General features: G+C 41.1%; 1 protein-coding gene and 2 long non-coding RNA genes across 4 annotated transcripts; 1 reads left to right on the top strand and 2 right to left on the bottom strand.

The window, feature by feature from the left end:
• Positions 1-13,952: 13,952 nt before the first annotated feature.
• On the bottom strand, positions 13,953-17,499 carry FOS (Fos proto-oncogene, AP-1 transcription factor subunit). Its single transcript, XM_020793922.3, has 4 exons — positions 17,039-17,499; positions 15,992-16,237; positions 15,587-15,694; positions 13,953-15,459 (listed from the first exon to the last, which is right to left on the bottom strand). The coding sequence occupies exons 1-4, from the start codon at positions 17,177-17,179 to the stop codon at positions 14,839-14,841; spliced, it is 1,116 nt and encodes a 371-aa protein (XP_020649581.1). The 5' UTR covers positions 17,180-17,499; the 3' UTR covers positions 13,953-14,838.
• Positions 17,296-36,870, top strand: LOC144589041 (uncharacterized). The gene is made up of 2 exons (XR_013544898.1): positions 17,296-17,410; positions 18,997-36,870. It is a non-coding gene; the product is annotated as an uncharacterized LOC144589041 (long non-coding RNA).
• Positions 36,871-40,614: 3,744 nt separating this feature from the next.
• Positions 40,615-51,680, bottom strand: LOC144589043 (uncharacterized). 2 transcript variants are annotated; one of them, XR_013544903.1, is made up of 2 exons: positions 46,096-51,680; positions 40,615-44,997 (listed from the first exon to the last, which is right to left on the bottom strand). It is a non-coding gene; the product is annotated as an uncharacterized LOC144589043 (long non-coding RNA). The 2 variants fall into 2 exon arrangements; XR_013544904.1 differs by having other exon boundaries at positions 46,791-47,037.
• Positions 51,681-72,089: the final 20,409 nt, after the last annotated feature.

Genomic DNA, 72,089 nt, shown 5'->3' with positions numbered 1-72,089 from the left:
TCTGAGAGGGCAAGTATGTCTAAGGTGAGTCTCCATTAGGTCACTGTATGTCAGATGTAGCATTATTGTATTTAAAATATATCTTAAAAGAGTGGGAAACAATAAAAATCTGAAGTGGAAGATCTCACCTATCAGAGTTTCAGATACTTTGGTATCTGAGTTTAGCATCATGGATAATGCAAGCCATTCTAGGAAAAATACCACATTAGTCTTCTGCTTCAAAAATATGAATCAACCAATCACTTTATTTGAAGGCACTGGCCCGCTGATTTTAAAACAATGAAAGGATTATGTTCTGTTTCAGAACACATGAGTATAGCTTACTTTCACGGTGGGATGAAATAGAGATTCTCAGGCTAAAAAATGAAGAGCTATCCTCCACACCAAACTCTCCATTCTCAAAAGAACACCTGGGTTATACAAGGTTGGGAACCACTGATTTAGAAACATCCTAGAAGAGTTTGATGTTCTTGTAGGGAATTTGTTACTTTACTAAAATCTCCTATTCTTTGGCGTAATTCTTTGATGGTCCAGAATACTCAGACAGAAAGAGGCAATCAAGGGCAAAATACAGATTCATATTTATAATGATACATCATTTAATTTTTAAACGGTAAAACAAGGCATAGGGTTGGTCCTCCTAACTAGTCATTATCACGTTTCTCAGGATGTGTAAGACTATCTTAAGGGCATAACAGATATCAAAGCAACTAGTAATTAACAAGACTTACAGCAAGACTAAGGATGCATGGAGTTACATTAATATTAAACAGTAAGATCACATGACGTAAGCATTCCAGGAATGTTGAATTAGGAGGCAAACATAGCATAAGCACCTTTGTTTATCGTCAGGTAGTATGGGGAAAGCAGTGTGGAAGAGGGACATTCAGTGACTCTGACTCAGCTGGCTATAAGAAACTACATGGCACCTTTAAGTTCGGATCTATGTCTCACCCAGAATACATCTACTGAATGAACTGGACTTGTTATGATAACATGTATTTAAATACCATAGTGTTTTTAGATATCTGGCTGCAGTGAGTAGAGTCAGCTTGTGTGGCCTTGGGAAAGCTGCACACCGCTAGGGCACTGCCCAGAAGAAGGGAACCACCACCACCACCTTTGAACTGCAGAGCTAGAAGGGATTCTATGGATCATCGAGTCCAGCCCCTGTCAAAGAGGCATGGTAAACCACTTCTGAGTATTTTCTACTTGGAAAACCCTGGAAAGGGGTGCCATAAGTCAGAATTAGCTTGAAAGCACATTATTATTAATATTATAGATTCAATGCACCTTTCCTATAAGAACTGGATGTACTCCTCTCATCACAAGAATTTTTTTCTGCCATCTTCAGTAATTTCTCCCCCAAATCTGTGGATAACGGTTCTGTACAACAACAGTGAGGAACCTACAAATATTATGCTTCTCTAGATATTGTTGGGCTACTAGTGTGTTACTCCATCCCTCCCTAACCAGTTTAGCCAATGAGAAGGAATGATGCTAGTTAAAGTCCAATATCTGACAGATTACACATTTCCTACCCTGTCATGCTACCATACTGCTGTATAGTAGCATGACAGCAACTTTTATTTATCACTTTTTCTTTTTTTTAAATTTATCACACTGCATCAACCCCTATTTCTGTAAGACTCAATACACCAAGGAAATTACAGTTAACTCTAACTGAACAATCACAATAGCCACACTGCTTATCATGTGATAGGGATCTGTTTCAAACCCAAGGCACTCTCCATCTTATTTTGTACCTATAATCACCACCACCTTCACTTCTAAAAACAGAGTGTGAACTGTTTGGCACACAAGATTTTTTAGGTGTGTGAACACCATGATCTGTAGGGAGAAAGTTCACTACCTGCTATCTAAAAAGAGCTCACTATGGGACATTGACAAACATGCTTAACGGATTACTGGTTTTCAGACTTTCTCTTGAAAATAAATTCTGCAAGACTTGACATGATTGTATGCTGTGTGAAGAACGATGAAAGCAAATTTTAACTTTTAACCATATTACATTTCCATTTGAAGTTAATAGGACTGAGAGTTTTTTTCCCCACCAGGGTCAAGGGTGCAATAAGACAGTGCTTTGTCCCATGATTTGGTGCAGTCCACTCTGGAAACAGGCTGGTTTCTCTCTCTCTCTCAACAAAACAGTTGCAGTTGCTAATAAATACAGCATGGCCAGACAATGGAGGAGTAAATATTGAGAACTGAATTTTAATAACTTATTTCTCAGAACTTTTCTTCAAGGGCTCTTAATACTGAAGGTCTTATGATCAGACACATTTAAGCACCAGAGAGGCACTGACTTATATAATGTAAGTAATAATTACTTGTGACTCCAGGAAATACATATGTCTTTTGCCTCACACCCACATGTATAAGAAGGAATTATGTATTATTAAGTTACGTAACATATGCTGCCAGTGGTAGAAATCACTGACACCTGAGCTTCAAAAAAGGATATTGTCAACAAAGTTCACAGGGGTGATCATCTTTATGTAAGAATTACATACAGTACTGTATATAACTGGACTAGGAGTATTTGTGGGTCTTTGTAGGTGTAGGAAAAGATAATTTATGTTTAAGTACATGATCACTGCCCCTTCACAGATTGCTGCCTTGTTGTGGTGATGGGGCTTGAGCAATTCATAGAAGCTATGGGCTATGCCGTGCAGGGACATCCAAGACGGACAGGTCATAGTGGAGAGTTCTGACTAAACACGATCCACCTGGAGAAGGAACTGGCAGGCCACTCCAGTATCCCTGCCAAGAAAACTCCATGGACAGAAACAAAAGGATAAAAGATATGACACTGGAAGATGAGCCCCCCAGGTTGGAAGGCGTCCAACATGCTACTGAGGAAGAGCGGAGGACAAGTACTGTACAAGTAGCTCCAGAGCTAATGAAGTGGTTGGGCTAAAGCCGAAAGGACACTCAGCTGCGGACGCACCTGGAGGTGAAGGGAAAGTCCAATCCTGCAAAGAAAAATACTGCATAGGAATCTGGAATGTAAGATCTATGAACCTTGGCAAGCTGGATGTGGTCAAACAGGAGATGACAAGAATAAACATTGACATCCTGGGCTTCAGTGAACTAAAATGGATGGGAATGGATGAATTCAATTCAGAACATTATCATGGTTACTACTGTGGGAAAAAATCCCATAGAAGAAATGGAGTAGCCCTCATAGTCAACAAAAGAGCTGGAAAAGCTGTACTGGGATTCATTCATTCATTAGGCATCCTTCAGTCTCGAAAGACTATGGTGTCGTGCTCTGTATGGAGGACTTGGAACAGCATCTAGTGCGGCTGAAAAGGCCAATTCGAGAGTGGCAATCTCTTCCACACTGAAGACAAATCCAATCTGTCCCCTGTCCAGCTCCCTGGTTTTGCTGCTTTTGTGACTTCCTCTTTGCCTCGGCCTGCTGGACAAGGGTCTCTTCAAATTGGGAGAGGCCGTGAAGCACTGCCTGCCTCCAGGCTGAACGGTCAGATGTCAGGGTTTCCCATCTGTTGAGGTCTATTCTTAAGGCCTTCAGATCCCGCTTGCAGATATCCTTGTATCGCAGCTGTGGTCTCCCTCTGGGGCGATTTCCCTGCACTAATTCTCCATACAGGAGATCCTGGGATACAATCTCAAAAAAGACAGAATGATTTCAATACGAATCCAAGGCAGATCTTTCAACATCACAGTACTGTATCCAAGTTTATGCAACAAGCACTAACGCTGAAGAGGCTGAATTGACCAAATCTATGAAGATTTACAACACCTTCTAGAACTGATTCCAAAGAAAGATGTTCTTGTAATTATCGGGGACTGGAATGCTAATGTAGGAAGTTAAGAGATAAAAGGAACAACCAGCAAGTTTGGCCTTGGAGTTCAAAACAAAGCAGGGCAAAGGCTAATAGAGTTTTGTCAAGAGGACAAAGGTAGTAATCACAAATACTCTTCCAACAACACAAGAGGCAACTCTACAAATGAACATCACCAGATGAGCAATACCAAAATCAGATTGATGATGTGCTCTGCAGCGAAAGATGGAGAAGCTCTATACAGTCAGCAAAAATAAAAAGCTTACCAGTGACGGCGAACCTTTTTGAACCTGAGTGCCCAAACTGGGGGGAAAAAAACCACCAACCCATTGGGCAGCATGTGGCAGCAGTAGCGGCAGTGGTGGCAGAAGCGGGAATCCCAGGCACAGAGGTGCCTCCAGACCCCACTCCAGATCTGCCTCCAGTCATGCCCAACCACGCCACTACCTATAGCTTGCCCAGCCCACCGACGCCAGTGCCAGCTACTCCAGATCCTGGCCCGCCACCTGTCGGGGCACTAGCACTGCAGCTTCAGCCACCTCCTCAGGTTTGGCTGCCAGGGGTAGCAATCCACCGACTTATGGCTCACGGGCCTACAGAGAGAGCATAGGTTCGCCATCACTGCTCTATACAGTTAGCAAAAATAAGACCTGAAGCTGATTGTGGCTCTGACCATCAACTTCTTGTAGCAATATTCAAGCTTGAACTGAAGAAAGAAGAAAAAACCAATGGGCCAGTCAGGTACAATCTAAAGAAATCCCTTATGAATACACGGTGGATGTCAAGAACAGATTTAAGGAGCTAGATCTGGTGGACAGAGTGCCTGAAGAACTATGGTTGGAGGCTCGTAACATTGTACAAAAGGCAGCAACAAAAACCATCCCAAAGAAAAGGAAATGCAAGAAAGCAATGTGGCTGTCCAATGAGGCCTTACAAATAGCAGAGAAGGGAAAGAAAATGCAAGGGGGATAGAGAAAGTTACAGAAAACTGAATGCTGATTTCCAAAGAATATCAAGAAGAGACAAGAGAGCCTTCTTAAATGTACAGTTCAAAGAGAGGAAAATAACAGAAAGGGAAAAACCAGAGATCTGTTGAAGAAAATTGGAGATATTAAAGGAACATTTTGCACAAAGATGGACATGATAAAGGACAAAAATAGTACGGATCTAACAGAAGCAGAAGATATCAAGAAGAGGCGGAAAGAATACGTATATCAGCAATGTATTCTCAAAGGCTTTCACGGCTGGGATCCGATGTTTGTTGTGGGTTTACTGGGCTGTATGGCTGTGTTCTTAAGGTTTTTCTTCCTAACGTTTTGCCAGTCTCTGTGGCTGGCATCTTCAGAGGACAGGAGCCAGAACTCTTTCAGTGCTCTGTTGCAATTTGTTGGATAATTGAATATTTATTCCTCTGGGATCAGTTTTTGTCCTTTTCAGGAGATCGGGTGATTATAGTGAAGCCACTGAAATCCACAAACAGCAGCAGAGTTTCAACAAAAAAGAAGAAAGTCTAAAACTCAACCAACCCTGGCTCCCAGCACTGAAAAATACAGCCTGCAAAAGGTCTACGAACTCTACCCAGCCACAAGGACCAGTGATCACTACACACAAAAGACCAGCTAATGACACCCATCAATCACAGTGACATATCATCTCTCCCCGTTATCACAAAAATACACCCATAACAAAAAACACGCTGATCACCATAATCAAAATTGGCCTCCATAATCACTGCAGATTGCACATACCTTAGTTACAGTCTGGCTGGATTACTGTAAGGTGCTCTACATAGGGCTGCCTGTAGAAAGTGTCAAGAAACTTCAGTGAGTCCAAAGCACACAGTCAGATTGCTAACTGAGGCTGTTAGAGCAACTCCACTGGCTGCAGATCAGTTTCTGGACAGACTTAGAGTGCTGGTTCTTACCTATAAAGCCCTAAACAGTTTAGGCCCGGGCCATCCCAAGGATTGCATCTCCCTTTATGTGCCTACTCAAATGTTAAGATCATCAGGAGAGGCCTTTCTCTTGTCCTGCCACCTTCACAGTTGTGCTTGTGGGGGTGGTACATGAGAGGGCATTCTCTGTTGCTGCTCCCATGCTTTGCAACTCACTTCTAAAAGCAGTAGGCTGGCCCCATCTCTACTGTCCTTCTGCAAGCAGATGAAGACCGTACTCATTCAGGCAAGCTTCCCTTGAATGACCAGCTGCCTAAATGGAGTTTTAAGTGGATTGTTGTCAGTGGTGGGATTCAACAGGTTCTCACCAGTTCTACAGAACCGGTAGCTAATGTATTATTGGTTCTGCAGAACCGTTTGTTGGCCTGCTGAATCCCACCACTGATCCTGGCCAGTGGTGGGATTCAGCAGGTTCGCATCAGTTCTACAGAACCGGTAGCTAATGTATTATTGGTTCTGCAGAACCGTTTGTTGGCCTGCTGAATCCCACCACTGATTGTTGTGCCTTACTGTTCTGAATGTGTTTTGGTGTTGCTTATGTTTTTTAGTATTTATTTGATCTTTTTTGTTGTTAGCTTTAAATGCTGTCTTTTAATCATGTAAGCTGCCTTGGATACCTTTCAAGGAGAAAGGCAGGGTAGACATATTTTGAATAAAGAAATAAACGTCTCCAAACCCCATATCTCTTTCTGTTCTTTTCCGGTTACCAATTTAGTTTGTAAATCCTCTAAGCACAGAGTAGACTTGGTATCCTTGCCCTTAATGCTATTTATCTTAATAATGCTATGCAAATAAATAAAAGCCATCCAGTGACAAAATAATATTACTAGTTCTTTACTGCCACTGGATATGCAATATATGCAGCTCTATAAAAGAGAAACAATACAACTATACATGCATTTCACCAAACACTAAATTCATAACTGATTTTCACTATAGTCATTTAGTAAAGTGCTAGTTTCAACCAAACTATTAATTGTCCTTAATTTTTTTGGCAAAAAATAGCCTGGCCCCACTTGAGTAGCAATGGTAATACAACTGCAAACTTCATCAAATGCTTAATTACGTTTCATTGCTTCAGTGGGACACTCTAGTTGGGACTATCAATTGGATTTAGATCTACGGATTTAATCACACTATTTTGTGTATATATTTTGTGTATATACAGTATATCAGATGGGGAAGGGCAAGTAATCACAGGATTATAAAATATAGCAGTGTGGCTTTTCAATTTTCCATGCGAAAAGATATCCATACACTCTTTTTTGATCAAACCATTCTCAAAGTTCTTGAGATTTCCCAAATTTAATGGCACTGGTTTACATAAATAAACGTGAAAAGAAAAATGCATGTTTCAGTTGATTTAACATTAGTTCCCCAAAATGGATGAGGAAGTGAGAGCATCAGGAAAGCAATGCTGCAATCCTTTTCTATCAACACATGCAGAAAGCAAGCAGCACTGCAAGGCAGCTCACCACAGCAGCTAAACAGAACATTCCTTGTTTTGTCATCATCTTCATAAGCTGCATTCAACAGAAGCAGGGAGTGAACCACATAGGAGGATTGAAGATGAATGGCCTATGCAAAGGGGAAAATGTTCCTACTTGAGATAAAGTGCCTGGCTGCAACTCGGTATTGCTAGCTATACACACTTAACATCAAATGGGACAGATCTGCTTGGCAGCTATTAGAGGGGACTTGGTAACAATTCCCACATATATGCTTGTTTTGTTAGAATAGAATGCCCTATTGAGAGATCCTCAGGGCCTGGCAAGGTTGTTAAACCTAAAATGGAAATGTAACTAATTAGAATTCATGATTTGGTTCTGTCCTGTTGGGATTTAAATTACAGTAGGATTTCCTCCACACTTGATAGACAGAGTAAAGTTAAGGGCATTGTGTTTATTGTCAGTTATGATGTGCTGCAAGGTCACTGACCTGCTCTTACACATATTCTGTTATATACACAAAACAGCAGCAGGTCATTCCTATTCTGTGTGTATTTACCTACACTATTTACCATACACCTTTTCAGATGCATGCATCTACCAGCTGAAGACACACAATGTATCCGATACAGACAGGTCTAAGAAAGAAAGAAAAAGGACTGAGACAATGCACCTTTCATATTAACGGTACCACAAGCTCTTTCTGCGTTTGCTAATACGGAAGTGCAAACTATGCGTGTCTGTCCTCTCAAAAAGAAGTGCCAGTGAGTCCAACGCACCGTAACCACAAATATGTGCTTTAATAAAACTGCCCCTCAGAATCCTAAGAATTTATATGATTGCATGAAGGAAGTACAGATGACGGACCCAGAATTGCGAATTATACAGAAGGAAAGAATAAATAAAGTGACATCACATTTAGTATTTTCCTGAGAGATGAAACATTCCGATTTTTCGGTCTTTTTTCTTTCAAAAATATATATTTGGATACCGGCCCTAGAAATTAGCTGCAATCAGTGCAAGTTATTATTATAATAAATGGACGAGGTGTCACGGGAGTCTGCTTCTGGGCCTCCACAGGATGTCAAGAGGACAGACTTGTCGCTCCAGCAGATCTATTTTTCCCCGAGCCTGCCATTTGCTTTACCAGTCCCTGGTCTTTGTGTCGGGGAAGCAGCCCTTCCCCTCCCTTTCGTGTTAAAAAAAAAAAAGCAGTTGTGCAGCTGCCAGTCTACCTCTTGTTATGCTAAGCCACTGCCTGGAAATGACGAGCGGGATTCTCGCGCATATCGGTCAAAAGGAAGACTGGAAAAGCTCCGCCTATCCAGCAATTGCGCGCCGCCGCCGCCGCTCTCAGCGGCGTTCTGTTCCAGAATCTTCCCCAAGCCGGCGCGAGCGCTCGGTGCCCGCATAGCAACGAAGGGGGGGGTAAGGTGGGAGGGAAAAGCAAGGGAGAAATCTAGGCAAAAGAGCGTACGTATCCCTCCACTTCCATATATGGCCACCACCGGAAGAGTGTCCGTCACGCCGTCGGCTTGCGGCGTCTCTGCGGGCTGTTGCAACGTCACGGCGTGGTGACGTACTTTGCGAAGCGCCCTAGAAACCAAACAGTAAACAAGAGCCGCCGCACTGAAAATGGGGCAGGAGTTCTAGAACGACAGGAGTTCAATGCGGCTGGGGAGGGGGGCGGGGCTCTGCGTGTGGAGCGAGGTCAAGCGAAGTAGCTGTCATTGTTCTTTTTAAAGCAAGGCTTGGAATTCCTCGGCCGTGCCTCTGTTTTGTTATGGTTTTCTGGGAACATGAGGGGTTTTCTGATACTTTATTGGCTTCCTGGGATCCCTTCTCCTTCCGAAACAAAGAAGCCAGAGAATTCCCGTCTGTGTTCTTGTTACAGTTTCACACATCGATTTTTACAGCAGTCCCCTCAGAGCTTGAGACCTGAAAAGGCAGAGCGTGTTGGGGGGAAAAATCAACGGGGGGGGGGGGAAGAGAGAAAAATAGCCTTTCACTGAAAGAAATCTTTGAAGTGCTATGATAGTTTGGAACTGCCTCCAGTGACTCATCCCCGGAGACTATAATTTTTTTTCTTATGCTTTTAAAAATTTAGATATAACGATTGTTGAACTGCCATATTGATGTAGCACTACTGTGGGGTTCTGGTTTTTTATTTGTAAACTGCCCAGAGTAGTGTGTCCATTAGAGAGGCAGTATATGAATCAAATACAGCAAATAACTAAATTTTGCCTTTTCTCTTTCCTTTTTCTCCCCTTCCCTTTTAATATTACCAACATGCTAAGAACAAAGAAAGAACCAGGATTTGTCTCATAATTCCATTCTGTATGTAGGGCTGGCACACTGCAGTGCAAGGAGTGTTGGTCTAGGTTGGGAGTCTCCACTATGCCTCCTTGACAGAGGATAGGCTTGATCCACAAGGGTCCCTTCTAGTTCTGCAGTTCTATTATTATTGTTGTTGTTATTGTTATTATTTAACTTATGTCCAAATCTCTGCATGGCCATGGAAACTCTAGGGCATGGCTTTGGTTTAATAATTCCTTAATTATTTCACATGCCTTGGAAACCCGGCTACAGTTGTCTTAAATCTAAACTGACTTGACAGCTCAACACAGGTACAGGCTGACTTTCAGTACCAGGAAATAACATGAGAAATTGGAACCCTCCAAGTCAAATGTACTCCACCCTACTCCCAGTACTGATAAGCAGGATGATTTTCCATTGCTAAGGATAAAAATTTAAATTGTTGCTGAATGCAAAATCAGTTAGAAATAGACTTTTGTCAGAAATTAATGTACATCATCTTACCTTTTCTCTGTCAAGGAAACTCTAGCTAAATATACACACACAAAAAAGGTTTTGCATATATATATAATTAGGATGTAACAAGTGAATAGGAAAGGAAAAGCATACCTAAAATATTTTAGTCTCACAGTACAGGTCCTGCTTCTGCTAAGACCTATAATATCCACTTTGTGATAGATTAACTATAATAACTAGAGCAGCATCCATTGTTTTGTGAGAGAACTTATGCCCAAGCAACAGAATTTTGCCTTCCTCTCATCCCTCTCCTATCTGCCAATTTGGTCTGAAGAGCTGGATATCCAATTCTTCAGATCAAATTTGGAGGAAGGACACATTAAGAATTGTCTGGGAAATCCATTATTCATTGCTATTATCTTTATAAATTAGTATTAGAGATATTGATTATATACATTTGTTATAGTTCTGATATCTTTTAATTAGCAATATTTCAGTAGAGATATTGGCCTGTGTGGGAAATAGTCAGAAATACAGGTTTCTAAATACACCAGCAACTGATTAACAGTAGGCTTCTGTGATAGAATATGCAATGTCATCTCATACAGATTTCTTAATTTAATAATTTTAAGGTTTTTTATGGCAGACACCTCACAAATTTCATGGGATGCCTTTTACTTGTGGTCCTGTGCACATTTTCTTAGAAGTAAATGTCACTGATTTCAATATACCTAAATTCTGAGTGAATACATACTGGACAAGGCTGTACATTACTTACCGAGAACTGTAGGATTTCCACTCAGCAGTTATGGCTTTGCTCTGAATAGATTTACCAAGCCATTGCAAGTAGTAGTAGCTAACTATTTAAGATGGTGATAACTGTCTAACTAGTGCAGAAATATGGGTGCTTTCATATTTTTCCTCAGACGTATATGTAATGTTATCCATGAAAATGATCAGGGGAGATATAACTAACTTTTGGATATAATTCAGACTGCATCAGAGATTCTGGAAGAAGCTATATTTGCCTCTGCAGTATAACTTTTACTTCAAAAACGTAGATTGCAAATCCAGACAAAATTTATTTTCTAGCAGGTGACAGCTCTTCTTATAGTTGCTTTTTAAAGCTTTTTTTGGCTTTGGAATTTGATGCTGCTGCAAACCTTTTTAATGACTAGATGCCTGGTTATCACCTGCATGGATCAACAGCCTATTCTGAGTACCAGTAATATGTTTTTTAAAAAGTAGGTTTTAAAGTCTGTTAGCTTCATTGAAATAATGGGATAATACTAAGATTTGTAGCATTAACAAATAAAGTGTCCATAACATACATGGCTATGGAATGGAGGTTTAGGATTTTCCTGGCCTGGGCAATCAATAGGAAAAGTTCCTTCAGCTATTGATTGCAGGAGAAGCATCTAACATTTGTCTGGCCAGCCCAGTGTTTTCTATCCTGATAAGCATTAGGTTTCTAGGATTTTAGGAACAGCCACTTCAACATCACTTAGTATCTGATCCTTGAAACTAGAGATGCCAAGGAATTAAATACATAGCTCAGTGGCAAAGCATATGCTTATCACGGGCCCTCTGCATGTAAATTGTGTGGTCTGCCACTGAGCTATCGTCCTTCTCCATGAATGATCACATCAGAATGATAATTTTCAGTTGAACATCACTGTCCATTGATATTTTTATGGTTAGGTTAACAAACTTTGTTTTGCATTTTACTTTAATTGTCAACTTGGTAAAAGTTGGATCTGTATCTATATATATTGTAATACTCTCAACCTGTGTATTAGAGTGTCTTTGCTAGAAGGTGTGCCCTATATCACATACACAAAAACACCTGTATAGGGCTTAAATGTTTCATATGAGCTGTAAACTTGGAGTTGTGGTATAAACATTAAGGCTTGCTTATTTGTTTATTCAACCCTGCCATTCTCAAGAGGATCCAAGGGAGATTGCAATGTGAAAAACAAAAATCTCAGAACTGGAAAGGGAAAGGGGGGGAGTTTAGCTCTTTTGCACCCTGTCATTGAGAAAAAGCTTCCCTGAAGAGATAGCTTGGACCCAAGTCATTTTTGGCTTTAAGTAAGAACTAGCACTTTGAATTATGCCTGGAAACAAAGTGGCAGCCAGTGGAGCTGTTCCAATCCTGTAACCAGCTCTAGTTAACAATATAGCTGGTGGATTTTGGATCCACTATCCTTGACTGTTGTATAATGTGGTACAATAATGTTCCCAGATCTTAAAGCAGTTTGCATCAAACAGATGATCAGTTATTTCCTATAGGAGAATAACTTATTTACAGTTCATCATGGAAGCTGGACACTGACAAATTCCCTGAAAAATTTCCAGTTTAATTAAACTGAGAACCATGGCAGTAATTTTACTGTATCTAGAAAGCAGCTTCTTTTGCAGCTGCAGCACTCAACTAAGAGAGGTGCTAGGGGATGCATATAAATATTGGCTAGCGCAGATACTTTGCATTATAGCTGCATATTTGAACTTGGCCACCTGTACTGATTTTGCTGGCCTTTTTAAATGAAAAGCTATGAACACAGGAATCAGCTCAAGCCTTGTTGCATTTTAGATTAATTGATTCAGTGTGTCCCACTTTTATGATAGACATGAGTGTGAATTAAAAACACATTTGTCCTATGTTTCAGAATTTCTGTTAAAATCTCCAGATCAGGCAGACCAGTATCAAAATAGATCCTTTCGAGATGTGTTCCTGTTGCTGTTCTAGTCAGTTTTGCTGTCCTTCTAAATGCTTCATTTCCTCCAGCTTCCATCTGCTTTTCTTTCCTAGCTGACAACACTCCAACAACTACTTTTTGAAGGATGGTTATCAATTCAGAGGATATTTATGAAAATGGTTATTCTGGAAAGATCATGATCTCACCTGAGCTTGGTGAGATATCAATCCTGTTTCACCGAGGCCTCATTTTATACCTTTTATTTTGCATTTATTGCTTGCAGTTGCTATCAGAGGGAGTGTTTTGGTACATACAGCTGAGATATTTTAATTGTGAGATTGCTGGTGTAACAGTGAGTTTTGGATGGTATTTAGGTGCTAAATTAGCTTTATCTAAATTAATATTTGTTGGGTGTTGTAACCTTTGTATCCAAGAAAGGATACAAAGCTATCAGCTATCCAGCCTACAGAATACCTGAGCAAAACCCAGTAATAGATTCCTTTCAACCTCCCCAATTAATAAGCTTTTTTGGTCCCTTTCTATGTGGAGGATTAAAGATTATGAGACACAGGAAAATAAAAGATTGTAAATGTAGGAAACAATGAAGATAAAACAATTAAGTCAGATCTACTCAGAGAGAAGGAAACAAACAGGAAGTATGATGTGACGAAGGAGCAATTATCTGAACAGAAATAATCACAAGACTAGAGGAAGTTAATTTCTCCATTGTATCACGGAGTTCTTTAGCTGCCTCTCTGTGTGTTGATAACTGGGCAAATGTTCCCTACCAAAGTACAGCTGAAATTTACAGGAACTGAAATAAGATAGTACCTGGAAGTAAGACCTATTGAATAAGGTAGGATTTCTTCCTACATACTAATGTATAGTACTAAGATTTCAAAATGTTGTGAAACTTTAAATCAGTGTGTTGGGCAGTAAATGGTCCCAGAAACCTTCAGCACCACCTCTGCTAGCCAGGATTTCTGGGAGTTGAAGTCCAAGAACATATGGAGGCCCAAGGTTGGGGACCACTAATTTAGAACATAAAATAAGCCTTTAAAAGGTGCAACATAGTTTTAAGAAGAAAGTTAGTAGCTGGTACCGTAGGACCACCACTTAACAGTATATCCAACCCTTCTGACAAAACCTGAGAACATTTGGACCTCAATTGTGTTAAATTATTTTTCATACAATAATCATAAGTCTACTACTTGGACCACTTTTTCAGTAAAGAGACTGCAGAGCCTTTATAGCATTCAACTTAAATGCTTTTATTGACAGTGTCTCGAACAATAAGCGAACAATGCTTAAATTTCATCCAGATTCACTTTCCACATGTCAATACCTTCAGGTAGAAAAAATAAAAATATAAATATCCATAAATAAATTAAAAACACAATAAAAACGTTTTCATGGAAAACTTATGTCAAACCATTCAGACCACTTCAACAATGTATGATCAGTTAAAGTTACGATGAACATTGATGTACAAGGAGAACTATAGTACATGAACAACATAGCTATTTATTTATCTACCAGAAAATAAAATAGTCTCTTTTCTGCAGTTAAGTTGGATCATTGCTAAGTCATCAAAACACGATATTGCCAGGAACACAGTAGTTATTGTTAAATCAGCTGCACTAGATACGAGTTGAAGGATACCCAGCACCATATTAAAATTCCAATCATTAAACCAACAGCTTAACTAGTTAATGCTAGTGATAGTAAGGAGGGAAGGAAGGGAATCACCAACCCAGCCATGTTGAACATGCTACAAAACTACTAGTTCTCATAGATGGGGACAAGACGTATTCCATGCGGTTTGCTACATCTCTGGAAGAGGTATCAGGCCCTGTGGCAGGTCTGTGGAGTAGTCCCTCCGGCAAAGTCCTTTTCACTCCAGCCGGGTTGGCCCTCCCAAACGCCGGGATGGCGGCGCTTCTGTCTACCCCAGGCCTTGTGGAGGGGGTGGAATTTGGGGAGCTCCACGGGAAGGTGAGGGAGGCTCCTCTGCAGCCTACGGCCCCATGCAGTAGTAGTAGCAGCAGCAGCAAGAAAGAGGTTGGTGGGCCCGGTCTCCACCGGGCTGATGCCTCTAACCCCGTAGTTATTGCTCCGGGATCCCAGGCCCTTCACAAGGCCAGCAGAGTGGGCGAGCTGAGCGAATCGGAGGAAGGCTCGTTGCTGCTGCTGCCCTTCCGGTGCGCGGCGGCACAGCTCGGGAAAGCCTCGGTCTCCGGGTAAGTGAAGACGAAGGAGGAGGTGTAGGTGCTGGGGCAGGGCGTGCAGGTCACCACCGGGGTGCAGAGGGGCTCCAGCTCCGTGCTGCCCACGGGGCCCCCCAGAGCCTCCCAGTCCGCGGTATAGAAGGAGGAGGAGGAGCCGGAGAGGTCCATGTCGGGCACGGAGCGCGGCGTCTCGCGAGCCGAGCGGGCGAAGAAGTCGTCGAAAGGCTCGGCCTTCAGCTCCAGGCCGCTGCTTTCCTTGGCCGCCTCGACCCGGGCGGGCTCCTGCAGGAGAGGCAAGGCGAAGGCCGCCTCGTCGGACTCGGGGGAGTGGGCCCCGGCAGGGGCCTCTGCTAAGAGATCCAGCGAGGAGGACACGGCGAGGTCCTCGGAAAACTGGAGCTCCTCCGGGATCTTACAAGCGGGCCGGTGGGCGGCCAGGATGAACTCCAGCTTCTCCTTCTCTTTCAGCAGGTTCGCGATTTCGGTCTGCAGCACCGATTTCTCCTCTTCTAACTGGTCGGTCTCCTGGGGACACAGAGAAAGAGGGGAGGGGCGAGTCAGTCAAGGCCTCCTGGAGGCGAGAGAAGCCCGGCAGGGAGGGGCAGAGAGCGGAGGGAGGCCCAGCTGGCGAGCCCCGGCAGGGAATACTCACCGCTTGCAAAGTATCCGTGAGTTCTCTCCTCCGGTTGCGGCATTTGGCAGCTGCCATCTTGTTCCTCTCCCTTCGGATCCTCCGTTTTTCCTCCTCTTCTGGCGTCAGCTATAGAGAGAAAAAGGGCATCCGTCAGTATCCCGTGCATTAGCTCAGAGAGGGCTTACGTTTTCCCTCCAGCCCACTTCGGGCGCGTTGAAAAGCGTGCACTTGCCAACCTCTGCTTTGGATCACTCTCGCCGAGAGCTCCATTGGCGTTCTTTCCCGTTAAAGGAAGTAGGGAACCACCAAATAGGACCCCACCGCCCGGCCAGAAGTAGCCCTTAACCCCTTCCTCTCTCTGCCTGGCATGGTTGGCATGGTGGTGGTTAGAAGTTCCCCAGCAGCCCCGCAGTGCCTACACACCTGCTCAACTTTGCCCCTCCTGCCGATGCTTTGCCCTCTGCTGCCTGTCGTTTTGACGACTCCAGCCCTGGCATAGGCCGCAGGTTGAGGGGCAGGGAGCCCGTACGGGTGGCTACGGTTCTGAGAAGGGGCCACTGAAGAGATGAGGGTGGGCTGGACCATCCACTGTAAGTCTGGACTGGTGGAGATAGCAGTCACCGTGGGGACGAAGGTGGCACTGGAAGCAGTTAGGTCCGTGCAGAAGTCCTAAGAAAAGCAAAATAAACAGACTCGGTTACGAACAAAGTTTTTTTTTTGGGGGGGGGGAGGTCTGAGCAAATACAGTGCACACGATGACAGCTCTGTGCCCAAGAGCCCGCTGCGCTATTTTGAGCTGGGCTGCAGTCCCTGGGGCTAGATTGGCTCGGACGCTGCTGCCGCCATCATCAGACTACACATGAACGGGGGCTTGTTATAAATATCTCTGACGTCCGCACTGACGCAAGCTTCGCTCCGGAGTCTCCTGAATGAAGCCGCGTTTTATCAATGAAGCCGCTTTACGCACCCGCTGCAGCGCGCCTCTCGGGTTAGGATCCCCTCCCCCCCTTAATCTTTCATCGCATCAGCCAACCCCCACTCTGCAAAATTCTACCATTTCCATCGCCCCTTCCTATATGACCAGAGCTGTTTTCGTTTAGCATTGTAGAGTTTCTCTCTATCTGTACATATCTGTATATATGTGTATATATATACACACAAATATGTATATACTGTATACACACACACACACACACACATATATAGATGCATATATGTATGTATGACTATACAGTGCCGTATGTTTAAATACCGAAACGAGAAAAAGCATACTTTAACGTAAAACAGACGGCATACAAGATACATTTAAATATATAGATCAAAGCAATTCCAAAATGCAGCAATTATAATTAAGTACTGCTACCGACCGGCCATCGTATCCCGTAATAACAAAGGAAACAGACCGATTCTCCATAACCTATAGCTCCCACCCGAACCCAGGTACGGTATTGGAGTGTCCCGATGCCTCACCTGTGTGTTGACAGGCGATCCCATGCTGGAGAAGGAGTCTGCCGGCGAAGGATAGTAAGTGAGGCTGTCCCCGGCCGGAGAAGCACTGCTGCAGCGAGAGGAAGACGCATCGTAGTCAGCGGTGAAGCCTTGATACATCATGTCGAATAGCTTGGGATAGTACAAGCCCTTCAGGGTGATGTATCTCTCCTAGCTAAATATCCGAATGGAACGGCAGTTTGGCTAGGCGAACGGGTTTCTTGTAAGTCCCGTCCCCTCTACGCCTTTGCCTGTTTCAGTCACGCTGTTCTGCTACTGGAGTAAAGAGCGATATCACCGCCTTTTATCCTCTTACGGCTCAAGACTTGAATGAGAACTACGTCACGAATGGAGGTAATCCTCATGCGAGGGGAGGAGCAACGATCACGGACAGATTTAAACGGGTCAAATTTGTATGGCAACCCCACAATCCGTCTCAACATGCAATGAATCTTTTTCTAAAAGTGTCGTGATGATAATGGGGAGAGTTTGCTGTGGGTTCCAGCCGTTAAAAGTTAAGGAAAGTGGTGAGTTAGTCCCCTATTTTGAGTTGGTTCAGTCTAAGCCGGGAACCCACTGACGTAAATGTCCTAATATGGCATACATCCTGTGCAGAGGGGTGTGACTGCCGGGAACCGCTCCAGGGCTGCGGCCAAAAGGGCTGGTGCGTGCCTTTGGCAACGGCAGGGGGAGTGAAAGCAGCAACAGCCGCAGGAACGACTTATGTATGCAGATTCTGTCCATGTAGTGCTGACCAGACACTGAAGTGACGCCTTAAAGAGACAGAGCTGCAATTGTCCAGTGAGCCCGTCATCTCCCCCAGGAGAGTAATAGAAAAAAGCTTCTCTACAGAGTTCACGAAAACTATGATTTCAATACATTGGATCAGCACGATTCTTTCCCTTTGAAATATTTCTACATCTTCGGTTTTAACAGCAATTGTTTCAGCAGACTTTGTGTGGTTTTTCAAATATAGGCTAGAGATGCAATGGGAACAGAGAGGATAAAAAGAGGTAAAAAGGATAATAATGAGAATATGACGTGGAGTATAAAGTCAGCATGGTGCGTGTTGGGAAATAAAACATTAAAACAAACCATTCAAATGATTTGTTTGTTTAAAAAAATAAGAGCAAGCCATCCACCTTTCTGGTGCAAGGCCCACTAATTAACTATGAGAAGAACTGTTTTTAATTCTGGAAAACATTGACTGCTATAGACACCGACAGTGCAGACCTAATCTTATCCACTTTCGCAGCAGTATCCAGTTATAATTTTTATTTTATAATACTTAGTGTTCCCTATGCCCCCCCTGGCCTTTGGTTTGGTATCAGTTGAAAGGCTTAAATATGAGTTGATATTAGCAATAATTTTTAATCCAGATTTGCATTAATGCAAATGTAATAATATTACATTTACAAGCAAACCAGTACTAGGCATTGTACTACTAGACAGAGCTACAGCAATCACAGGTGACTCCAACCTGTTTACAGAAGTTCAGTTCTTCCTTATTTTTTTCTAATGATCATGGAAAATATCCTGGAGAGTGGATATTCATGTTCATCCATTGCAGCAACAGCAACACAGTCTATTGTGATAACAAGACTAAGCAGATTTATATCATGTAAGTTTTCATGGATTGTAACTGACTTCATCAGATTTTTAGAATGCAATGCTAATCTAGCTAAGAGTATATCTCACCAAATCACTTCCAAAGAAACATAAATACACTTGGGTGGTTAGCTATATTAAATATATTTAAGGATAAAATATTTATTTTCAACACTCAATAGTGTTGAATGCATTGATATGTGCTTTATCATTGTATTGTAGTGCTTTTACTCTTATGCTTGAAGCTTTTCTTAGTAAAACAGTAGAGGAATGTATAGGTAAAAGGAAAAGGTTCCCCTTGACAATTTTTGTCCAGTCGTGTTCGACTCTAGGGGGCGGTGCTCATCCCCGTTTCCAAGCCATAGAGCCAGTGTTTGTCCGAAGACAATCTTCCGTGGTCACATGGCCAGTGCGACTTAGACACAGAACGCTGTTACCTTCCCACCAAAGTGGTCCCTATTTATCTACTTGCATTTGCATGCTTTCGAACCGCTAAGTTGGCGAGAGCTGGGACAAGCGACGGGCGCTCACTCCGTCGCGTGGATTCAATCTTACGACTGCTTGGTCTTCTGACCCTACAGCACAGGCTTCTGCGGTTTAGCCCGCAGCGCCACCACGTCCCTCCAGAGGAATGTATATACTGTATATAAATATAGAGGAATGTATATACTGTATATAAATAAATGAGGAGATATGTTCAAGTTTAGTAAAATGTAACAGGGGAAGCATATTAAGAAATATTTCTTTCTTTCCATTATATACAAGCCATTGTCTGGTGATGGGGTCTGGGAATTATAGTCCAACAACACATGGAGGTTCACACATTTCCAATCCCTATTCTAAGGTAAAGCTTCCCAAGATACAGTAGTGTCATGCAATCTCTGAAAATATTTCCATATTTTTGTTCTATATGTATCTTTCTAAAGAAAAGAATAGATACCTGCGTACATTATCTGCCAGATCTTATGCATCGGTTCCTCTTCTTGCAAAATTACAAGCATCCTTAATTAAAGGTTATTCCCAGCTGAGGTTGCTGAGGTTGTTCTAATTCATGCAACAGTAAAATTGCTGGCTCCACTGTGGGCAGGTACAAATCTTCCATTAATTTCCAGCTGTCTCAGCATTTCACCTTTACATTAATCATATGCAAAAATGTAGGTGAAGAAACCAAGGCCATAGTTCACCCAACATTTCACTTGAAAAGAGTATTGGAAAAGTGGATATCTCATAGAATCATAGAATAATGGAATTGGAAGGGTCCTTTAAGGCCATAGTCCAACCTCCTGCTCAGTGCAGGAATCCAAATAAAAGTAGATCTGACAGATGGTGGTCCAAATTTAATGCCTCCAGTGTTGGAGCACCCACCACCTCCAAAGGTAGCTGGTTCCATTGGGGGTTTGTAGTTGTTTCTGAGGTCATATGAAATTTATGAGAGAAACAGGTTCCATAAGTCATATTAGCATAATACCTTTATTTGGCAAAATGAGTGGTGGCCAAAATGTGTGACTTTTTTTAAACTGTCCAAGTCTCCCTGGACAAAATATAGCAGAATGCAGGGGAAAATAAGTAGGCATGGTGCTGTAGATATGGAGTCTGCATGATCAAGCCATAAAAAGAAAAGGGGAAGAGTTGCCTTCAGCTATTAATATCAAACATTCAGTTCAGAGCTTTGAAAAGTTACTGTTTTCAAGTACAGCTCCCATAGTCCCCCAACCAACCTGGCCTGTGACTATAATTCACACTCAGTACCTCTGGTCAAAGTTTGAGCTGTTAGTGGCTGTCCAGATGTTTTTGAACTGTACCTCCAAGTATTCCTCATCATTGGTTGTGCTGTTTAGGACTGATGGGATATGAAGCCCATCAACCTGTGGAAGATTGCACTTTGCCTGCTGCGGCAACAGGCAGAGGGTTTCAGGTTCTATTTGGAGCTGCGTCTCCATCTTTTGGGAGCAAGAAAGGAATTATTTTTGAAAATAATTCATTTTGTTACTCAGAAATGTCTCCATCCAGAATGAATTGCAAAGACTCTTTGACCTATGGGAAATGGACAGCAACTAGGCATGCTTTATGTTCATAAAACTGGAGATGGGTTATGGGGCAAAAGTAGAAAACTCTTGTCCTACATATATTTTGGATTACAACTCCCATAATTCCTAGCCATTGCTCTTACTGGGAGCTAAAGTCTAAAACATCAGATGGGGCAAAGTATCCTAATCCTTGCTGTTGAATCCGTGAGTGACCTGCTAGATGCTAATGAGTTTTCTGAAGCTGCTAGCATTCAATGTCTGGATATAGGATATTTTCTAGGTACTCAATGTTCTTCACTTAAGCAACCTCAGCCATCCTTACACATCACCACAAGCAGTCAGTCAGTGATAAATATAGAGACTGGTCTGAGGCCACTTACCAAATTCATGTCAGGGCTGATATTTGAACTTGCTATCTTCAGCTCACTGAAGCCATCCTCTCAGTCTTTATGTTACATCAGCCTTCAATCAGAATAGGCAAAGAGTAAACTGATCATAATAGACTGGAATCCCCACTGCAGACAGCTGAATTTCCGCACTGGACCTGCCAGTATTCCAACATGTCTGAAAAATATAACCCAGTTAACCACTAGTTGGTTCAGAAGATATATTTTACTGAAAGGATCTGATGAGATTGCAAACCTTTGAGTTACACTGTAAAGACAGGATCTGAAGGGTATATATTTCAAAGAAAGAAAAAGTATGACTGTTCCCAGAATGGAACTTAGTTTCTCTTACATTTCTTTAGCTTCTATTCATTGTGCAGCCAAATAAAACTAGATAAAGTATAATATAATTAGCAATTGTACTCAATTCATGGTATATAATCTCAACCATGCAAATTATTGCCATAGTAACATACTTTTATTGTTATTACAAATAAATTCCTGCTTCTGGCGCCGAATTGTTTCTGCGTGATGTTTTGAATTGGAAGGAATACCACACGTACCCTACATATGGAAAATATAACCTAACGTCCTTCCTAAAGCTTTGGCGGGAAGGCTGTGTGGTGTGTGTGTGTGTGTGTGTGTGTGTGTGTACGGAACTATGGAATATTCTGCACGCTTCACATAATCACGAGACACTTAATCATACAGGCGCTCAGTAGAACTGGCTTGCTCTGTGATCACGTTTTTTCCCCTTCTCCAGAATGTTGAAAAGGGCCCAACGAAGCGGCGTGCCAATTGATTATTACAGTACTAGCCTGTCCCAGAAAGAGTCTCTGACGGGGGGGGGGGGGTAGGGGGCCGGGAGCGGAGGGAGAACCGGTGAAAAGATGCGATCCTTCCATCCCCGGCGGTCGGGAGATGTTCTTGGGAGGCTGCCGGGGAGCTGCGGTAAGAAGCGGCGGAGGTTTCTCCCCTTTCCCGGAGCTGGATTTTTGTTTGTTTGTTTTAAATGATCTCCTCGCTGAGTTTTGTTGCAGGGAAAGCCCAGAGAAACCCACCCAAAAGGCCGCGATGACAGGGAGGGAGAGGGAGAGCGGTAGGGACTGGGGCCAAGCCAGACCGCACTCGCTGGCGAGACCGCTGCAGCGGGCGAGGCAGGCGGTAGGTTTATTTACAACAACAAACAGAAGCTTTCGGGCGCAGTTTCTAGGCAAGGGAGGAGCTTCCCGCCTTCCCAGCCGACCAGCCGCTCTTGCGGCTTGAGCTCATAGGCCAAAGGCGGCCCTTGATGCTGCCGCGCGAAGGATCTAGGCCATGGAGGCGGGAGGAACGGGGCCAAGTGCTATTTCGAGGTTTCCCCGTCACAGCGCCAGTGACAGCAGCAGCAGCGGCTTTCTGCTGAGGAGCCTGGGCTCGCCTGCGTGGAGAAGGTAACGCGTCTTCTCCAGGGAAGGGCGAGTGGAGAAATCAAGCTGTGGATACAATTTCTCAGTTCCGCAAAGCGAGTTTTTTCGGGTCCCCGGCGTAGCGGGAGGGGGGGGGGAGGCCGGGCAGTGGGAAATCCTGAAGAACTTCTCCTGGGAGCTGAGGGCCTGTCGGTATTGCGCCCTCCGCTCAGAGCCGAGGTCCCCTCTCCAGAATCGACCCTTTCCTTTAGACAAGAAAAGCAGTCCTTGAGTTACTCTTGTTTCCCGCTCAGCCCTACCCTGAGGCAGAGTGAGGCAGTTGAAAAGCCAACGAAATGTCTGGTTATTTACATTATTTTTTTTTCTGTAGGGGTAAGGTGTGGGAATCGTCTGTTTCGTGTGGCTAAATTGCTTGCTCACCCTTGGGTAACCGCTAACCAGGTGTTTTGATTTTGAAGAGAAGGGAGATAGCGAAGGCAGTAGTTTCTGCCTTGACTCAGTCAGCAAAATATCTCAGGCTAACCTGGTTTGACCTTACCTTGTTGGATCATTTTCTGTATTATTTTTAATATTCAAAATCATATGTAGACTGTCTTATTCTTTCACAAAAACAGCTTGTAAATTCTGCCTCAATTATTCACAAAACAAGTTGTTTAAGGTGATTTTTTATAAACAGCCACAACTTAGAGGGGATTGTAATGATTCACAATTCAGCCATGTAGCTTTTTCTCAAGTCCCAATGGAGAAGGTGACCTGAAGAATTCTTAGGATGTATATGGTGCCAGTCAATTGTGTCAAATATTAGTATGACAAACACACACAAAAAAACAGTATGGAAACATGATCCATACACACATTATATATCACAGATAATTTTTAAAACTAAGTACAGTAGTGCCCCGACTTATTAACTTAATTGGCTCTGGAACTCTGGTCGTAACTCGAAATGATCATAAGTTGAAGCACCATTTCCCATAGGAATGCATTGAAATGCAATTAATCCATTCCGGCCAAAGGGGGGGGGGAAGAAAAGCAAAGCAAACAAACCGTGCAAGACCCTTCGGAAATGCAAAAAAGCAAAGCAGAAAGCAAACAAACCATGTAAGACCTATCAGAAATTTAAAAAAAGCAAAGCAGAAAGCAAACAAACCGTTCAAGACCCTTTGGAAATGCAAAGAAACCAAAGCAAAAAGGAAAAAAAAGACCCATTGGAAATGGGGGGAAATAACCCAAAAAGCAAACAAACCCCACAAGACCCATCAGAAATGAGGAAAAAACCACCAAAAAACAAACCCTGCAAGACCCTTCACAGCACAGAAACATAATCCCACCACCCAGCCCCAAACCATGCTGCAAAACGCACCCAGAATAGTTTTTAAAAAGCAGAAAGCAGCACCTTACCTTACCAAGCAGTCCGAAGCTTCCTCCAATTGCACTCACTCTAACTGCTGGGGTGAAAGAGTTACAAAAGAAACAGCCTCTTCATGCCCAACGGATAGCAATTTGAATTTCCTGCTTTTTTCCCCTGCCTTTTTCTGGTCGTAACTGGAAGCTCCGACAGCTAGTCAAAGCAAAATTTTGTGGCCGAACCTGGTCGTAACTCGAAATGGTCATTTATCAGGACATTCATAAGTTGAGGCACCATTGTAGTAGCTTTTAAAATAAAGGCGGCCAGCTGATCTCCTTTTCTAATTTTGAACAAATCAGTTGCTCCATAATCAGTTCTAACTGTTGCTTCCTGTCCCACATATAGATTTCTCAGAAGATAGAAAAAACTTGCCATAGTTTGCTATGGTCCACATAGTCAAAGGCTTTTGCGTAGTCAATAAAGCAGAAGTAGATGTTTTTCTGGAACTCTCTGGCTTTCTCCATAATCCAGCGCATGTTAACAATTTGGTCTCTAGTTCCTCTGCCCCTTCGGAATCCAGCTTGTACTTCTGGGAGTTCTCGGTCCACATACTGCTGAAGCCTACCTTGTAGGATTTTGAGTATAACCTTGCTAGCGTGTGAAAGGAGTGCAATTGTACGGTAGTTGGAACATTCTTTGGCACTGCTTTTATTTGGGCTTGGGATGCAGACTGATCTTTTCCAATCCTCTGGCCACTGCTGAGCTTTCCAAGCTTGCTGACATTTTGAGTGTAGCACCTTAACAGCATCATCTTTCAAGATTTTAAATAGTTTGACTGGGATGCCATCACCTCCACTGGCCTTGTTGTTAGTCATGCATTCTAAGGCCCACTTCACTCTCCAGGATGACTGGCTCAAGGTCAGCAACCACTCTATCTGGGTTTTCTGGGACATCCAGATCTTTCTCGTATACTTCCTCTGTGTATTCTTGCCACCTCTTCTTGATGTCTTCTGCTTCTGTATGGTCCCTCCCACTTTTGTCCTTTATCACGTCCATCTTTGCACAAAAGATTCCTTTAATATCTCCAATTTTCTTGAACAGATCTCTGTTTTTTCCCTTTCTGTTATTTTCCTCTCTTTGAACTGTACATTTAAGAAGGCTCTCTTGTCTCTCCTTGATATTCTTTGGAAGTCTGCATTCATTTTCTGTAACTTTCTCTGTCCCCTTTGCATTTTGTTTCCCTACTCTCCTCCACTATTTGTAAGGCCTCATTGGACAGCCACTTTGTTTTCTTGCACTTCCTTTTCTTTGGGATGGTTTTTGTTGCTGCCTCCTGTACAATGCTACGGGCCTCTATCCAAAGTTCTTCAGGCACTCTGTCCACCAAATCTAGTTCTTTAAATCTGTTCTTCACTTCCATTGTGTATTCATAAGGGATTTGGTTTAGATTATACCTAACTGGCCCAGTGGTTTTTCCTACTCTCTTCAGTTTAAGCTTGGGTTTTTGTATAAGAAGCTGATGATTGGAGCCACAATCAGCTCCAGGTTTTTTGTTTGTTTGTTTTTTGCTGACTGTATAGAGATTCTCTGTCTTTGGCTGCTGAGAAGATAATCAATCTGCAGAAAACATTATCAATCAATTGCCCATCTGGTGATGTCCATGTGTAGATTTGCCTGTTGTGTTGTTGGAAAAGAGTGTTTGTGATGACCAGCTTGTTCTCTTGAGAAAAATCTATTAGCCTTTGCCCTGCTTCGTTTTGAACTCCAAAGCCAAACTTTCTTGTTCTTTTTATCTCTTGGCTCCGTACTTTAGCATTCCAGTCCCCGATAATTACAAGAACATCTTTCTTTGGAATCAATTCTAGAAGGTGTTGTAAATCTTCATAGATTTGGTCAATTCAGCCTCTTCAGCATTAGTGCTTGGTGCATAAACTTGGATACAGTACTGTGATGTTGAAAGGTCTGCCTTAGATTTGAATTGAAATCATTCTATGATTTTTGAGATTGTATTCAAATACAGCTTTTCCCACTTTTTTGTCGATTATGAGGGCTACTCCATTTCTTCTATGGGATTCTTGCCCAGAGATACGTTAATCATCTGAATTGAATTTGTCCATTCCCATCCATTTTAGTTCACTGACGCCCAGGATGTCAATGTTTATTCTTGCCATCTCATGTTTGACCACATCCAGCTTACCAAGGTTCATAGATCTTACATTCCAGGTTCCTATGCAGTATTTTTCTTCGCAGCATTGGACTTTCCTTTCACTTTCAGGCACGTCTGCAGGTGAACGTCCTTTCAGCTTTGGCCTATCCACTTCATTAACTCTGGAGCTACTTGTACTTGTCCTCCACTCTTCCTCAGTGGCATGTTGGATCCCTTCCGACCTGATGAGCTCAACTTGCATCATCATATCTTTTAGCCTTTTGTTTCTGTCCATGGAGTTTTCTTGGCAGGGATACTAGAGTGGCTTGCCAGTTCCTTCTCCAGGTGGATCGCGTTTAGTCAGAACTCTCCACTATGACCTGTCTGTCTTGAGTTTCACTGCACATCATAGCCCATAGCTTCACTGAAGTACTCAAGCCCGTTTCCCACGAGAAGGCAATGATCCATGAAGGGGATATGCAATGATATAAAACTGCAAATCTTGTTCTCAAACTATTGATAAAACAAAGCAAAGTGTGCTGCTTATATACCACCCCATAGTGCTTCAAGCACTGTCTGGGTGCTTTACAAGTTAATTATGCAGGCTACACATTCCCCACCCCCATGAGCTCAGTACTCATTTTACCAACCTTGGAAGGATAGAAGGCTGAGTCGACGTTGAGCCGACTACCTGGGATTGAACCCTGGGTCATGAGCACAGTTTTGGCTGCAGTACAGCAATTTAACCACTGCCCCATTATAATGCTCATTATAATGGTAGATTTATCCTAGTATAGTTTGGGCAAAGAAGGCAAGTACCCTAAAATAAAACTATTTTGTCCTATAAATTCATGTATATCATTTTGAGGACTGTCTTGCACAGTTCATCAGCTCTATGTATCTAATTGATATCTGGATACTGATCCAACTCAGGTTGCATAGAAGTCAAAATAAACTGATATATAGAAAATCATAACACTAAAAAGTTCTATTGGGTTTCATTATTTTACAATTGCATTTATATCTCACTCTTTCTCGCAGGAGGTCAAGGCAGTGTATATAGAAATTTCAAATTCACAACAGTCATACAAAGCAAATAAGGCTGAATGATTTTAATTGTTCCAGCTTTCTTCAACAAGCTTCATGACTGGATGGAGATTTTGTTTTGGAAGGGAGTAATTTGCTTAAATCATTGTAGAAGAAACCAACAGTTCCATTATAACTGGTTTCCTAGTGGGGTTTGTGTGGTAACAAACAGAAAAAGCTGAAGAGTTGAACTGATAGATTTTTTTAAAAGCAAGGAAACAACGCACACATACCATGAGATTGTGGTTTCCGTCAGCATTGTGCATACACATTGATGCCACATCTGCATGCACAAGACGAAAGAGGAAGGTTCTTACGGTGCTTATCAACATGCACCACCACAGTAACAAAATAGAGCCATAACCAAACCAAAACAAAAACCAACCAAATAAAAAAGACCAGAAAAATCCATAAGGACTAAGTTAGCTCTCACCATTGTTATCTAAGAGTCAAGACTATGTTTAAAGCTGGACAAAACTCGCTACTATAACTGTATTGTTTGCTGTATGATAGTGGATGCTTTCCAGTTGGGACTGGCTTCATCTCTGGTTGCTGATCACAACAGGACACTTTCCCAGATCTAGAAAGGATTTTAGATCCTTTCTTAAATCCTTTCTAGATCATGGAAAGGATCTCAAAAGGATTATAAATAATACATTAGGTGTCAGACAAGACCCAAATGGTTGGAGCAAGAAGAACTAACAAGCTCCTCTCCAGTGCATGCACAAGATAATGGTGTGCCAAGAACATGATTACTTGGTTCAGCATCTTGATTGGAGTCTGCCGAGCTGGAAGGGAGATACAGTGGGGAATCAAACTCTCGATCTCTGACACTATAGCCAGATACCTAAACCTTTGAGCTGTCCAGCATCTTACATTATTTCCAGTTAATATAAAGCCTACTTAGGGTCTCTCTATTCTCTGTCAAGAAAGAAGCCTCTGTGCTTTGTACAGAAAGGAAACAGTTCTGAGTTTACTTACAGATTTTGATTTTTGGAACTGAAAGATTAAACATTTTTGCCTTTCTTGCTCTCAGCATTCCTTAGTGCTATTACTGGGGAACTCTAAAACCATCACATCACCTGCTAACTACAGCATCATTTCAACATCTGCAGACCTCTCCTCCCTCATTCCTGCTCAGAACATCATGCAACCATGACTTCAATGTCATGCATGTTTCCTACTCACCCTTCTCATCTGCTTTTTGTAACATTTGCTGGACGAGGCCATCTGGAAATGGTTGGCATAATAAATGTATTATACTAATATGGTCAAGAAATAAGTTAACTACATATTTATGACATTAATGAGCAGTGTTTATTTTCTTCTGCCCATCTCCCACATCCGAAGCTTATAGCATGGAGAGGCAAGACGTGTCACTTCATCTTTAGCTGCCTTCTGCCCTGCCCAGACTTTAGAAAAGACGGACAAAGTGACACTTCATATAGCAACCAACCTCTCGTGTTCCAAAGGAAAGAATAAAAAAATTAACCCAATCCCATGTATAGAGACTCTTCTACTCTTCTCTCAAACTTTCTGGGAAGAATGGAGGGAGCAAGCAATGTAAGAAGATATTCACTTCTGCCTTCTCTTCATTTTGAAAATGGCTATAGGCATACTGTCTTCTGTTTGCGTGAGGAGAGTAAAAAATATCATGTACCTCAGAAGCAGAACAGGATATTGAACCTCTGTGCCAACCATGCCCCAGTCAATTCTTAATGGATTTGTGATCATTGCCATGACATTGATTCAGATGTGATCAACAGGAATTCAAATACCAAAGCTTCCTTTCCTCTTAAAAGGTCCAATAAAACTACAGATTACTTCATTTTCAGCCTTGGCTAGAGGCTTCTGGAGTCTGACATTTTGTCTTTGCAGAGCAGTACAGACCTATGACATGGTATAAAATTAATTATTAGTAAAGAGAACAGGGAGGGTAGAGTGGGTGGCTGATGCTCTCTAGGCACTAACATTCTGGATTGAGAAAGACTTTAAGAAAGCCTGCTTATGTCTCAACATGATACTTGTCCAGCATTTAAAATGTGTTTTTCTACCCATTCCTGCAAAGGTGCAATTATCTCTCAAACTACTAGCTGGAGCATTCACAAAGTGTGAAGTGTGTCAGTGGTTACTCTTTTTAACTGTAATGTTCAGAACCCCACAACAAGCATAGCCACTGGCTATAGTCTCTAAAACTAACTTTTCTAAGCTATGAGCAAAGCTATGTTTTGGAGGACAAGCTTTGGAGGCCTGAGACAGGAACCTCTGCTGGGATTCCAAGACGAGGGCAAAAGCCCAATTTAGCATTTTCATCCTATTTATATATTGCTTTTCTACCCACCAGTGCTACTAAAGCAATATACATTAGATTAAAAATGGTTGAAAATACAGATTAAAACATTCTTTAAAAGCTAGTTTTAAAATATTTTTTATAAATAGTATCATGAGATCATTTTCAGTTCAGATTAAGAGAACCCATTAAGAGGATTTTCCTTTGTCCCCCCAAATCCAAAACCACTGCTGCTTGGCATAAGCTTTTTGCCTACTTTGCACTGATTTATAGTCTGCTTTTTGGGATCACAAATCTCAGCTGCCATCATTGATAGATTTTAATTCACTTCCCCAAAGTAAATTAGAACCTGGGTGGTTTGGGTTTTTTGTTTGTTTGTTTAAAACATTTATATTTGTGGCCCTGGCTTGTAGTCCTAACATCTCAAACAATGTAGCAGTGCATTTATCAGATCATGGGTTGCAGGTAATCAGATAAGTCCTCAAACTTCAGGTAGCTCTAGATAATGCTCTAGAGTTCAGGGCTGACTATACAGTTTCTTTTAAAAATCCAGACAAAATATGATATTACAGTTTCTTCAGCTAACTGCAAAATTAAATCAATAGTATTAATCGTGTCTTAAGTTGTTCTAGTCAAATGCTGAAATATATGGTTCTCCCATAGAAATAATTGTATTGTGTCATTCACCTGCAAGAGAAAAGCAGGATGCGGGCTGCCAAATTATATATAAGCATACTTCCTGTTCATAACAGGTGAGGAAAAAAAATGGAAGCATGTGTGCATGCATGTGTTTGCATGTGTGTGAGTGCAGGTGACTGTGACTGTTTTGTGCCAAGCCTATCCTTGTGGACAACACAGCCTGGACTATTCATTATAATTACTATATGACTCCTTGAAACAGTCTCTGTGGAATAGCTTATCTTCTCCACTGTCATGATGTCTAGACCAGAGCTTGAAAAAGTTACAACTTTTTAAAATACAACTCCCAGAATCCCCCAGGCAGCATACAGCTAGTGGCCATGCTGACTAGGGGATTCTGGAAGTTACAATCCAACAAAATACCTTTTCCAAGCTCTAGTTTAGAGATCAATATATAATGGCACTGCATTTGAAGATACTCAGGCATGAATTAGAATGCATATCCCTGGGTTGGACCATCTCTTCTAGACCCAGAATTCTGACACTGTGATCCATTCTACACATTATTGTGAGGATAGTGTTTTTATGCAAAGTCTTCATCTTAGAATAACCTTAGAACGGCAGAGCTGGAAGCGACCCTATGGATCATCGAGTCCACCCCTTCAAGGAGGCACAGTGGGGAATTGAACTCCCAACCTCTGCTTTTGCAACCAGATGACTAAGCCACTTAGCTATCCAGCAGTTATCAAACGAATGATCTTTGTCTTTGTTTTCATGACAGAATTCAAACTCTCTGTATAAAACCGCAATCATACCCTGGTATGCTCTGTCCTGTGAGCCAGCCCCCAGCCACCAAAAGTGTTCCCAATAAGTTATTTCCCTCACTCCTGTGAAGTCTTTTCTCCAGTTCTTTTATGACCACTAGTCACCAAGTGTTTCAAAACAGGTCCGTCCATTCTAACTCTGATCCTTCCATGAACTATTTGTACCACATGGATTGTAGAAGAGGACAGGGAAAGATAAATTACTGCTGCTTGACATAAGCTCGCTGTGATGAGTTTGCTATTCATTTTGAGGAAAAAATCGCTCAGATTCGCAGTGGGCTGGACTCCACTGTTACTGCAAAATCGGAAGATGTGTCCAGTGTGCCGTGTTTAGGTCAATTAATGGATGAGTTTCAATTGTTGAGACCCGAGGATGTGGACAGGGTGCTTGGATCTGTCCGTTCTACCACCACTCCGCTGACCCTTGCCCATCTTGGCTAATTGGAAGATCTGCCCGGGGGGTTCACACTTGGGTCCAGGAGGCCGCGAACACCTCTTTGAGAGAGGGAGTGGTCCCAACCGCCTTGAAAGAGGCGGTAATTTGACCACTCCTTAAAAAGCCTAACCTGGACCCAAGGCTGGTAGTCAACTATCGACCAGTAGCGAACCTTCCTTATTTGGGCAATGTGTTGGAGCGGGTTGTGGCCGGGCAACTCCAGGCGCTGCTGGATGAAACATATTTTCTGGATCCATTTCAATCAGGTTTCAGGCCGGGTTTTGGTACAGAGACTGCCTTGGTCGCCCTGTACGATGACGTTTGCTGGGAGAGAGATAGGGGGAGTGTGACCCTGTTGATACTCCTGGACCTCTCAGCGGCTTTTGACACCATTGACCATGGTGTCCTTCTGGATAGGCTGGCTGGGTTGGGAGTTGGGGGCACTGTATTACGGTGGTTCCGCTCCTTCCTAGCTGACCGTTTCCAGAGGGTGGTGCTGGGGGACAGTTGCTCTGCCCCATGGCATTTATGTCATGGGGTTCCTCAGGGCTCAGTACTGTCCCCCATGCTGTTTAACATCTACATGAAACCGCTGGGAGAGGTCATCAGGAGGTTTGGGCTGAGTAGTCAGCAATATGCTGACGACACTCAGCTCTACCTCTCGTTTTCCACCAATCCGGGTGAGGCGGTTTCTGTCATGAACTCGTGTCTGGACCTGATAATGGACTGGATGAGGGTTAATAAATTGAAACTCAATCCAGACAAGACAGAAGTGCTGTTAGTGGGTGGTTCGCTGGACAGGTTGGAGGTCCATTTCCCTGCCCTGAATGGGGTTACACTCCCCCTAAGGGACAGGATCCGCAGTCTGGGGGTGCTCCTGGACCCCAGTCTAACTCTGGAAGCCCAGGTGGACTCGGTGGCCAGAGGCGCCTTCCTTCAGCTGCGGAAATTATACCAGCTGCGGCCCTACTTGGACGAACGGAGTCTCATGACAGTTACACACGCACTGGTAACATCTCGTATAGATTATTGCAATGCGCTCTGCGTGGGGCTGCCTTTGAAGACGGTCCGGCGACTGCAACTGGTCCAGAATTGAGCTGCGCGGCTGGTGAGTGGTGGGGCCACTAGAGAGCACATCAAGCCGATTCTGTTTAATTTACATTGGTTACCAGTTCCTGCCCGGGCCCAATTCAAAGTGCTTGTTTTGACGTATAAAGCCCTAAACGGCTTGGGCCCTGGATACTTGAAGGACCACCTCCTTCCATATGAGCCTACCTGGCAGTTAAGATCTAGCCAGGGGGCCCTTTTGAAAGACCCATCCCTCAAAGAGGTAAGAGGGATGGCTTGTAGACAAAGGGCCTTCTCGGCAGCTGCCCCTAGACTATGGAATGCCCTCCCGACTGAAATTCGTCTGGCACCAACGTTGATGACATTTCGGCGCCAGGTCAAAACCTTCCTGTTCCAGAAGGCTTTTAATTGAAACAACATCAACTGTGTGTCCTGATGATGGCAATTTTAATTGTATTTTAATTGTATTTTAATTGTATTTTAATCATTTTATCTTTTATTGTAGTGAACTTTAATTGTTGTGAGCCACCCAGAGACATCTGGGTAGATTGGGCAGCATAGAAATTAATAAAATAAAAATAAATAAATAAATAAATAAATAAATAAGAAATTCATCGGAAGCAAGCAGTAAAGAGAAGGGATTACCTAATATACTGAAGCTGCAGATTGAAGCATCTTTTTCTGAGTGCAGGTCACACTGAACTCAATGAAACTGAACCAACAAGCTAACCACATTACAGGAGCTGATCAGCACGTGAACTAAAACTCCTTTCCACCCAGACTAGTAACATTCATCTGTCCCAGAAACAGAAAATAACAATAGCATTGTACTTTATGGAACCACAAGGGGTGCCTGAAGTACAATCCTGTAGGATCTAATATTAAACTAAAATTGTCACAATCACACCCAAAGGCATTGAGAATATTTTAGAGTACAAGGGTATATAAGGGGACCTCATGTTCCATTAATTCTCAGCAAAACATTACTATTTAATGAACAGGGGCAATTAAAAAAACTCTAGTCTGGAAATTCATGTCTCTTTTTTCTCCTTCCAAGTTGCTGCATAAATGTAGTGCTGAAATATCTAAAAGTTAGTTTTTTGGACTATAATACCAGACTTCATCCCACCCTGCGACAAACCACCACAGTGTCTTTCTTTCTTTCTTTCTTTCTTTCTTTCTTTCTTTCTTTCTTTCTTTCTTTCTTTCTTTCTTTCTTTCTTTCTTTCTTTCTTTCTTTCTTTCTTTCTTTCTTTCTTTCTTTCTTTCTTCCTTCCTACCTACCTACCTACCTACCTACCTACCTACCTACCTACCTACCTACCTACCTACCTACCTACCCTGCCTCTGTTCCATCCCCCACTCAAATTTGGTTCACAGGCTGGCCCAGAAAACACCTGCATCTGGCTTAGACCTTAAATAATCTAGGTACTATTCCTGCATTTATTCAATGACATATCAAGTCTTTTAACATGGCAGCTTCTCTTCTAATACTTTTTCAGCAAATGGAACAACAGTTCTGTCCCAGGGACCTGAAAACAGACTCATTTTGAAGTCAGTGTGAAAACACAGTGATAATGACACACATCTGTTGTAGCTAAAAAGAAACAGATCGGAACGCAAGATGTTGTCAGCTGCTCATTTTAGATACGCTTACAGCCGGCACTGAATCAGAAAATGCCTGACTATTATACAAAGTCAAGGGAATCTGCCTATTTCCTGCATGGGAAAATAATGTCAGTACATTGCATGAAGATTTCAAAGACTGTTAGAAGAGCAGCATGTAGGTTTTTAGCTGTCTTGGTGTTTTAAAGCTACTTTTAGGGCAGGAAATCCTTGCTAGTTTAATAGCTACATTACTGTATAGGCAATCGCTCAGAGATGGGAGCAGTTACGCTTTTGGATTAGACTTTCTCAGCTAGAGGATTCTGGGAGATGTAAGCAAAAAGTCCTCCCACCCTGCCCAAGCTCAGTGATAGTCTAACATTAAATGTAAAATGAGGCTACTTTTTCTGTGATAGCAGCCTCAAAATAAAGAAAATCAAGTTTCCATTATTCTAATATCCACCCAACAACCAACTATTAAACCACTGACAATTCTCAAAATATACAGGAAATTACTTCATTACTTAAAATATTATAAAGACGTAATCTCTGGAAACATTGTGGTTGTTATTATTCTGGTAGAGTTACTGATGTCTGTTTTTTGGCCAGACAATTTTAGACACTGAAAAACTAGATTTTGCTACTGGATGTTTGAAACTGTGGAAAGGCCATGACAGATGGCTGATTAATTGGGGAAGCATTTTTGCCTCTCTACTTAGCCATCCCTTGCTGTCCTCAGATTCACCCGTCCAGTGGTGCCATCAGGGCAAGATCCTGGGGACAAAATCAAGGCAATCTATCAGCAGAATGAGCAGCCCACCTCCCAAAGCTCATTTATTGCATTTTGAAGCAAGTAATGGAGTACACATTACTGCTTAAAGATGATAAGGCCCTGTAAGTTCATTAAGTCCAGCTGGATCTACACGTCAGAAAACTGCCACGTCAAAGTGGATTAAGCAGCTTCTGAAATAACACTGTGCAGCATCCACTTTTCCCTTTGCTCCAGGGTTAATATGTAGTAAAAAAATAGAGTCTGACATTGCTGTGGAGAAAGGGGGGGGGGAGACTCTGAAACAGTAGTCATTCGAATCCAGAATTGGGAGAGTGATGTTATGTGGGAGAACAGGGATGACTGTGGATTGAGGAAGGATTAATGGGGACATGTAGATCTGGCTTGAGGTGCAAAATTATCTAACTATACTACTCTGCCTGTCACTGGGGCTCATGCTTATGCTGTTCACCTCCAGTCTGATGCTGGATACAGGGGAGAGGGAACTGGCTACAGAAGCAGCTGCTGGATGGGTCAGGATAGTGTTTCCTTCTGTCTGCCTCCCTCCCTCATTCTGCCATCCCTTGTTATCCCTGGTGCTCATACTCTTCCACTTGGGAGCCTAGATCGGTGATGAGAAAAAATGGGGTCCTGTGCTGCAGTTCCATTTTAAATTTAGGCGTTGGCTTTGGAGATTGCACTGGCAGTCGAGTTCAAGAGCCAGAATGCCATTTGACAAATGAAATGTTCATTGGATTAAATGGTTTGATGAATGAAATAAACAAGCCAGAGTAACTACTGGTAACCTGGGTCAGTAAAGGAAAGGGGTAGCAAAGGAGGGCTAAGAGGAAAACATTGCCCAAACCATTATTTGATGATCATCTCTTCTTTAGATGAGCTAAATAAGATAAACTTTACTGAATCAGACACTGAGTCCATTTATTTCCTAATTTGATATAGAACAGAGGCTTCTGGGAGGTTTACTAGCAGAGCACGAAGGCAGCAGTCCTCCCTTGTTCCTTGTGTTTAATATTAACAGATATACTGCAACTAGAGTTGGGAGTTCTAACTCAACTCTCATGAATGTAGTTATTATCAATAAGCTTGTCTAATCCTTTGTACAAACACATTTCAATTATGTGTAATGAGCTTTGGAGAAGGGACTACCATTTGATCATTTATTTATTTATTTGATTTTTATACCACGCATCTGGCAGCCAAGGCCACTCTGGGCGGTTTGTAACAATATACTGTAAACAACAATGACATAATAACAAGATATAGAACAGCTACCAAATAAAATGTAAGAAATACAAAACAAATAAAAATAAGGAACACCATAAAACACCATAAAATAACATAAAATGAAGATAAAATAGAATAAAAATAAAACTAAAAATAAAAACATGGCGGTAGGTTGGATGCTTAAGTTTTAAGGTACTATTGTATCATGTTATAAGATCTGAGAAGGCGTGTCTGAATAGACAAGTTTTGAATAGCTTTTTAAAGGTCCCCAATGAGGGGGCCAGGAGGATTTTGTGCAGGAGACTGTTCCATACCGTAGTTGCAGGGCGACTGTCCAGAAAGCCTGGTTTCTGGTAGTCACTTTTCAGGCCTCTCTTGGTGTCAGAACTCTCAACCGCCCTGCCTGTGATGACCTTACCAGACGGGCAAATCTAATCAGAATACCAGCTGTTGAGGCACTAAACCATTTAGGGCTTTATAGGTTAGCACCATCACCTTGAAGCTGGTACGGAAGTGAACAGGTAACCAGTGTAAGATGGCCAAAATGGGGGAGATGTGTTGGTATTTCCTGACCCCACTCAGCAATCTGGACGCAGAGTTCTGGACCCCTTGAAGTCTCCGTAACAACCCAAAGGGCAGCCCCACGTAGAAGGTATTGCATTAGTCTAATCTCGAGACTACCAATGCATGAACTAGCATGGTGAGGGACCCAGTGTCAAGGTAGGTCTGCAGCTGGGCAATCACCTTCGATGGAAATAGGCGGAGCAGACCACCAACACCATCTGGGATTCCATAGATAGCGCCAGGTTTAGGGGTATGCCCAAGCTGTGCACCTCATCCTTCATGGAAAGAGTAGCCCCCTGAAGGAGAGGGAAGCACCCAGACTGCAGACACTAGGGACCCCCATTCACTGGATTTCCATCTTGTCCAGGTTCAGCCTTAGTCTATTATCCCTCATCCAACCCAGCACGGCATCCAGGCAGCACTCAAGGGATGGGACAGCATCCACTGCAGAGGGGTGGAAGGAGAGATAGAGCTGGATGTCATCCTCATATTGATTACACAAAGCTCCAAAACCTCTGATTACCTCCCCCAGCAGCCTTGTATAGATGTTGAATAGCATTGGGGAGATGATTGTCCCCCGTGGGACTTCACAATTGAGAGTCCACTGAGTGGAAAGCATCTCTCCAAGCTCACCTCATTGGGGTCAGTCCTTCAGGAAACATTGGAGCCAGGTCAAGGCCTGAACTTTGATCCCCGATCTGGAGAGCCTCCCCAGGAGGATACCATGGTCGATGGTATCAAAGGCTCCTGACAGGTCGAGAAGGACCAACAGGGACATTTGCCCCATCAGTCTCCCTCAGAAAGTCATCTTGCAGAGTGATCAAAGCTGTATCTGTGCCATAACACGGCCTGAACACGGACAGAAACAGATCGAGGCCATTGGTTTTTTCCAGAAGTACTTGAAGCTGATCGTCCACCACCCTCTCCACTAACTTGCTGATGAAAGGAATGTTACAGAATGGTTGATAGTTGGTAACATTGTCAGTCACCAAGTTGGGCTTTTTAAGAATCTGCTTAATGAGTGTCCCCTTGAGGACAAGGGGGAACTTGCCCTCGAAGAGAGACCCATTGATAATAGCCTCCGCCCATTTTGTTGTTAACGGTTTTCAGAAGCCAGGCTAAGCAAGGGTCTAAGTGAAGAGGTGGTGGCCCTACAGTTGGTCAAGCACCCTGTCAACCGACTGACATCACAGGCTGAATCTGTTTCACCAGGCAAGACAATGCAGAGGATGTCTCAATTCGATCACACTTTCCCCAGGCCATCCCATTTCTTAGTCCAAAGAAAGAGCACTATACTGCAGTGGTCCTCAACCTTGGGCCTCCAGATGTTCTTAGACTTCAACTCCCAGAAAGCCTGGCCAGCAGAGATGGTGGTGAAGGCTTCTGGGAGCTGTGGTACAAGAACATCTGGAGTCCCATGGTTGAGGACCACTGCTATACTGCATTCTCTCCAAATCTGATTTGCATAACTTCCATGTCAAAATCCAGCTCTAAAGTTCAGCCTCACAGTACCATTAATCTCTTGGCCATGATGAGAATGGAACAAATTTCTGGCAGGAGCTGTTCTTTCAAAGATTTATTGCTTAGGAGGGGAGGGGAGAAGAAACTTAAAACAATAACAATGATAGTCATATTTGAAAATTCCCATGGAGACAGACAGAAGTAGTTATTGGCTGAAAATATTGAACATTGTCTGTATGAAAACCTTAACAAGACTATGCCAGAAAGAATATCAAGGTCTGATAGCAGTAGCTGTTAGGAGCATATATTATCTATATGGACAAATTAATGGATTTGTCTTCATATTAAGATTGGAAAGGCAAAACATCAGGGTTGCTGAAAAGGATACATTGCAACATGCTCTCCCACCATCCACTAATACAGTTTCATAATGAAGATAAGAGAGCATGTTTCAATATACAGTATTCATATATTTTCATCCTATAGCTCTATAGAGACAATCAGGGCACCATGACTTAAATTATGAAAATACTTTAAAAAACCCAAATTAATATGAGGTTCCTACCCTAATATGAAACAGAATTATAAAGCACCATAATGTTCAGCAGTTCCAATGCTTTCGTAGTGCTGTTGATTATTTCCTGCAATAAATTGTAGACTTTAAAATTGTGGGTGCTGGCTCTTAAGATAGAGATTAACTACTGCTACATTTCCTGTACATTTGATGCTAAAAGCTACTGTTATTTATCGTAAGCTAATATTTCATGATAAGAATAAATTACGACGTGCTATAAAGCAGAGTCTCTTCTGTTCTTTGCCTTTTGTTTTTCCAGCAGAATATAGGTCACAATTTTCCTGCCAGTTGTCACTATTTTCTTGTTTCAAAATGGATTCTTTTCTTTTATCTCATCCAAAAATAATTCTTCTGCATCACTGAGAACTGGGAGTGCTGTTTGATAAGGCAGGGCACAATTTAAGGATACCAGCTTCAAAACATATTCAGATACCTACTATTATCTTGGAGAAAGGAAAGAGCATCCCTTGCACTTCTGAAAAGAGCTGGTGCTTGATTAGCAGATATGAGTTCATGTATAATATTATAACTCTCAAGATCAATATAGCCAGCCAGGTAGTTACACTTTTTTTACACTTACACACACACACACACACACGCACACACGCACATGCACACACACACACACACACACACACACACACACACACACACACACACACACACACACACTTCTGAAAGTTTGTGTACTAGGGAACAAGCCATTTTCATGACTTACATCTGAAGAGCCCTGCACAGAATACCACTTAAAGTGTTCTCAGTCATGAGAGTAGCAACATAACATTTCTTTCTTTATTATTTTAATTATTTAATTTAATTAAATAATTCATTTAATTAATTATGCTGCTTTTATTTTTAAAATGCCAATGTTTTTATAATAATGTAAACATCAATGAATGGTTAAAGAAAGCAGAGCAATAAAAACAATGCAGTTCATGAAAACAATTCATTAAAGAGCAAGGGTAACTAGTAACATTAGGGGTCAGGAAAATTCCTGGGTGACCAAGTCTTCAACTCATGGCAGAAACAGCTAACAGTGGGAACCCATCTAATTTCACCCAGGAGACAGTTCCACCCTCTCTACACAGCAAGCAAACAAGCCCCATTAGGGCATGGTACAGGAAGTAGAGACCTCTCTCTTTAGAATGTGAAGATCATGGCAGAATAAAAGGGAGAAACATTTTCTCAGATAGTCTGTTCCTGAACAATATAGAGCAGATATGGCAAACCTATGGCATGCATGCCACAGCTGGCACACAGAGCCTTTTCTGCGGGCACATGAGCCATAAGTCACCAGATTGCTACTCTTCCCCCCCTCCAGCCAAACCTCAGGGGACAGCTGCAGCCGCGGTGCTGTCACTTTGACATGTGGCAGGCCAGGATCCAGAGCAGCTGGTGCTGGCAGTGGATCCGGAGTGGGGTCTTGAGGCACCCCCGTACCCAGGATCCCCCCTTCTGCCACCACTTCCAGTTCTGCACTGCCACTTTCAGTTCCGCAATTGCTGCTGCCACCATGGCCCACCACCCGCTGTTTTAATTTTTTTTTCCCAGTTTGGGTAGTTGGGCACAAAAAGGTTCACCACCACTGGTATATTATTATTATTATTATTATTATTATTATTATTATTATTATTATTATTATTATTATTATTATTATTATTAGTAGTAGTAGTAGTAGTAGTAGTAGTAGTAGTAGTAGTAGTAGTAGTAGTATTAGTATTATTAGTATTATTAGTATTATTATTATTATTATTATTAGTAGTAGTAGTAGTAGTAGTAGTAGTAGTAGTAGTAGTAGTAGTAGTAGTAGTAATTGTATTTATACCCCGCCTATCTATTCATTTTGACCACTCTAGGCGGTTTACAACATAAAACATAACAAGTTCAAGAAAAATTTATAACAATTAATTAATTAAATGATTTTGCAATGGGAAAAATACAAAATAAATCAAATAAAGAGAGAAAAAAAGGAGAGAGGACAGGAATTAACTGGAAGGGAAGGCCTGCCTATACATCCACGTTTTTAGTTGGTTCTTAAAAGTACCCAGCGAGGGTGCAGCGCGAATCTCCGGAGGTAGATTATTTCATAGGCGAGGAGCCACCGCCTTAAGGGTCAGATAATCTATACTGTTGTGTTTCTAATTACTATGTAAGGATGTGAGAGCTGGACACTGATGAAAGGCACAAAAATAATTTATTTGAAACATGTTGCTAGACTTAGGGATACCATGGGCTACAAAAAAATAGACATAAGTGGGTTCTAGACCAAATTAAGCCTGAACTCTTTTAAGAAGCAAGTATGACAAAACTTAGGCTATCATACTCTGAGCACATCGTGAAAAGACAAGACTCACTAGAAGGAAAAGTTGGTGCCAGGAAAAAATTGAACACAGCAGAAAGAGATAAAGACCAAACTCAAAATAGAAAGGAAATCATGGCCTTATATTTGCAGAAGCTGCACAAGGCTGTTAATAATAAGACGTTTTGGAGGTTGCTCATTCACAGGATTTCACTGAGTCAGAGGCTATTTGACAGAATATAACATTAAAAAGCCAGAAATAACATCTTGAACATGACCTGATATCTAAATGCAAGCCAACGAAGATGCTTCAATATATACCTTACAAGTCCATGGCAAGAGGCCTCAGTAAGCACCATGGTTGAAACATACTGTGATAGCTGTAACTTTCAAACCCGACCTAAAGTTAGCCATACATATATAATAATTATATAATAATCTGGTCTTGAAGCTGTCTGTCTGTCTGTCCGTCCGTCCATCTGTCTGTCTGTCTATGTGCAATCTCATTCAGGACAGATAAATGGTAGCCCTGTTAGATCTAGCCCTTATAAGAATGAGAATGCACTTTCTGTCTGTTACCCCTGCTAATACCCAACTGGATCCTTTTCAAAACCAGTGATGTCTATATAGTTCAGTGGACTATATCAAAATTCACATTCTCATCTACACTCTGAAGCTACACCGCTTGCCTGCTCACAAGCAGCTGCCAAAGACTTTGTGGGTCTTACATCTGATATCAATACATTTAACTATCTAGTAAATTGAACAAGCCTACTTTGGTAAAAATTGGGTTTTACTAAATTATGCAATTGTTTAGAGAAATAAGTGGCAACAACCTATCAAATGCTCTAAAGCTGTAGAATTTGAGGATATCTTTAATTAAATGCATATTGTTTCATATTGGGACCACCTCATCCATAAAAAAGCAGATGATAAATCCACTAATTCATCTCAATGTGAGGGGGAAAACTTCTTCACAGTCTTTTTCTGACCCTTTGTTCCTCTAAGAAAGAACAAGATTGACTTCAGCATGTGCCTTAATATAAATAAGAAACATGGCAAGGGATTTCACCAGTTCAAAAGGATGTCAGCCATTTTGGTTTCAGTCACAGCATTCATGTTTGATTTGATGACTATCTTACCATTAAATTAAAATTCCTGCAACAGCACACACCACTTGGGAAAGGAATCACTGGATCCTGTGCACATGCTGTTGATCTCTCATGTGATGGGTGTTCCCAGTGATTGCATTTCAGGGAAAGCCCAATTATATCTTTAAAAGGTTCATGTCTTGTGTGCAGTGACGCACGTTATACCTGCTCTGCAAGTTCACCTCAGTTTGCATCCAAACATGTGGCAACAGCACTCTCCTCCTTTCTAGGCAGCTATTATGTGGATGCTACATCTCCCTGTCCTCAGCAAAAAAATAATAATAATAAAATAAAATAAAATGGGGGGAATATACAGCCTGATAGCAATTCTGAACAGACAACTGGCAGGTAGTTAATAATCTATTAGGCCCTATCAATGGTGAAGAGTGACAAGATAGGCAGTCCAATAATATTTGGCAAGCCAGAAGCTACCCCTCCCTGGATTAAATAATTATTTTTCTTCTCTCCCTCACCAGTCCTTTGATTCCAGCCTCCCAAGGCTGTATTTCTTTAAATAAAACTGAGAAGAAGCAGCCTGTTATGTCTTGCTTGTATCTAACTCAAGGTATTTTCAGTCAATGGTTTGTCCCATTTCTTGGGTTTGTTTTCCACATGGTAAGTACGCTGAAGGGTCCCTACACAGTGACCAACCCTCAAGTCAAATAAGAAGACTGTGTGAGAGAAGTGTAGCTCCTTTCTCATTAGGACAACAATACCATGGATTCTCTGTATGTAGGGAAAGCCTCCAAATGTTTCAGCAGATTATTTCTCGAAGTCATAAAGTACACATTCAAACAGAGGAACATGGATGTAACCCATCCAACTGAGTTTTAGTAGAAAATACCATCTTCACCCACCATTTCTACAGCAAGTGTGAAGTACAGTAGTTTTCCTTTCAGTGCAAAGCAGTCTTTCTCCAATCTTCAATTATAAAAAGTCTCTTAAGATACAGTATGTACTTGCATATGGAAATGCAGCTGTGCCAATACTATACTGACTGATCTTCAGAACTGGTACTGCATTATATATGTCCATACATTGATGTACATTTCAATTGTTTCTCAGATCATCACTAATTATTTTTGTTCTGTGCTTCACTGTCACTCAGATCATCAGAATATTTTTGGAATACCTCACAACCACAGCTGCAGCTTTTGAGATGTCTATAATACAGTGTTTTTCAGAGATCAAGTCAGTTGCAGGATTGTTTATAAGAGGGCAACTTCACTATTATAAGGGAAATGTCCCAAGATTGGGACAGTCAGATTCACATTATTTTCCATTTTCCATGATGTACAAGTCAATGAAAATCAGTCCAGAGTTTTCCCATCCAACCTGATTTCTCCCCTCCCCTCCACTGTTGGGTCTTCTACTTTTATGTTGTAGTGACTGCATTCACATAGGTTCAGTAGTCACTTGAGCTGATGCAGAAAAGTATGTGCAGGGGTGCTGGTGGTTGGATGGTTGGGATGAGAGGAAGCAAAGGGGCACTTACAAGGGTCAGTTCATTTCAATCAAGCACCCATTTAAGGGAATTGGACTACAAGGCATTGGGATTGCACAGTCAAGGGGACTTTGGATCTTTGCTCACAATGCCCTTTCTTTTCTTTTTTTTAAAAGATCTTTGACAACACTGCAACAAAGTTGTGCTACAGTACCTTGGAGACCAGGAGTGGTGAGGAGAAGGAAAAAGGCAATCAGCTCTTGTTTGCAACTTGTTAAGGAAGCTCTTTTGTAGCTGTTCCTCCTCCAAATCTGGATGACTAGAGCAGAAGCTGCCTTAAGAAACTGATTGCCAATTTCCTACTTTCTTTCTCCTTACTCTTGTCTTATCAGCTAAAGCAAATTCACCCAGGGAAACTCAACTTCCCACATGCAAATTCACAGCAAATCAATTCGTATTTTCCCTCCTGTGCCATTGCTCTTTAAGTAACACCATATCCAGATCTAGAGGATAATTGGAGGTATACTCCAAAAAGGTAATTTTTCTAAGTGCTGGACATTTCTGATTATACTCTGAAGGTCAAACACTGGAGTGAACAGGGTTTGCACTCATGAACAAGCATGCTGAGAGGGATACAAAGGAAAAAAATTACATAACATTTGCAACCCAAATAAAAATAAAGACATATGCTAAAACTAGATGAAAAATTTCACTGTGTATATATTACACCGTTTTACAAAACAGAAGATCCAAACATGTAGGTGCATTTCACATAGTGGTTGCATACCGTAATTGATAAAACATACAAATGGGTTAGAAGGTGCTCTCTAAATTATGTCTGGATCTTACACAACATCTGAATAATAAATGCACAATTGATTGTATGAAAAATGTTTCCCTGCCTGGAAAGATTGGCAATCAAGGACAGGTGAGTGCCCAACCCTGGGCCAGGCAGGAAACAGATACACTGCCTACGGTTTTGCTCCACCCTCAGAGTAGCACGGAACAGAACATGCAGTAAAACTGACCTACCCTCTAAATGTGGCATTAGTCCTACTAGGACAGAATACTGTTTACACATAGTGCTTGTCAGAATTCAAAAGTAATAGAGTCATTGGCCAAAGGAAGTAATAATATACAGGTAGTTTTGGAATTGAAATATCAGTCAGAATCAGAGTGGGGAAAAGGATAGGGGAGAAAGACAGTGTTACTCCCGGAGCTCAATTATCTTGGCTAATTTTATTAAGCCAAGTCTTGAACAGTAATAATAAACAGACAGTTTCTTGGAGGAAAGGCAACAGGTTTATTCAGATAAGTGCACACTTGGATGCCCAGCAAGGTGGGGACCCTGAAATCAACAGGATTAAAGTTTTCATACAATTCGAAAAAATAAACAAAAGTACGGTATGTAGCAGTTCATTGGTATTTGAGCATTATATGCATTGGTTACAATTTCTCACATCTCAGCAGAGCAGTTACCCATGCGCATCTCTAAGGAATGCTGAATCTTCCTTACAAAGCACTTCTTCTTTGGCATTTGCTCACTTCTCACAACAGCAAGCCTGGAAGAAAAAAAATCAGGTCAGCTTTCACTACATAATCTCCTCAATAAATAAAAAAATAGATGGTAACATACATATTGATGAATGTATACATTTATATACTGAAGGGCACGTAATGCTCTCCATTGTGACCACATACAGGAATATAGTGGTGTATGTGTGGATCTAAAAACAAAGAAACTCATATATAAAGTCATATACACAAGCCATGCACAGACAGCACCTGGAAAAATTAATATGCAAATATGATCACACTAATATTAGTGCACTTCCCAATTCCTTTACAGTTGACAGTAAAATGAAATCCACACATATGGATGTTTTTATTCACGTGGTTGTTTGCCATATGTATAAGGTGAGAAGGTGCAGTTGGCCATAGGTTCCCCCAATTGTGTACCTTGCATTTCCCCAAAGCAAAAATCCATTATGCAAATCAGTCAGTCAGTCAGTCAGTTATCAGTCAATCAATCAATCAAATCAAATATGGCAAGCTAATTCCAGGTTTCTTTCTCATTCCTAAAAACAATGCTGCTATCTTTCATGCTCTGTAACTTGTGAAAGAACCATCTCCAGACACATAGGCATGAAAATAGGCACATATAATCTCTGTAACTGTCATCCATAGTCGTTAGCAACCAAAGGATTTTGGGGCTAACATGCAATCCATACAGAGGCACACTGTAATGGTTCTGAACCTACCGTGTTTCCCCGAAATTAAGACAGGGTCTTATATTAATTTTTGCTCCAAAATGCATTAGGGCTTATTTTCAGAGTATGTTTTTTTTTCATGTACAACAATCTACTGTACATTTATTCAAATACAGCCATGTCATCTTCTGGTTGCTGCACAATGGTGGAGGGTGGGGTTTCACTTAACTAGGGCTTTTTGGGGGGGGTAGGGCTTATATTACGAGCATCCTAAAAATCATACCAGGGCTTATTTTCAGGTTAGGTCTTATTTTCAGAGAAACAGGATATAAAGGTATACAAGTATTCAGCACACAAATAGATGTGTATGTACATATACAGTATAGATTTGTTGTTGTTTAGTCGTTAAGTCATGCCCGACTCTTCTTGACCCCATGGACCACACCACACCAAGCCTCCTATCTTCCGCCGCCTCCCAGAGATGGGTCAAATTCATGTTGGTTAGCTTCGATGACACTGTCCAGCCATCTCGTCCTCTGTCGTCCCCTTGTCCTCTTGTCTTCACACTTTCCCAACATCAGGGTCTTTTGCAGGGAGTCTTCTCTTCTCATGAGATGGCCAAAGTACTGAAGCCTCAACTTCAGGACTTGTCCTTCAATTCGTGTATATTCCGCAAGCGCACTGGGCACGTTTTCCAGCCACAAGCAACACAGGTCCATTCTATACAGCTTCACTCTTACGGAGTTATTCTAGTCTTGAGTTACCCAAGATGAAACTAAGAAAACGTGGGTTTCGCAGTAGCACAGTCCTTTGCCAGGGTGGTGAACAGGAAGCATCACATCTATTCATTATGCCCCTCTTCTGCTACAGAATATGTGATGCTAGTTGTCTTAAGTGCATTTGATGTGGCTCACTATTGGGTGGAAACTATCTGAGGCATTTATTAACTGTACTGTGGTGCATCGAATTCGAACAGAGGAAGACTCCTTTTTTTTCTTTACAGAAAAGCACCCCGAGAAGCAAGATTGTTCAAATAATAATACCAAAAAAAAAATAATATAATACAAATGAATAAAGGAAAGGAGTCAATAGCCACCAGTCCGACTATCAGGAGTCTTTAGATCCAACCCAGGTGTTGGGCTCACCTGCTCAAACCTCAAAAAGAGCAACCCCACCCCCTATTGTGGAACCGGCCAATCCCGTCTCTGTTGCTGAGGTTTGGCCAGCCAAGTGACTTTGCTGTGGAGACGGCGGAACGTTGAGGCCTCACAATGCCATTGACGTCAGTGCGTCGTTTCCATAGAAACGATGTGTGCAACGTCATCACTCTTTCGCCCTTCCCCTTTCAGAAAGTGCTAGCAACACAGACCGCGCCGTCACCCGCTGGGAGGAAGCCCCAGTTGTCATAGCAGCGCCAGGGGGGTAGGGCTCCGTCGCCAAAACAGCAAAGAAGGCAGGGCTCAGTTGCCATGGCAGCGGGAAACAGTGTTTTGTTTTGGGGTGGAGCTGTAATTAGAAAGCATTAGCTTAGGGTAACGGGGGCATTCAAGGTGCCAAGGGCTTCGCACAGAGGGGGAAGAGGGTTGTTTTGACTTCCAGTCTTCCGCGGTAAGTGGTTGGAGTTGACGACCCGGGAATTACTGGCGGAAATAGGTGGGTGTGTTTGTGTGTAAGAAAAGTGGAATCCCGGCGCTCTCTGCGATTTTGGGCAGGGGTGTGAATTGATACCTGTTCCCATTTTCGGAGACTTGGATAGTACACGCCACCAAAGAGAGGTGATCGTCTTAAAAATGTGCACGCCTACTGTTTTTCTGTAGCAGAAAAAGCCTTGGAGAGGGTGCAGCCTGGCTATATTTGGTCTCCCTGCTGAGGAGAATCGTGAAGAAATGCACACACAAGCACACAAAAGGGAAACCCGAGTCTGACGTATTTCAACAACCCCCACATTGCAGTAATTGACTGAAGTCGTCGGTATTGTGTTACACAACAAAGTAATGAAATGTAGCAAAGAATTCATAGCTCCCCCCCTTTTTTTTATCACAAGATTTTTTTATTTAATAACTTGGGATAGGGTATGGGATACAGAAGGTAAAAGGGGATGTAAGGGGGGGGAAGATTAATCACAAGATTAAAGCATCGGGACGCAGGCTGAAAGAGATATGTATAACAACTGATTGGAGTTCCAGTGCTGATGTACTGTAACTGACAAAAACACTTGTAGTCGTGTTGTTTTTAGCTCAATAGATCTCACCGTTCTGTGAATTGAAACGGAAGTAGCCTACAAATCATGATTCAGAAGGGGGTCAGCAGTGGATAGCACTACCAAATAATATTTTTCTTAACATCTTAATTATTGCCAGTGTTCAGTTCCTTATGAGTTTTTGTGCCTTAAGACTTATCTGAAACACATACTCATCTTCACAAAGGTATTTTGGTCAGGGAAGGCATTTGGAAAAATTGGTGTTTTTTTTTTTAAAGTAATGGTCAGACTTACAAATTGTTGAAAGGTCACATTTACATATCCTTAGGTGCATACCTAAACTTTTTTGAACTTGGAAATTCCAGGTGAAACTGATTCCTTAGATTTAAGTAACTATTTTGCAACTTTATTTCCATTCCTGAGTTACTTTTAGCAATCAAATACAGTTTCATGCTCAGCTTATTCTTTGACTAGTACAAACCTGCCAGTCTCAGTGCAAGAAATGTAAGAGTAAGCTGAGATACCTGAGCTCTGCATATCCTAAGTATGGTACAGTAGCAGCCTGAAGAGCCAAATGCTGAAGCTGGACATTTTTATTTTTCAACTGCAATCTGTTGCCTTTGTTATATAGAATAAGTGGCACAGAATATAATGGACTTAACTGATGAGTAACACACATAGGTGTGCTCCGTAAACACTTTGTCCTTTTTCTGGCCCAGATGCTCTGAGCAGGGACCCTTGAATTATTTTTAAGGTGGTGGTCAAGACTGTCAGACAGGTCATTATTTATTTTGCCTATTTGCTGTTGGGCAGCTGCATGTGTTTATCACTGAATCAGCCAACTGAATGCAAAGATGGTTATTAAATATCACAATACCTCCCCCTTCAGCATGGTGTAAGAACAAATGCTATGGAGATGTGTTAATAAAATGCCAGATAATAGGTAAGGGACAAGAGAAATTAGCCTATTTTTCCTGTACTTTTGAAAACACTATAATTAAATTTCTTCACTGTCTTTCAGATCAATCCTGAATGGATACACTGGAACTAAGCAGGATTGAAGACCAATATTACCTATAAGAAACAGTCATGATGCAAGTCAATCCGTAAGTTGAAGGTTCAAGAAAAATTGTGTCTTTCCAAAAGAACTCTCAAAACAAAGTCGCTATTAGTTACAGCATGTCATATCTAAGCCACAGAAATCTTAAGCAGATAAAAAAGAGAATTTATTCACTCCCCCCACCCCACCCATGCTACAGCCTTAAATTTGCAGAAGTTGGACAGGGCTTTTAATGGTAGGACATTTTGGAGGTTACTCTTTCATAGAACTGCTGTAACTTGGAGGCAATGTCATGGCACGGAAGAAATATCTGGATTCCTTTTGAATGTAAAGGAGCCATGGGTGTCCAACGTCACTATGGTGTTGACAGAAATGAGGTTCAGAGCATGTGTGAAGTGCAAAAAATGCAGAAAAAAGAATTATTTTGTGAATGCCACTCAAGGATGAAATTTTATCAGCCTTTCCTTTTTAGTGAGACTCCAGCACACATACAAATGATTGCTGCATGCTTTCCTCAATGTTCTTTGTCTCCAGAAAGAAAGCTTGCCTTTAATTCAGTGAATCTACTGTTTTACTGCATAGACTCTCCCTATATCACTGAGCCTGAGGGCAGAACTGACCACTTTCTACTGTGGTTGGAATTTCCAGTAAGTTCATCAATAGCTATCATAGCACCAGTGATGATGCAATAATGTTAGACCTAGTGGATGACTGTGATTGTATAATCAGCAAGCAGTTCCTAGTTTGGCTGATACCAAGTGAATGTGGGGTCCTGTGAAGGACTGGAGGCTAGTGAGCCATCCTCAGCAAAGGATGGACAGGAGGAAGCAAATAGATGCTCTGAGGGGGTACTCATAAAAATAGAAGAGGAAGAAGTGAAGGAGGGAAAGGCGGTAAAGGTGTGCTTGGCAGAAGACAAGGAAGGGGACAAGGGGGAGGAGCAAGATCTGATAGTGTGGGAGGAGGTTATAAAAGAGTGGGGTGACGCATGGGAATTCAGAGTGGAAACTGACAAGGTAAAGAAAAGAACAAAAGACTGTGCGGTAAAGACAGAAAGGAGTGATGAGATGTCTAGCAAGGTCTGTGACTTAAGAGATTTTCCCAGCCTTAATACTCCCTGATCCAGGCTTACCAAGAAGTGAAGGAAAAGGGGTGAAACCACTAGAATGGACGGTCATGGTTTACTCCCGCAACCAAGGTGGGGGGAAGAAAGTGATCCATCCCAGTCCCCCTTACAACAGCCCACCTCCAGAAGGGGACTGGGTGAGACACCCTTGTTGTGGGACAGTGTGTGCAGTAAGGAGCACCCCATTGAGAGTGATAACCAATCGCGAACACTTTGGTCCAGCCCCTATGTAGGAAGTGATATATTTACACTAGAAGCAAAGATCTTGAGTTATAAGACAATCCCAGAGTTGAGTTGTTTTGATCCATTTAATCTTGTTAATTCGGAAGTTGATGTTAATAAAGTTGGTGCAGTTGGACATTCAAAACCGTCTCCGACCTTTATTCCCACCAAAATGAGGGAACCATCACCAATTTTAGAAGAACCTGATCACAGGTCCTGAAAAAAAATCAACAGGAGCTCTAGCTCACTCCCACCCTTATTAATACACGTGTGCATGCTTCTTTTTTTACATGTGCATGCTTCTTAAGTTATTTATTTCTCCTACCCATCAGATGCTTCCTGTGAGTATTACTGTTCATCTTGAAAAGCATGTCAGCAACTCCAAAATGATAGCCTTTATCTGTGAAAAGTTACATAGCTGAATTAGTAGATGCTAATATGTGAATGCACTTGTGTGTGTGAAAAGTGCCTTGCTATCTCTTAAAGTAACAACAAGGGTTCAGCAATGGGGATGGGGATGTTAGGAACAAACCTCTTGGTGAAGTGCTCGCCTTTCAATGCCACCCTTGAGCTTTACAACAAGGGGAAACTCTCAGAATACCAGAAGTAACAAACTGAGAAACATCATTTTCTGAGCCTATTAAATCTAAATGATAACAATATAAATATTTATATATGCTTAACTGTGAAGGTGTAGGTCAGAGTGTGCCGTCCTCAGAAGAGAAAGACCCAAAGGAAGAGAGTGGTTGTGCAGAAGGGATTTTAGTGGAGATAGAACGGGAGGAAAAATTACAAAGGAGACCAACGGAAGTGTGCCTGGTTGATGAGGGAGGAGCCGAACTGGACTTGATCATGTGGGAGGAGGTGAAAGGGGAAGGATCTAACGCACGGGAATTTAGTTGGCTGGGGGAAGGTGAGCTGGGCAGATGCACGAATAGGGGGGTACAGACCGATTGGTTAACGGACGTGAGGAGCCAAGCGGACTTGGCCCAAGGCTTCCCTAACATAAAGAAAGAAGGGGGACTGTTGCCAGAGCCCTCTCTACCCAGCGGACGCGGTCGGGCATATGAGCCCCTGGAATGGAGGGTCTCAGTTTTCCCGGTGAGCTACCCTGGTGGGGGCCGGAGAGTTATCCGCCCGGGCCCAGAGTTTCAACAGAAACCTTCAGAGGGGGATTGGGCCCGCCATCCCTGTTGTGGGACCATATGTGCCGTGCGGAGTGCCCCACTACGACCGTTAACGGATCGCGAACGATTTGGCCCAGCCCCTTGGTAAGGGAAGAGTTGAACCCAGCTGGTGTAAAAGCAAAAGGATATACCTTGTTGTCTGATGAAGTGTTGAAGGATCCATTTGATCCTGTAGAGTTAAGTGTACATTCAAATAAAGTTGTTATTTCGGAAGAAATGGACTCTCCTCCGTGCCTTTTTCCCGCCTTTACCACCCAACCCCCCCGGCCGAAGATGGACCTTGTCACATTAACCAAAACCAAAGAACTAAAACATCACTTCATAGTGTATAAGGTTATAATAATATTCTGCCATTGATGTGGGTGAATAAAATCTATGTATATTCTTATTCCTGTTCTTATTTTTACTTTATGCTGTTCTTCTGTTCAAAGATACCCAGAACACAGTACCATACATGACAAAAAAACTATCGAATACATCACATAAATGATAAAAATACAAATAAAAGTAAGCAACAACCTAAAGCCCACCAGACAGTTTAATCTTATATACACATAAGAAGTACTGGCCACATAAAGGATAGCAGTTTGTAAACATCAAAAAGTCCACCAAAAAAAAAATCAGTCTTACATCCCCTTTTGGGTCTCTGCAGAGATGTCATACTGAGCAGGGTTTGGGAAGAGTATTCCAAACATACGGGCAGCAAAATGAAATGATATTTTTCTGTTACAGTCAAGATGGACAGCTTTAATAGTTGGCACCTTTAGAAGGGCAATTCTGGATGATTTCAATTGGTACTGGGCTTTATATGGATAGAGGTGGTCCAGTAGTGGGTCCCATGATGTGTAGTGGTTTAAAAATAGCAGCCAACACCTTGAATTGAACCTGGAAACCAGTGGCAGCCAATGCAGCTGGTCCAAAATAAGTGTCATGTGATCCTGAGGAGAAGCACCTATTAATGGTCTATCTGTAGCATGTTGTACTATGTGTAGCTTCCAAGTTGTCTTCAAGAGTAGTCCTACATAGAGTGAATTACAGGTTACAGTTGCTGGAATCATCATGGCCATTTCTGCCTTCTCCAGTAAGAAAGTTTCCAGACCCGGTACAGATGATAAAATGTTGATCTGTCAACGGTTCCCACCTGTTTGTTCAGGAGGAGCATTGGGTCTAATACAACACCCACGCTCCTTACCTGGTTCTCAAGTTAATGTTTTTCTTCATCAGCTATTAAGAGAAGAGATAGCTGGATTTTTCAGTTGCAGAGTGACTAGCATTAACTCTGTCTTGTCTAGATTCAGGTTCACTTTGTCAACCCTCAGCCACTTGACCATGCAGTGAAAGTTGGACCATTTAAAAGGTGTCACATCTACAGTGCGTGGAATGTGCTGGTCTTTCAGTGTCTAAGGAAATATTGTAGTGCACAATGTTGGGCAGATGGTGTCTGTCTTTACTGTATATGGTAAACTAGACAATACATGTTTCAGCTTTTAAGCTCCATCTTTTGGGATCATGTTAATCTCAGAATCTTTGCTTTGTTTTTAATCCTCTCATCTGTAACAACAGGTTTAAGAATGCAATCCTGGAGAAAGCTAATCAAATAGGTGGCAAACCATATGAATATGTACTCTTTCTGAAACATACTGTCTTTTTGAAATATATGATTAAAATGTTTTAAAAGAGCTGACTCATGTTATTTGAACTGGAGCTGGCAATACTGTGCACGTCTCTGACCAGACAGGGAAGTTTATTTAGTCAGATTAGGGGAGATCCACCTACAGGTAGTTCCCAAGATGACAATACAAAGTGATATCAAAAAGCACAAAGAGCTTCGTGACTTTGATGAATGCTTTACAAACATGACAAACCAGGAAGCAAATGTCATCTGGCAGGAAGTGAGAGTTGTGGGTTGATATCTGGACAGAGGCCCAATTTGGTAATTGTACGTGTTATCAACCCCCCAAGTGCCAGTACATGTTCTCAGGTTGTTTTTGTGTTTGCTACTACAAGTTTTACTTCATCTGTATTTGATGTGGTTAATGAATGAGTATAGTGTTCCTGCACCACACCTGCCTGTAATAACAAACGGAATTCCCTCATCCCAAACCTTTGACTAAAATAGTTAACAGCAACGTCTCACGATAAACCATCCATTTTTTTGTTTTATCATGGGTAATGACAGACAAAGGATGAGTAACAGAGGCAAGAGTAGTCTGTAAGATCTGAGGATAATGACGGGTGAATAGGCAGCAATTCTGGAGTAAGTGATATTTTGATGTTTAAAAAAGAGAGAGGAAAAGTTATTGTTGGCATAAGAAGCAATCTGGAGCCCCACATCAGGAACATACATGTTCAAGAGTAAGCTATACTGAATTTAGTTATATTTAGAATGCAGTCAGATGGTGAGAAAGGTGTGTGTGCACACTACAAAGGGGCACTCTGCCTTCCATCCATTGGAGCATCGCTTCAGTCCATCCCTATTAATTAGTAGACCTGCTGCTGGACCAAAAAGGTACAGATTGGGGCCAGACTGGAGACCTATTTTCCCTATGTCATGTGATCACCAGGAAATAGCTCACACTACACCATGCCACAAGCAGTCCAAACTGCGAGCTGTATGCCCATGTAATTACATCCTTAGTTTGGTTATGCAAGATCATGTTGTACATGCGATCAAATATAGTTTTGAACATTTAGTGTTGAGGGTGGTTTATCATTTGAGTCCACAAATTACTTATTGATCAGTCTGATCTACTAGCACATCAAGTAAAGTAACTTCTTGCATCAGTTGTAGCTTGTATGTGACCAGATTACATTATATCCAGTCCGTATCATAGTAGCTCTAACATATTCTGCCCTTCTCCTTCCTTCACTCTAACCCCAGTGAAAACGGATAGGAATTGTAACAGATGAATGATATCTCTGCATTATCATTGTATTGCCCTTGTGAATTAAGTTGCCAGAAATACTGTATTGTGACTATAGTACCCTAGTGATAGTGCAAAGCCAAAAGTTCAGGGCACAATAGTACATTCTGAAGAGAAGTGAGACAAGTCTCTAGCCACAGAAGAAAAGAAATGGGGTACAGAATGTTCCATAATATCAGGTATGTGCCAATTCTGCATATCCTATGCAACCACTCAATTGCTTGCTTATCAGGACTCACAATTTGTCTCATCCCCAAGTTTGAGTGCAGGTTGCAAAACATAACAATTTTTTTGAATATGCTGTAGACAGCTGGGAAACTATCTCATTTCTTCTACATCTTCCTCATTAACTGCATGGTGAGGAAAATTTATGCTTATAGGACACTGTCTCAATTCCTCATAATTTTCTCCAGAGCCCTTTTACCAATATTTTTACTGCCCCCTGCTGTTGCACTTAAATATTTGACTGCAATAATGCAGTTAAATATTTTTAGCAATGAAATTAAAGATCTTCTATCTAGTGGGTTATAGCAGGTGAGCTCTTAAAGAGGATCACTTCACGAAGTGGCATTCCAAGCCTGTTTTGTTAGGGTGCCTTTTGCTTATTCTGCTGATTGGGATCGTGGACTTCTGCCTCAAAGTCCTGCTGTGATGAATAGTCCTCGTAAGACCGTATGGATCTGCAGATATTAATACATGGCGACCCTTCTTTCTGTGGTGTTGAATGCTTCTTTCTTATTCGGTGGAAACATTTTGCTATTCATCTAAGTGGCTTCTTCAGTCTGGACGAGTAGTGAAATGTTTCAACCTAATAAAAAAGAAGTCCAGTTACCATGACTCAACTTCCAGATAACTTCACCTGGATGACTGAGAATCTTCACAGATCTTTGAGTAGTACTTACTCCAGTGGCAAGCAGGCTACTCTCAACCTGCCCATTCCTGCCTGCCTCCTTACTACAGATAGAAGATCAGAACCTCATCTGTGTCTCTCTCTGGTTTTAATTCCAGCCTTCTCACATTTCAAGTGTATCTGGGAGATAAAATGAAGAAAATGAGGAATGAATGTAAGTGAATCAGTTACTTAGAGAAGCAGAAGCAGCAAGGAGGAACATTTCTAATTTGGGAATAGAGTCTTTTGTTTGTTTGTTTATTCAGGTGCCTTGTAAATTAATGGATTTGTAGGGGAGTGAGATAGCATCTGAATGAATACCTATGTGTTTAGGAATACTTGCTTTCCCCCCAGATTTTACCCACTTGTAGGTTCTGGGCAACATATCACAATCATTGTTGTTTTATATTGTTTATTATCAGTTAACACCACCTCCATCTGAAATCTTGTTAAGGAAGTTTGGCGTGCATGTTTTAAAACATTCCTTTGTTACCTGTTGCTCCAAATTTTTCCCATTAAGCAGTCACATGAAAATCATTTATCTGTACAGCATATTAACATTGTTCATTGTCCTGCAGCCATCTAGTATGTTGAGTGTTGCTAATTAATGGACTTAAGAATGTATTGAAAGAGGCATAGAGAAATGATTTGACTGACACATGTGATACCACTGTATTTCCTTGCACAAGCCCTAGACTTTTAGACTTGCTCAGTATCTTTAAAAAATTGATACTTTGCTGGCTTCTTTAGGGAAAACAGCCAGTTGCAATAGCAATAAATATTGTATTTTCAGTTAGTGTTTAAGTGATATTAGTCCAGTGTAGCCTGTTCCCTGGGCCTAGGGATTCAGAAATTATATGTGTCCTTTGAAATAAATGCATATGGTCTTTTATGTGTATATATTTTGATCTAGTGACTTTTTAAGTTTTAAACTGAATCTGGAAACCTTCAGGGTCTGATATGCATCTATCTAATAACATAATTTGGCATTCATAATCCACACCAAAGTGCTGAACTGACAGAACAGGAAACTGCCACAGGGATGGGCCTTATTTGAAATTAAGGAAAGATTTATGAGGTTCACAAATTCTTCTTGTGAAATAACAATGACGTATTGTACTCAGGTCATCTGCGTTTTTGTGCTGGTTTTGTTTCCGTAGCTCTATGTGATTCTTTGGTAATCTCACTGATTTCTTAGTGTTAGGACTGATGTTTACCAATAGATTTGAATAGTATGACACTATTATTTTCGTGTCACATTTCCATCTGGGTGGATGGTCAGTTTCTCTTCTGTATGTATAAGTAGTTTTTTTTTCAAGTTTAATTAAGTTGTTAGTTCATGTTTGTGATTCCTCCTGGGCTCCCAGGGATCCAAGGTTTGTTTGTTTGTTTGTTTGTTTGTTTGTTTAATTAATTAATTAATTAATTAATTAATTTATACCCCGCCTATCTGGCCCACCGGACCACTTTCAGGCTCTTGCAGTCTGGTTGCTGTTGGCTGGATAGCTCCGTGGTTTAAGTATCTGGCTGTGAAGCCAGATGTTGGGAGTTCAATTCCCCACTGTGCCTCCTGTGAATAAAGCTAGCCTGTGTGGCCTTGGATAAACTGCACAATCCCAGCCCCCCCCCCCCCAGAAGAAGGAAATGGTAAACCATTTCTGAGTACTCTCTACCGGGAAAACCCTGGAAAGGTTCGCCATAAGTCAGAATTGACTTCATGGCACACAGTTATCATTACTTTACCAGTTTGGGGGTGGGGTGCTAGCTCTTCCTCCCTGGATGACACATCAAGGCCTCACAAACACCCTGATAGATTTCTTTGGCTTTATGAAACCTTTCTGCATTTATATGGCTATGTTCATCGGTGTTGCCATATTTGGCTGCTTTTATTTGCACACGAACACTTCTATGCATGTGTATATTTAACTGGCAGAGTTTGGTCTCTAACAGATATAATTTTAGCAAGTTTTTGTACAGCAAAGGAATATTTATTAATTTTCCTTTTGTATTTTACAGGCGAGTTTAAAATAAAGTGATATGGAAGAAACAACTACATAAAATCACAAGCACAAGTTCTGTTGGCAGAAATCAATTCCAAATTCTATACTAGGGTGATTCCTTTACAGACTAATTAAAAAACCACAGAATAATATGTGCAGAGGTGACAAAATTGTGCAGTACTGTATTTCCAAAATACTGTCCTTTAATCACTCAATGGAATAACTGATTGGTTCAAAATTGGGAAAGGAGTGCGACAAGGCTGTATATTGTCCCCCAGCTTATTTAACTTATATGCAGAATACATCATGCGGAAGGCTGGACTGGAGGAATCCCAAGCTGGAATTAAGATTGCAGGAAGAAATATCAACAACCTCCGATATGCAGATGATACCACTCTGATGGCAGAAAGTGAGGAGGAATTAAAGAACCTTGTAATGAGGGTGAAAAAGGACAGTGCAAAAAACGGTCTGAAACTCAACATCAAAAAAACTAAGATCATGGCCACTGGTCCCATCACCTCCTGGGAAATAGAAGGGGAAGATATGGAGGCAGTGTCAAATTTTATCTTCCTGGCCTCCACGATCACTGCAGATGGAGACAGCAGCCACGAAATTAAAAGATGCCTGCATCTTGGGAGGAAAGCGATGACAAATCTTGACAGCATCTTAAAAAGCAGAGACATCACCTTGCCAACGAAAGTCCGAATAGTCAAAGCTATGGTTTTCCTGTTGTGATGTTTGGAAGTGAGAGCTGGACCATAAAGAAAGCAGACCGCCGAAGAATTGATGCCTTTGAATTGTGGTGCTGGAGAAGGCTCTTGAGAATCCCCTGGACTGCAAGGAGAACAAACCTATCAATTCTAAAGGAAATCAACCCTGAGTGCTCATTGGAAGGACAGATCCTGAAGCTGAGGCTCCAGTACTTTGGCCATCTCATGAGAAGAGAAGACTCCTTGGAAAAAACCTTGATGATAGGAAAGTGTGAGGGCAAGAGGAGAAGGGGAGGACAGAGGATGAGATGGCTGGACAGTGTCTGTGAAGCTACCAACATGAATTTGACCCAACTCCGGGAGGCAGTGGAAGATAGGAGGGCCTGGTGTGCCCTGGTCCATGGGGTCATGAAGAGTCGGACACGACTAAACGAACGAACGAATGAATCACTCTAAACTTTAAACATAGATAGGGAGAAAAGTGGAGATGGAGGTTGAAAGTTAAGTTCTTCCTGCCTTCGTGTTTTTTTTTGGGGGGGAGATCTAATTGAAGGTGAAATGCTGCAGAGAAAGAAATAGTTTACTTCAGATGATACAGTGGTATTAGTCTTTACTTGGGGGAGGCCATAAATTGAATGAGAGCTGGAAGGTTGGAGACTTTAAATTACTCATTTTAAACAATGTAAATCCCCCACTGGGTTTCCAAAATGGAATTCAGGATATCTGGGTACACAGGCACTGTAGCTGGTGGAAAACAGAGGGCCACCGGGAAGTCTTTCTTTGCCCATGCTGGAAATAATTTCAATGAAGGATTAGGAAGTGAAAGTTAGTATAGCCAAATTAGGTGGTTTTACCTGTTTTGCTTGATGATGCTCAATTTCTGCTAGAATAAACTCCTTAAAAGACTGTTATATTTCTGAAACAACTTACAGACAACAACGACTTAAGAACAGCCATCCTCCCTTTGTCTCACAAAATAATGTTTTCAAGGAAGACAAAATAATGTCTTACTTGAAAAACAGATAATAGTCTGAAGAGCTTACACACTTCGTACGTCTTTCTGCACATTTTTGTGCCATTTTGGTTGTCGTATGAAGGTATCCTCAGCATGGAGCATGAAAGTTTTCAGATAAAGGGCATTATGTTGGGTTGATGGGTGTTTATTACCCATTTTTGCTTTGTTGATGCTTTTAGCTCATTTCCTGTGGCCTTCTTTCATGATGAAGGCAGTTTTACTCTCTAAGAATTCATAGCTAGATTTTTTTTTTGCTTCAGCTGCAATTTTCTGTCCTGAAACTTTGAATATGCTTATCTTCTTAAATAAAACCTATTTTTATTTTGAATTCAGCCTTGCTGTTAAGTTTTATTACAGGACTTTATATTATTTTTTCTTGAGTGTGTGAATTATCTTTAAATCCATTTTCAACCCTTTGCTGGCTGAATCCTTTCTGAACAGCATTTGGATGTCTGGAAGCCTGAATAAGTAACTAGAGCAGTGGGTATGAATTATTCTTTGAGCTGGACATTTAGACTGCTTAAATTACGGTAGCTGGACTGTGGAAGGTGGTAGGCCAAGTTGAGGTTTAATGTGCTTTGATATTCCATTATAAACTTTTATGATTTGATTGAGAGCCAATGTAGTATTGAGTGATAGACTAGGATTCAGGAGACCTTGGTTCTAATCTGCACTTGGCCATGGAAACTTACTGGAAAATGGCAAATTAATTAGCTGCTTCACTGTTTGTCATAGTATTGTCAGTGCACTCCTTAAACAAAGTGGTAAACTGAGATTTTTGATAATTTTGACTGTTCAAGAAGTGTCTGAGCAGTCATTTTTGACATCTGACTTGGTGATGGAAAGTACCAAACCTTAACTGGGAATTTAAAATGGTAAAATATATTCTGTTAGACTTGCTTTTAAAAGTAGCATTTTATTGAGTCTGCTTAGTATGCCTGCTCTAAAAGATAAGAACAAACATGGAAAGGAAGTAAAACCTAGTTGTACACATTATGCCCTGCAAATGGATGGGACAAATGATCTGTCTCACATTGTTTGAAAAGCTTCTTTGCTTTCTATAAAAGAGTGTGGCATCATCCAAGCCTTGAGCACATAACACTCAAGTGCCATACACGCACAGAATACTGTTGATCATCTGTGAGGGAAAACTGTGTGGAAAAATATGGTCAGATCAGCTGCATTTGAACTGTAGAGAATATAAGGCTGCTCCAGTGCAATGTGGGTCATGGGTAGATGCTTTATATAACCCAAAGCCACCACGAACACCAAAATAGCTGCCTCCCTGCTGTTCAGCTAGTCTTCTCCATCAAATGTGGATAAAATTAGAGCAGGCAGTGACGTTTATCTACGTCTGCACAGGGACTCCAGGGAGACAGAGAAAATCAGGCTCTGAGCTTTGCCATCAGTAAGAGAGGCTGTGAGAGTAGTCAGTGAGAATCTGTCACTAGGGCAAGTGTTCATGACCCCAGAAAGTGGGAAACTGTAAAAGAATAAGTAAATGCTGTAAAGCCATTTATGCTGAAGAAATACAGGAGATGTACTCTAGTTGTATAAAATACACTTTACAGTAATAGCTGTTACAAATTCATACACCCAGATGATTTCAAATGTCTATTTTTTATAAAAAATATATTACATTAAAAATTTGTTGATCTTTTCATATTATATACAGGCTTCAAATCTATTGAGATCTAACACAGTGACTGTGGTGAAATAGTTGGTTTTAATCGCTGTAGTCCCCTAATAATTTGTGTTCCAAAGAGGTGATCCCTAGAATGGGTAAGGCTTTGTGGAGTAAAATTGCAAATGACATCAGAGGCAGGAAAGTTTTGGGCTAGAGCCGGTGTCAGATATTCAGATCCATACTTAGGCATATTTATAAGCTTAAGTCTGAATTTGAGAGGTGCTGGCCACAATTCACAACATCTTCAAAAGGGTAATGGTCAGACAGAGCTTTAGAAAATCAGGACAAACCTTATTTGACTTCCCTGTATACAGCTACATATCTAATGTCAGGCTTGTACTCTGAACATTTAAATGTTTAGCTTATTTCTAGTAGCCTAGGTATTGAAAAGCATAGTACATTGTCCAAAATTCAGATACTGAGAGAAAGTTGACATACAGTGGGGTCTCGACTTACGAACTTAATCCGTATTGGAAGGCAGTTCTCAGAAAAGTTCTTAAGTCGAATCTGCATTTCCCATAGGAATGCATTGAAAACCATTTAATCCGTATCTGCTCTTTTCGTCCATAGAAACTAATGGGAAGCTGCTATTCCACCTTCTGCCACTAGAGGGGGATATTTTTTCTTTTTTTCTTTTAACCTAAGATGATTTAGCTTTTAAAAAAAGGAAAAAAAAAGAGTTCGTTACTCGAATCTAAGTTCGTAAGTCGAGTCCATATATTCCTATGAGAGCAGTTCGTAAGTCAAAACGTTCGTATGTCGAGCCGTTCGTAAGTCGAGACCCCACTGTACATCCTACATCATTCTTAATTCTCTAATTTTCATTCCCTCCATTTTCTTAGATGCCACTGATTTGTTCTAGGTTTTGTCTGTAAATTTAAATGAATGCCCTTCTTTGAAACAGATACTCTAAGTGTAGTTGTTGTGGCAGTTTTATGAATGGCCAACGTTACTGCAACATTTTTATTGGTTGATCTGAGGTTCTGCCATGTTTGGAATTTGAGAGAGTTAGACCCTTTATAGATATTAACTGCTACTGAGATAAGGATACAATAATTTCTCCATTGGATCAAATCTACAGGTCTCTCTACATAGGTATTTTAGATGGCCCTTGGGAAGAGTACAAGGCAAACATGAGGGACATAGCTGTTCCTTTGTTCTCAGCCTCTCTAGCCAACTAGGCAGTTCCTGAATAATTTTTAGTTGTCTTACTCAAACCATATTTTATTTTGTGGTTGTTCTGGGTTTTTCGGGCTCTTTGGCCGTGTTCTGAAGGTTGTTCTTCCTGACGTTTCGCCAGTCTCTGTGACCTGCATCTTCAGAGGACAGCAACCTCTTTTTTTTTAATTTGCCAACTACTCTGATATACAAGAGTAGGGGATAATTTTATAAAGTGCTAAAAAATCATCATACAATCTGCTAGATTTTATGGATCAGATTACTTCATCATGTGTACCCGTGTGAAGAATTTAGAGTTCAAAAGTTCATGACAAGATGGATTTTGCCAGGCATGTCTTTTGAAGATTTAAGTCAGGGAAAATTCAGTCTGCATTAGAGCAGTGCCCGGTAAAATCCATGTTGCCAAGAGCTTTTGGACTTTACATCTAAGAGTAACTTTCCTGACAAAATCCATCTTGCCATGAACTTTTGGACTTTAAATTCTTCACACTGTTACATGCGGGATGAAGTGGTCCTGACCAGTGAAAGTTAACAGATTGTATAATGATATTTTTTTAAGTTGTTGTGAAGGCACTGCCTATTCTTCCCTTTGTATTTTGTAATGACCACAGGACTACCTTCTATTACTGTGATACGGTTGATCCTGCATCTCTGTTAGTAGAATTTGTTGGATGTTGAAAAGCTGGCCTACTGGCTACATTAGTATCCTCTGACCTAAAGAATTAGAAACATGGATTACTTTCCATATTAGCATTGCTGTCTCTCAGAGCAGGGCACTACTGTACTGTTGAGGGAAGTAATTGTATCACTAAATCCAGCCACAGTGTTGCCCTTTTTTGTTTTACTGGCAGCTGCTTGGCAGTACCCATAGCACAGCCATTCCTATACCTCCCTTGGTTCTCTGTGTGCTAGCTAATGGCTATTGATAGACCTGTGAACATGGCTTTTTTTAATGTTCAAAGCTAGTGGCTATTACTGTTTTGCTACAATTAATCGAATGGCTCCAAGTTCTGTATGTCTGTATGAGAGTTCTGTATATATTTTGTCTATTAGTTCTCTATACTGTTCATAACTACAGTATATCCATTGGCTGAAATCCTGTTGCTTAGCATAATAGAGTAGGCCAGTTTGAATCAGTCGAACTTATAGAGGAGCTGAGTCCACCAAATTCCCACTGATTTGGTGGGTCTACTTTGGTGCTACTTACTACACTAAGCAACAGCATTTCAGCCAGTGAATCTCCACTTTTTCTAAAGTGAAGTCCCTAGTTTCTTCCCTGTAAGAGAAAGTCATTTGAGAGAAGCACTGCTGGAATCCTATTAGTGATCTGCACATACATGAGTAATTGTATTGTATTCCTCCATAAATAATTTCCTAATTGGAGCAATTTGCAATTTATCAGTGAAGTGCTAGTTGCATTTCTGATCATATGCCTGTCACTTGACTGGACATGTGATTAGGAATGCAACTGCTATTGGCACCTCATGCAAACATAGATTACCATTTCTGTATGGCATCCCTTATCTGAGGAAAAAAAAAAAACAAGCAAGCAATTGTGGAGTCTGAATCCAGTGGAGCTCCCAACTACAGTAGACTCTTGAAATGCATGGGAAATTAAAGATGCAAGTTCCACTTATGTTAGTGAGTCTACTCTAATTTGCAGTAACATTGTGTTTAGCCCTCGAGCTCTGTACTGTATCTGCCATTATGCTCAAAATATTATTCTACCCACTTGGGTCCTCTGATTTCAAGTATTCAGATAGGTTTGCTGGTGGAAAAAGTAACAAGAGAGTTATTCATATAGTGGAGCTTAATTTGTCTGAGGGTCTTTCCAGGCACTGTCATTTTCCCGGAGAGAGGGGAAGAAGTGAACCATGTAGTAATTGCTAATCCACCCAGACAATGCTGGCCGGTGACTTCTTCCAATGTGGATGAATCGCTGCTTCCCGTAACAACTCCAGTAGATCTAGTTCCTGTGAAACAGCTATTCATGCCTTGAGTGAGTGAGATTGTCATGTTTGTTTTGCTGTGAAGATGGTGGTCATGCTTGCATACAGTATTTATAAAGCATGCACCATAACATGTGTTTCAATAGATCCTTAAAACAGCTTACAACATAAACTAGAATACAGTAGAATGCATTATGACAATCAATGTTACAGCTAAAAATATTAAGAGGCTATAAAAACAACACTTCAACAAGTGATAAAATGCTCAGACCTCTGCCTTTCCTTCATTTGTCTTTGGAATAAAATAATCTTATTCATATTTGGAGGATAAAAACCACTAATCCCATAATGTGTTTTCCCCAGGTCTTTCAGCCAGTTTGAAACAATGCATCTTTGTTTTTCCTACTCCTGTCAAAAACCATTAATGAATGCCCATTTTGTTTTTCCTGGCCATCAGAACTCAGCCATTGACACGTCTCTTACCTGTACACTGATGTTATACTGGTATATCCTGGAGCACAATATTAAATGTAAATGACTAATAAATAATCTTAAATATCATGGGCCTACCTCATTTGGGAGCTGCTTCCTAAATAAGTGCTTCCGGCATATGCATGTTGATGTTAGATGGATGCACGGCTGTTTCTATTTTATCTACTGGTGGCAAGTTCAAAGGCGATTGTATACCTGGAGCAAGGGAATGGCCATAGCTCAGTTGCCAAGCACCTGCTACCTACATAGAAGGATCCAGGTCCAACATAGGCATCTACAGGTTGGACTTAGAAGGACCTTTTTCTCAAACCCTGCAGAGCTGCTCTCAGTCAATTTAAGCAACACTGTAAAGGTCTTAATTGGTAAAAAGAAACTCTAAGATATCCTGTGTCAAGGTTTGGTAGCTGGTAGATTTAGAACTACTATAGTAGATTTTTTGTAATTTACAGACATTTCTAAGTTTCTCACTCCAAAATGTTGAAAAGCAGCAGCAACAAAAAGCTCTTCTAAATTAGGCCCCTGTACAACAGGACTTGGGCCTAATTTCTGCTAATGCAAATACATTCCCTCTGTGAGAATACACTCAGAGATATTGTCACTCTCAAATTCTAAGGTCAAGTTCTCCTCTAACCCGGCTGGTAAGCCACTCTTTCCACCTGATTCTGGCTGGTGGGATTTTCATTGAAAAAGCAAAATGAATTCTACAAATCTGAAGGCTGCCTGCCTATGTGCCAACAACCATAGATGTGGATGTGACCTGACTCCAGGTGCCCTTGGTTGCAAGCAGCCATCACTCTGGCTTTCACCATTTTGTGCCTATCTCTCATGGAATTACAATAGTGCCAGTGCTGAGCCAGAGCCCTTCGAGTCTAATGTAATTAATTCTGTGCCATCTAGTTGATTCAGACCTATGGCGGCCCTTTCCAGGGTTTTCTAGGCAGAGAGTACTCAAAAGTGATTTGCCATTCCTTCCTTCTGGGGGAATCCAAAGACTGCGTATCTTGCCCATGGCCACAGAGGCTGGCTCTTCTGAGATACACAAGCGGGGGAAACTGAACACTCAGCTTTGGACTCTGCAGCCAACTAGAGGGGCAGGGTAAAAATCCAATAAATAAATGAAATAAAAATAAACTAACTAACATGCTGAGTTAATTTAGGAGCAAAACCAGAAAAAAAATATTTTGGAGAAATCAGTACCAGTGGTGTAGTAGTAAGTCTGGCTATGCATACACTCATAGCGGCCTCCATGGCCAGCCACCACATAAGGAGATTCCAAATATGCAACAGTATAACATATCAGGAACAGGTACTGTATTTTATAAAGCTAGTGATTCTAAATTACCCAAGCCCACCTCAAATACTATGTACAATATTACAAGAGTTCTGTTCCAGAGAATTGTAGCTAAGCTCAATGGAAAAAGGAAAGACTCAGGTGGGTGGTAGGTGATGTCATAGTTCCAAATATCCATTCAGTAGCCATGCATCATCAAGAAGGCCCAATGCATTTATTCATCCTTAGCATTGCCATGGGAGAATAGGCAGAGAGGACACTAACAGTGTTCTTGTCTACATGTCTATAGAATTTCTATTTATTCTCAAGTAAGCCTAGGCTATAACCATTTAGTAATAAACTCAACTGAATATGATACTTACTTCAGAGTAGTAGACATGCATAGTATTTATGCTATAGTGGGATTATTGATATATGACGTAGATATATGGGCAAAAAGACACATTACATCTAGGTGGCTAAGGGTTTTATATAATTGGCCTAATTTCAGTCCTATATTTAACATAAAGATGTTATTAATCCATTTGGCATGGCTGTTATTCATTAATTGTAGAAGGGATTGTCACTCTTGAATTGGCCTTCTCAGCCACACTAGATGCTGTTTCAAATCCTCTATTCAGAGCACGTTACCATAGTCTCTCGAGACTGAAGGATGCCTATTATTAATTAATTTATCTGCTAGTATCAAGTATATTTCACTAATTCAAACAGATTCTGCTCCCCACCCACTCCAGACAGTGGCATAAAGTTTGGTCCTCCAGCAATAAAAAGAGGAACTGGAGAATGTGAATGCTTCGCTCAATCCTTCTGCACATATCTTCTTCACAAATTTGGTCCTACACCTCAAAATAACTCCCTATGACTTTGAGTGCTTCCTTCACAAAGAGGAAGCAGAGGCCTGTTGTTATGCTCATAGAGAACAGCACCCAATCTATCTTGGCATCCAAGGGGAATTTCACTGTTGATAATTCTTCTGGAAATCCCCATAGCCTCAGTGGTCTGGCTGTCTGACTCAGAGTGTCTTGCAGAAAAATTACAATTAGCATCAAGATACCTGCATCAGGATACTAATTCAGAGCAGTTCCTCCATTTGCTGTAGCACTGGTAACTTGCAAAGATTTAGGCAGTATCTCCAGCCCTGTTATTAGTTATTGTCCTTTTGCATTCATTAATTTACATCTCACCTTTCCACTAAAAATAGCACTCAAGGTAATGCTCAAGGGGGCTTAGAAACAGCTGGCTTTACCTCATTTAAGATTACTCCTAGTTGACCAATACTGGCTCTTCTAAATAATAAACATGTGCCATCAAGTACATTCTGACTTATGGAAACCATTTTCAGTGATTTCCAGGTAGGGAATACTCAGACGTGGTTTAACATTCCCTTCTTCTGGGGGCATTCTGTGCAATTTGCCCAAGGCCATACAGTGAGGAATTTCCACCTCTGGCTCGGCAGCCAGATACCGGTACTTAAACCACTGAGATATCCTCCAAGCTTACTGGTTCTTCTACTGTAAACTAAAATTGAATTTCTACACTATTGGAAATCTTATGCAGTACTTTTTTCATGTGTACAGCATGCTGTGTTCCGTTCACACTAGTAGACATACCAGAATAGCTGCAGACAAAGTACCTCCAATATGTCTGCATGACCATTTAAAAATATTTAAAAATATATAGTTATCATGACGGCACTTATTCATTCAACATGTTTTCTTGCTAACTGCCTACCTCTTTTGCTAACTTTTGTACCTGTCAAGATATAAAACAATGGAAGCTGTGCTAGCCCCTGAGAACAGAACAACAGAACATCCAGAAGCATGCAATGTCGTGATTATGAGCAACTGCAATTCCCAATATGTAGCTCTTCTCCAAAATGTTCATTAAGCTAAGTTGTAAAAAGTAAGGGGGGGAATGGGTGTCCAAGGATTTTGGTTGGAAGCTTTAGCCATGAGATATGCACAAATCAGGAGTGTTTAATTAGAAAGAGAACTACATTTCAAAAAAAAAAAAAAAGATTGAAAGATGGCTGTTTGAGTCATTTATTTAATTAACTTTATAACAGTTTCCCACTTCAGTGACATTTTATTTTTGTCTTTCCAGTGCCATTTAAGTACTTTTAGTTATACTTTATTTTGGATCAGAGGTGTTTAAAAATAAAATCTAATTTTTGAAATGACAGTGATTGGAGAGCTGGCTATTTTTGAATCAACTATTTAATTAACAAATCTTCCACTTAAATGCCATTCTGCATTTAAAAAGTAGCAAGAAAATAGTTTTAGCTTTAATTTGAAAAATTACAAATAAATTAATAAATGTGGTAATAAAAGTGTACCATTAAAGAGAACATAAAAAGTATGCTGAGCCACAGTAGTTTTAGCCAGATAATATATCACAGTTCACATCAAAATGGCATTCTTGGAGCAACAAACAAGTAGCACAAAGAACAGTTTACACTTGCACATTTTGCAATGCTATTGATTTCCATTAAAAACCCTAGATTTCCTGCAGCCTGAGGTAAAGTGGAAGAACCATTTGATAAACAGACCATTTGCAATGACTTCATGTAGATGCTCCATTTTTTAAAAGTGAATGAAGTGTGGCAAATTCAAACTAAACAGCTAGGGTGGAAATATAAACCATATACCCTGTTACCCCGAATATGTAGCAATACAGTAATGTAATGAGCAGTATGATCATTTTTTTAAACACTGTGACAAGTAACAGTGCTAGCAACTTGTTAAAGCACTATAACAAGTGACAAGAACAAATTATTTTCAATTAGTAACATGAATTAATTTATTTGTTGTTCTTTTTCTCCTCCGTGTCCTTAAGGGCATTTTGTACCTCAGATCAACCCAGCTGGTGATCAGAGCCTTTCTTAGGGAACTTCAGAATGCAGAAGTGCTCACATCTGGTATCAGTCATACTTATTGTGGTCTGGATGAGGCACCAAACCCTTGCGAAGTCTTACTTTAGACCAGATATTAATATTGCGCCTGCCCCATGTGCCACCCGCTTTTTTGGGTTAGGGACAACAACTGGCTTCCTCCTGTGCCAAGAGGAAAGGGAACTTCCTGTGCACATTCAGTGCTTCCCATTCCCACCTTTTTGCACACTAGTCTCTGCCGAGTATGAATATACTCTGCTGACTCCGTTTTTATGAAGCCAACTTCCCCCTTCCAAGATCCTTCCCCACCCCCATCTCAGATACAGGGTATTAAGATGCCTCAGTTCTGAAATATTATTGTCTAGACTGGCCTTTCACGACCTGGCACCCTCCAGATGTTGGGGCTGCAGCTTCCATCTGCCCCAGCTGTTTGTGTTAAAGGATAATGGGAATTAGGACAAAACCATCTGGAGGGCACCTGGGAGGGGTGACATAGAGAAAATAAAAGTTATGAGTAGAATACTTACTATGCAGCTGTGGATGTTTCACATAGCTAGGGAGTACAACTTGAACAGAAGCCTTCAATGGTATATCACCACTGTGTTGTTTGTTTTAACTGTTGCTAAGGTGGGACCAGCAACAAAATGTTGGGGTGCAGAATCTTTTTGCTCAGTGTTGTAGCCAACTATATCTTTTTCCAGGATACTCCTCCATTCCATTTTCCCTTCCATCTCACTAGTCTTGTTTGCTTCTCTCTTAGACACTTAGCATTCCATGGCAACAAAATTATGCTCTGGACTCAAATGGCAGGCACTGCCCCTCATTCCTCCTCCAAATATTTTTATTTCTGCAAATCTCACCTGAGCATACCCTCTTGTTTCTCAGTAGCCATGTTTCAGCATCTGAGCTGTAATAACTCATCACAGTTGTTAGTATACATGGTTCATGTTTTATAAAAATCTAAAATGTTTCGGCTAGGCATGGCGAAAGTGTGACTCTACCGATATAGGAGGATAGCAACTGCCCTCCGTCCTTACCATTTGCTGTGGTTGGTAGGCCTGATGTGAGATGCAGCTCAGCAAGACCTGGAGGGCCACATGGTCTACTCCTGCTTGGCATTTCTCATTGCAGTTTAATCCTACATGTATGTTTGCCCTTTACTTTTTGGAAAAGTCATATTACTTTTCTTGAAAATAAAATACTCTAGAGTTGTTTTAGATCACATATGGTTGGAGATAACATACTTGGAGGTGCTCCTATGACTTCAAAGCCTCAACTTGCTAAATGAGAATGGTATCCAGGATGCTGACAGCTGAAAGAAACACTATTGGAATGTAACCCTGTTGTGTGCCTTGTAAGTTGTTCTGAGTAGGTTTTTTTTTTTTTTAATTAACTATAACAAAAAAAAATCATATACATAAAACATATACGCTTACAACACAATAACAGTGTTCCCCACCACCATATACGGGACCTCTTGCCATATTCTTCTTTTTTTCTTCTTCTTCTTCTTCTCATTCTTCTTCTTCTATTGTCCTCCTCTCCAGAACTGCATAGATTCTTGATTTGGAGCTCTCCCTTTTCCCCTTATTAACACATATTCCAAAAATTTACCCCATATTACATAAAAATTATTCTTTTTCAACTCTCCTTTCTTCATCTTTAAATTACAGGTTAATTTATCATTTAATGCTATATTCCATATTTCTTTATACCATTCTTCAATTTGTAATTCAGTCTTTAATTTCCACTGTCTAGCAATAATCAATCTAGCTGCTGTTATTAGATTAGTTATCAATTCTTTAATCATTTTGTCATATTCCACATTCTCATATATTGATAACAAAGCAATCTCAGCCTTACATTCTATATCTTTTCCACAGATACAACTTAATTCTTTAAAAATTTGTCTCCAAAAACTTTGTACCTTTTCACATTCCCACCACATATGAAAGTATGTACCAACTTCTTTCTCACATTTCCAACAGACATTCGGATGACTGGTGTTGATTTTGTTTAATTTTACCGGTGTTAAATACCATCTTAAACTAAGTTTAAAAAAATTTTCCTTTATTCTTACTGACATCAGTCTTAAAATCCTCATTTTCCATATCCTCCTCCATTCTTCTTCATTTATTCTTTTCCCAATATCTTGTTCCCACACCATTTTCAATCCTTCTTTCTCACTTTCTTCTTCCTCTAAATTAAAAAGTGAATAAATTTTACTCACTGTACCTTTTACTGAGTCAGTCATCTGAATGTCCTCATATGAAAGTAAAAATTGTTCAAATTTTGTGTGCTCTCTACCTTTATTATATTTATTTGCCCATTCCTTAGTCCATCTTTCCAGTTGTGCATAGTTCAACCATGAAATAGTCTTGTTTTGAAATACTTGTTTCATTTGATCTATCGATCTCATTTTATACAGCCAATCTTTCAGTCTAATCACTTTTTCTTCTTTAAATAGATCCATATACACCTTCATATTGGTAGGAAAATCTTCTATTTCTGTCACTAATCTAAATGGAGAGTATGATGAACATAAATTCTTTTTATACTTATACCATATATTTAACAGTGTCTTTAAAAAGGGATTATTAACTTGACTTATTTTATCTTTCTTACCTTTAGCAAATAAATATTTTTCTATATTTCCTTGTAGTTCTGATGATTCTATTTCCCACCAAATTAACCTTTCCGGATTATATATAATTTCACCAATAAACCTCAGTTGGTTAGCTAAATAATAGTTTCTTATATTTGGCAAACCTATACCACCTTTTTTTGTTGTTTTATACCAATACTTTTTATTTATTCTAGATTTCTTCCCTTCATTACAATATTTGTTAACTATTCCTTGCCAATATTTCAACTCATCCTCTGTTAACTGCATTGGTAACATTCTGAGTAGGTTTTAAACTAAAGCACCAAAAAAAATCTATAAATAAAAAAACTCTATTTGGTAAGCTCCTTGATAACAAAAAAGGATTGGTATATTCACTAAATGAAACATTTACAACATGTTTATGAGCATATTGCTACAAAGCTTGTAACATTAAACACACTCACACAAAAAAGATACATTCTCATAGTGGTGAGCTGTATGCTTTCCTTTTAGATTCGATTACAGTACTATCTTACAGATTCTGTCACTTTCCTGGCAAAATCAACATAGCCTTACAGTTTCAAGAAACAAACTGATGGTAGCTGACCATTCAGAACAGAAATTCTTTTGGAAGTTGGCTTTTGGTTGATTTTGGCCTGTGTCTGACATATGTAGTCAAAGGTGTCTTTGAAGTTCATGGGGCTGAACAAGCAAGCTGATTTTAATTTGAATAGCAGCTTGTCTACGTATTTGCCCATGACAGTAGTTGTAAAAACAGCTTTAAAGATGAGTTTTGATTACATACTGTATATAGCAGTTCTTTCTGAATGTGTACACAGTTTTATAGAACTGCACAGTTTTTGTGCTTCTAAAAACTGCAAGTACCAGAACAGATAACAGAGTGCAACAAATAGCCTCTTAAACAAAGAAAGATATTTGCCGACTTGTACACATATGGACAGGTGCACACACTTTTAAAATGCGGTGAAGAAAAATTTGTGACACAATTATCTGGTAA

Source organism: Pogona vitticeps, chromosome 1 (genome assembly GCF_051106095.1).
Source record: "Pogona vitticeps strain Pit_001003342236 chromosome 1, PviZW2.1, whole genome shotgun sequence".
In the NCBI taxonomy this organism is placed as follows: Eukaryota; Metazoa; Chordata; class Lepidosauria; order Squamata; family Agamidae; genus Pogona; species Pogona vitticeps.
Note: the sequence above shows the minus strand (reverse complement) of the source record. Positions and strands in the feature narration are given on the sequence as shown.

Excerpts from the sequence above, each read along its gene's own strand:
- FOS (XM_020793922.3), bottom strand. The coding sequence starts at position 17,179 with ATGATGTATCAAGGCTTCACCGCTGACTACGATGCGTCTTCCTCTCGC. Across the intron at positions 15,695-15,991 it reads GGAGGGGCAAAGTTGAGCAG|CTGACGCCAGAAGAGGAGGA; the intron begins GTGTGTAGGCAC and ends TTCTCTCTATAG. Across the intron at positions 15,460-15,586 it reads TCACGGATACTTTGCAAGCG|GAGACCGACCAGTTAGAAGA; the intron begins GTGAGTATTCCC and ends CTGTGTCCCCAG.